The sequence below is a fragment of the Nicotiana sylvestris genome, chromosome 12 (genome assembly GCF_000393655.2).
Source record: "Nicotiana sylvestris chromosome 12, ASM39365v2, whole genome shotgun sequence".
NCBI lineage: Eukaryota > Viridiplantae > Streptophyta > Magnoliopsida > Solanales > Solanaceae > Nicotiana > Nicotiana sylvestris.
In genome coordinates, this window is record NC_091068.1 from 95,527,108 (window position 1) to 95,599,196 (window position 72,089).

General features: G+C 38.1%; 2 protein-coding genes across 2 annotated transcripts; one reads left to right on the forward strand and one right to left on the reverse strand.

Moving 5' to 3' along the window:
* The first annotated feature begins 6,692 nt into the window (after positions 1–6,692).
* Positions 6,693–8,317, forward strand: LOC104219606 (zeatin O-glucosyltransferase-like). The gene has a single exon (XM_009770303.2). It carries the CDS (start codon positions 6,784–6,786, stop codon positions 8,158–8,160), a length of 1,377 nt encoding a protein of 458 aa, XP_009768605.1. The 5' UTR covers positions 6,693–6,783; the 3' UTR covers positions 8,161–8,317.
* Positions 8,318–31,550: 23,233 nt separating this feature from the next.
* Positions 31,551–32,284, reverse strand: LOC138883406 (uncharacterized). The gene is made up of 2 exons (XM_070164089.1): positions 31,972–32,284; positions 31,551–31,837 (listed from the first exon to the last, which is right to left on the reverse strand). Exons 1-2 carry the CDS (start codon positions 32,282–32,284, stop codon positions 31,551–31,553), a joined length of 600 nt encoding a protein of 199 aa, XP_070020190.1.
* Between the last annotated feature and the right edge of the window lie 39,805 nt (positions 32,285–72,089).

The window sequence follows — 72,089 nt, forward strand, 5'->3', positions numbered from 1 at the left end:
CTGAATTTTCCTTTAGTCAGCATTAGGGTTTTAAACCCTAAACTGAACTTTTCCTTTTAGCCAGCATTAGAGTTTTAAACTCTAAACTGAGCTTTTCCATGCAATCAGCATTAGGGTTTTAAACCCTAAACTGAGTTTTCCTTTAGTCAGCATTAGGGTTTTAAACCCTAAACTGAACTTTTTCCTTTTAGCCAGCATTAGAGTTTTAAACTCTAAACTGAGCTTTTCCATGCAATCAGCATTAGGGTTTTAAACCCTAAACTGAATTCTCTTTTAGTCAGCATCAGGGTTTTAAACCCTAAACTGAACTTTTTTCCTTTTAGGCAGCATTAGGGTTTTAAACCCTAAACTGAATTCTTCCTTTGTTTGGCGTAAGGGTTTTAAAACCCTACACTGAACCTTTCCCCAGCTAGTCGATATTAGGGCTCCAACCCTGAACTGAGCACGCATATCCTCTTTCATCAATTTTATGAACTTCCTGGTGAATAAGTAACGAAATTTTCCTAGTGGAACTGGGGCAGAAAATTTCGTTTGTTTGTTTCTTTTCTCCCACAGGTCTGACCTCGAGCCACATGGATCGAAATGACCCACGAGATAAATCCCAGTTCGGAATCAAAGAAGAAAAAGACAAAAAGAGATATCCCGAGATATCAGAGTAAAGGGAAAGCAGATCGACTCCAACATTCGGCTAAGGTCCCGACCTCTGCCGGTCACATTTTATTCGGTATCCTGGGGATTAAAAAACAAGTCGCCGCAACTCGCAAGCATCAAGATTCAGATCAGAGTCTACAAGCAGAATCAGCTAAGACCCAAGATCAAGTCGTAAAAGAATCATAGATAGGAATCTTGTAACTAGCAGTTGACATACATAAAAGTAGTTAGTTCAGTTTCCAATTTTCGCTTGGTTGTAATAAGGCGGTCAGTGACGTAGCAGTGACAACAGCAGCAGCAGTAGCGGCAAGCATTGCAGTCCCACGGTAGCCCCAGCTACCAAAACTTCTCGAACTACATTGACCTGATTCCTGTTTAGCCCAGGATATGTAGGAAATCTTTGAAGCAAGATTCGGTCAGATCTTTCAAAAATGCTTCATACGGAGTGGTCTATAGGCAAAAATCGCTCATACACGCTCACTTGATCTTTGCACGAAAACCCTTCGTGTTTCCGAACAAAGAGGGGCAGCTGTGAGCACGTGATTTTTGCTTCACACGACAATCGCTCCAAAAAGAAATAAAAAAATATATAATTGGCCCCGCTGTACAATTTCGGATTTCTGTGCGGCACCTTGTGGATTTATTTGTGATTTTGGCCCATTCTTATTTATTTACTTTATTAAAATAAAATTCAAAAAATATATATGTGTCCTGCGTAATTCAAACCGTAATTCGGTCATTAAATAGAAAATCGTGAATAGGCATTTTTCGTCCATGATTTTGTTTGGTTTGACTTTACCGGTTTTGAAATACTTTAGTATGTGCGCAAATAATTATATTTGAGTGTGTATTTAATTTTAATTTGATTTTTTTTAGTTTTGTTTTAAAATAAATAAGAAAAGAAATAAAAATAAAAAATAAAAAAAAGAGAGAAAGAAAAGGCCCTTCCGGACTTGGGCCAATTTGTTAAAATTGGCCCAACGAACTCAGCCCAAGCGGACAGCCCAAGCCACCAGTCCAAACAGCCCACCCCCAGGCCATGAAACGACGTAGTTTAACACCAAAGCTACGTCGTTTCGATGCCAACCCATCACAACCGTTTAAACCAAGCCGATCCAACGGTCCAAGATCAATCCCCATAACCCACCAATAAACCCGACCCGTCTCACCCGGACCGACCCTAACCCTTCACCCTTGGAACGACGTCGTTCCCTGTTAGCCGAAGGATCCTGGCCCTTCATCTCGTCTCATCCAACGGCCAGGATCCATTTGCCCACTAACTATATAAGTACATAACACTACCCTACCCCCCCTATCCAATACCCCGGCTGCTTCGTCTCCCCAAACGAACAGCCCTAAAACCCTAGCCGCCTCTGCATACTTCCGCCATGAAAGCCGGCGGCATGGATGCCGGTGACCTTCCCTTGAACACCATAGGACCCCCAGGCCATCCTGAACCCAAATCTACCAACCCCATGTTTCGAATCACCCCCCAGGTCCTCGAATCTTCATTCGAAGATTCGAGTCAAAACTCGATCTGACCCAACCAACCCCAGTTTTGTACCAGATACTCCCCAGACCCCCCTCGTGACCGAACCATACTTGGTTTGGTCCGAATCTAACCAGGGAAACATGAATCCCGGATCTGAGTTTTGGAACTTTGTAGTTCCTCGTCACTAGTTCATACCCGTTCGAGCCAAAGAAATTAAGGTCCAAGGGACCTTAATCGAAGTGTTTCTCATCTGAGAAACACTTCGATTAAAGTCCGTTCAGCCTTAAGAAAGTCTGTCCAAGTCCGGTTCAAGGTTTCCGATTTTTCAAGATTTGAGGTGAGTCTGCCTTCTTCCCTTATTTGTTTGGTCCATGTGAGGGATTAGATGTCTGTTCATGTTTTGTGTCAATTTGTGTTTTGAATTTTTATCAACTTTTGTTCGTCCACTCTGTTTGAACATCTGTGTTTGTCTGAATCCTTCTCCTCCTATTCTGATACGGCATGCGTATTGGTTGTATTCCAATTTGTACTAACTAACTGATTCCTCGGATGCACCATTCTATTTTAATCAGTATAAGTCGAGTCATGTATCCTATACTTCTGAATGTTTGATTTTCGGCTACGATTGTGTACGATAATGCTAATATAGTCGAGTCGACATGTGTCGTCAATTAATTTCAACTGTCTGAGCATAGTAAATCGATTTGCTTCTGTTGAACATTTGTTGAAATCAATTCAGAATCAGTTTCGTTTACCTATAGCTGTTGATTTGGACCAGTCAATGTAAAAAGGGATTGTTTATGTTTAAATCCTGAATTGGAAGGCATGTGCACTCGTGCACAGCATGTGCATTGGTGCACCTCATGTGCCTTGTGCACAGCCTGTTTTTCTGCATTAAGAAGCTTTTAAGTTTTAAACAATCTGACAGTATATGCTGTCAGATATATTTTACTGCCCATACTTGCTTTTAGATAATAAAGTAAAAAAGTTAAAGCCTGCTAAGGGAATGTCATGGGATTAATACTTAAATAGTTGAGTGGAAACTGAAAAGTAATGGGCACATGGGAGGGGTATCTGATTAATCTAACAGGCTGTAAAAGTTTTGATGTGGAGGCTTATAAAAGGGGAGGATCTGAGATTAGGACACAGGGATTAGAGAAGAAACACACACACACTGTGAAGATAGAAAGAAAAGAGAGAGTTGACAGAAATAGAAAGGGAGCAAGAAAGAGGAAAAACAGATTAGGAAATCAGAAATTTGGTCTTGTTTGTCTGAACTTCATCTATTGTCAATACATTAAGCAGTGTTGCTTCTTCTAAAATCCCATCGAGATTATTGTTAGTGTTTTGTGGCATTTGGTATATTCCGGAATTGGATTGTCTGAAGCATTGTTGCTATCACACTGTGTGCTATTTCGTTTGGCTGTCATTTTCCTTCAACTCTAGTTCCACCTCGCATCAGAATCCTTTTCTTTTATGCTGTTCTGTTTGTTGTTGCTATTCTGCTCACTGTTGTTGCTGCCCTGTCCTGCTGCTACTACTAGTCCTGCTTCTTTCTGCTGCTGACTTCCACATCTTCTTCTTCTTCTCCTTTGCATTTTCAGCATTTCCAGGTACACATTTCAAGTCCCATATTGATGTAATTAAAATAGTTGGAAAGCATGAAATGAAAAGAGGTTGAAGAAGTTCAAGTATTTGTCGTAGTATTCATAATACATTAACAGGCCTGTGAAAGTTGATTTAGCTTATGATTCAACAGTTCGAAAGTATGTATTGATATTTGACTGAGTTTACCCTGTTGTATTTTAATTCTGTAGTTGTTTGTCAGTAGGGGCATGTATATTTCGACTCTGTACAATACTGTTCTTGTTTCATTTAGTTTTTGTTTAGTTAAGACTAGTCCACATAAGTTTAGTTAAGTTAAACTCGAGAAGTGCTCGGATTAAGTGTTGTATTTCGTTTAGCTCGTACATGATTCCTTGCCAAACTAAAGTACTTTACTTTGCTAGTTATCCTTTAATCTAGTCCAAATAAGTTCAGTTTAGTTCCACTCAAGAAATGTTCGGATTAGGTATTGCATTTCATCAATCTCGTATGTAGTCTTTTGTTCGACTGAAACGTCCTCGCAAGGCATGGCGTTTTTACTTTATAAGTAGTTAATCAGAAACTGACAAAATCCGGATTAGGCAAAAGCCTATAATTGAATTAGCATGTACTTTTTCTTCTAGTTTTAAAGACTAATGCATTAGAAATGTAGCTATTTTAGGATATCCTTTTCTAAAATAGAGATGAGCCTCGCCAAATAAAGATGCAAAATTGCGAGGCCCTCAATAAATAACCATGATAATTATTCAGAATTCAAGATAGGCCATTTAATAAATTTCGTGGCCTTATACAAAGATAATAACGCGTTAGACTCTGTTGGCGCGGTTTAATTAAATCGCATTCTTAAATTCGGGTGCACATTGATGTGACCCAAATCCGAATCTCAACAAAGTCAAAATGTGTTAACAACTACGGGCGCATTGATTGTGACGTGGTTCGAGACGCATTTTTACGATGTTGCAATTCTATAAAATAAATGATAATAATAAAAGCGGTTTAAACTTAATAAAAGCACGTAAGTCATAACATGTATTTAAATCAGATATTTAGCCATTATAACAATTTAAGCGACCGTGCTAGAACCACGGGATTCGAGGGTGCCTAACACCTTCCCTCGGGTCAACAGAATTCCTTACTTAGAATTTCTGGTTCGCAGACTTCATTTGGAAAAGTCGAAAATTTCCTCGATTTGGGATTCAAGATAAACCGGTGACTTGGGACACCAAAAGCCAAACCTTTCCCAAGTGGCGACTCTGAATTAAATAAATAATCCCATTTCGAATATTGTCACTTAAATTGGAAAAACTCCACCCGCGCATCTTACCCCTCGGGGGCGGGGCGTAAAAAAGGAGGTGTGACACTAGTGACGACTCGTGGAAGGCTATACACAAGGAATAGTTGGCAAGGTGGGCGCTAATTGCGGAAGATTTTCGAGGACATAGCCCTTGATAGGAAGCTGTGGAAGTCGAGTATTAGGGTTGTAGGTTAGGAGATAGTTGAGTCTTTCCTTACTTCGTCCCTTTGTGAAGCTAGTCTGGTAGTTTTTCTAGTCATCTAGTGGTAATGTTGTATCTTACTACTATTTCACTACTATTTCGTTTTTCATAGCGTCTGGTCTATACACTGTCTATCGTTTTTCCTTTGCATCTACTTTCTAATTTTCATGATGTTATTTTTCCTATGTTTTCTATTGGATGTACTGATATTGTGTCTTTGTATTTTCGTCTTCTTGAGCCGAGGGTCTTTTGGAAACAGTCTCCCTACTTTTTCGGGGTAGGAGTATGGTCTGCGTATACACTACCCTCCTCAGACCTCACTAATAAGATTTTACTGAATCGTTGTTGTTATTATATATGTCCTTTGTATAAGCAGGTCAAGTGTATCACATTTATTCTTTCACTGCGAGGTTGCTGCTGAAGTTTAGCAAAAAATGCTACTACGGCAAGGTATCAATAGACATGCAACGTGCTGGGACGAAGAAATAGCATGGGTTGTAGTACACTTCAATGGCAAATTTAAATACCGAATATCATACCTAATATTAATTTTTAATAAAAATTTAAATTAAATATCATACTAAATACCGAAATATTAAATATCAAATATTATAGGACCCGTTTAGTTATAGATTTTGTCAAAATAAATTTGAATTTTATTTGGAAAACACATGTTTGGTCATAGATTTTGCCTACATTTTGACAAAATCCCAAATCCCAAAACCAGCTTAATAGCTGGGTTTGGGCCAAAATATCACTATTATATTTTTTAACAATTGCCCCAAACTTTTGTATTTTATAAAAGAGCCCACCATTTATTATTTTGTAACAATGTTGTTTCGTCTTCTCGGTCATCTGATAATGTATCATGTTGTTCACTATAAAAATGATAATTGTGTACCAAATATATTTATATTCATGTCTATGATTTGCGATAATATAATGAATGTTATTGATAATGGTATTGTTGATTATTTGTGATAGTTTTTAGAACTTATGGGTATAAGTCATGTTTTTCCAAAATAAATTTGGGAAATATGTTTTGAAAACTGATGTCCAAACACATTTTCATCTTCAAATCAAACAATACCCAAATCAGATTTTTTAAAACAAATTTGGGAATCTATAGCCAAAAGCTAGCTTAAATATTTGGTTTTGTTTTGATAATTTGGTATTTACCAAATTATACACGCCCCTATACGACTGTACCTAAATAAATTAATTTTTCTTATCAACCTTTCTATGAAAAGATTAGGTCAGTATTTTATCTTGTCGGGTTGAAAATAATTTTAAAACGGTAACCTTCCTAACATTTTCATAATTGGTGTCACTACTGACGTTTGCTCTAGTCGAATATTCGATTTCATGACCACAAAAACTCGTTCTTATTTTTTCCGTTTGAACAAGACATATTCTGTCCCTAGGAAATTCAAAGGCATGGTTTAATTAACATATTCACAACTTGTCAATGCAACCTACCATCTTGTACCATTAAATATCCACATAACAACTTTCATAGACATCACAAAAATCTCTCCAATGGCTAAAACTAGCAATCTTGAAAATCATGACCAAGAGAAGGTAGCTGTAGTAATGGTGCCACTTCCAGCACAAGGTCATCTGAACCAACTCCTCCACCTCTCGCGGCTCATCTCCGCCTATCACCTCCCACTCCATTACGTCGGAACCACCACTCACACCCGTCAAGCAAAAATTCGAGTTCAAGGGTGGGACCCACATTCCATATCTAACATTCATTTTCACGAATTTTCCACCCCATCTTGTGAAATTCCACCTCCTAATCCACAATCCTCAACCAAATTTCCATCCCAACTTATGCCATCTTTTCATGCCACGTGTCATCTCCGCGACCCAATCACTTCTCTTTTACGTGAACTCGCGAGGTGCAACAAACGAGTGATAGTTATTTATGATTCTTTAATAGCTTGGGTCCTTCAAGATGCACCTTTTATAGCAAATGTTGAGTGCTATAGCTTTCGTAGCATCTCAGCTCTTAATATTCACTCACTCGCCCTGGAATTTGCTGGAAAATCTACTGAGCCAAACCTTCCTTCAATAGAAGGCTGCTTTACCCAAGAATTCTCAGAATTTTCCAGAGTACAAACAGAGTTCAGGGAACTTGTTAACTCTGGCGATTTATACAATTCTTGCTATGAAATTGAAGGATTGTATCTTGATTTGCTTGCAAAAGAAAAATCTGCAAGTCATAAACAATGGGCTGTTGGTCCATTAAATCCAGTGATACCATATGACAAAAAAGATTCAAATAAACGCCATAAATGCCTCGAGTGGCTCGACAAACAAGAACCAAATTCTGTCATTTTTGTGTCTTTTGGTACAACAACTTCACTTTCAGATAATGAAATTGAAGAGCTAGCAATTGGGTTGGAACAAAGGCAGCAAAAGTTCATATGGGTATTGAGAGATGCAGATAAAGGCGATATTTTTACAGGGGATGTTAGAAAAGTTGAGTTACCAAAAGGGTATGAAGAAAGAGTGATAGGAAGAGGACTTATAGTGAGAGACTGGGCTCCACAATTGGAAATTTTGGGACATTTATCGACAGGCGGATTCATGAGTCATTGTGGATGGAATTCTTGCATGGAAAGTATTTCAATGGGAGTGCCAATAATAGCTTGGCCAATGCATTCGGATCAGCCAAGAAATGCGTTTTTGGTGACGAATGTGTTGAAAATTGGCGTAGTGCTGAAGGATTGGGCACTCAGAGAAGAGTTGGTGACTTCAGTTATGGTAGAAGAATGTGTTAAAAGATTGATGGATTCAGTAGAAGGAGATAAGATGAGAGAAAGGGCTGTAGAGTTGAGGCAATCTGTTGTAGATGGCGGTGGCAGTCACAAGGAGATGGACTCTTTCATCACACACATCACAAGATAAAAAATTACTGTAGTTATTTATGCAGTAAATATAACTTGATGTTATTTGAACCTGTTTCATGTTGTGCCACAAAGAGTGTAGAATTTTGTTTTACTTTTACTTTGTCAAGGTTAAATGAACAAAGCACAAGCGTCAATGTTTTCGCTTTCTTTATTAATTGGGCGGCCGTCGAGTAATTGAAAGAAGTCTAACATAGTTACATACATGCATTTGAACGATTATATTAGATTTTCCAAATAAAAAAATTAAGATATCAAATTTTCTACATATATAATCGTATGTTTTTTGTTTTCTTACAGTCTTATTTGGTAAAAACGACAAGATTTTTAACTTGCTGTACCTTAAACCTATAATCTACAGATTTTGCACCGTTATTTATGCAATTGATGTAGGACATCAAAGATTCTTTATTTTCCCAATGGTTTTAGTTTTGAAATAAGTCAAAGTCAACAATCTGAGAGAGAGTGTTAAGCAAAAGTTCTAAGATATTGAGCTCAACAGACTGCAAAATACACCTGAAGCGTAGTACAAGGGTTTTGGTTCCAATCATATCATATTATATTACAAATGTTAATATTCTAATTCAAATTTAATTTATAAAAATATTCTTTAAAAGCTAAATGACCAAATTACCCTCAAAATTTCTCACATAAATGAAAAGTATAATTACCTCCCATTAAACAAATGAAAAATAAAATAAAAAAGACGTGTAGTTAAATGATTTGTTGAACTTGAACTACTTAATGGAAGCCTAGGCCTATTGCGATGTCGGTTTCGCCGGATCAATGCAAACAAACTCCTCTTGTTCTTTAATACTCTATGTGATATGAATGGAGCAATATGAAAAAGACTCATTAAATTGTAGTAGTTGTGCAATTAGTGTTATTTTGGCGGATAACTAAAGCCCTGGCGTTTTCTCAGTTAACTTTTCGTTTTAATAGGGGGTTGTCTAGGCTAAAACGGCTCACACATACTCTTAATATGTTGTACGGAGTAATATTATTTGTTTTGGGCCAAGCCTGCATCGTTTTTTTCAAAAGGTCTTACACCATTAAGAGATCACTATACCTTATATGTAGGATCCCAATCTTTTCATCTATCAATGAGGGACTTCGTTCGCATACCCAACAATTTCTCCCTCGAACTAAGTTTCGCATGGCTCATTACCACGATTCAACGGTCTCCCCCTCAAACTAAGTTACATGTAGCCCATTGCCACAATCCACGGGTTAATTTTTTAGATTCATTGTGTGCCTCCCACATTTTTAGAGTATTTATTGTTTACCGAAAAAATGGTACAGTTGAATTTGTAATGTGGTTTAGAGACATGTTGATTAAATTGATCCGATAAAATAAAATAATGAAGAACAAAGCGATTAAAATAAAGAGAATTGAAGAAAAGACAAACTTGAGCTTCGGAATATTACCACTAGAATCAAGAATAATTAGAAAATCTCGACAATACTTGTGTAAAGCTTGAGAGAAAGAATACTAGTCTTTTGCTGTCAGTATTTCTTGATGTCCGACAATAGAATGAAAACTTATATTTATACTACAACTATGAAGTGTATGATCTACCAATTATGCTCCATTGATTACCAATATTAATGCTACAATAAAAGGTAATAAAGGGCAATAAAGCCCAATAAAGGCTGATAAATGCGGGAGGAATCTTGGGGTCTTCTACAACGGTCATATCTTGAATTATTTCTTATCCGCCCATATCTTGAATTACTTCTTATCCGACTACAGATTTGTATCCGATATCAATATCTTATCATGCCACGGGTTTGTATCCGATGTGAACATTGTTAAATCAATGTTAATTAGTCATCCTTGACACGTGTTGCTTTTTAATTCACTCATCTTCTGAGACGGATTTTTACCGTACACAGATAGTCCCCTACTTTTCGGCTATTCAAAATGATGTGACTGGGAAGTGGAAGTTTTTCACTCTCGTTACTGTCTCATTAAAAACTTTACCGAAAAAATCAAATCGGGACAAAAATCGGGTGAAGGAGAAAAGAGTGCAAAACTTAGGGATTCAAATGACAACTCCACCACTTATTATTCTTTCATTGATGATCGATTGGCGCTAAAAAAGTACTACCATCACAAAAAACATGATTTCAGATTTTTAGTATTCACCAGAAAACTTTAATTTTTGAGTTTTGATTCTTGGGTTTTTAGTTATGCCCGAAAACTTTTCTTTAAGTTTCTCACTTATGGGTTTTTAGTTACCCGAAAACTTTACTTTCAGTTTTGACTCTTGGGCTGTTAGTTGTTCCAAAAACTTTTATAACCTTACAGCCTTAGAGACCGAGAATGTTAATGATCAGGAATTTTGTACTTCGAATTTTGATAAAATTCGAAAATTTAATGCTTATGATTAACATTACGATCCGGAAACAAGACATTCGACCTTTAGCTATTTTATTAGATGGCTTCATAAGATAGATCCCTTATGTTTATGGTACTTATGAAGAGGACGTCTCCTGTTCATCCGTACATAATTATTTGGATTTGTAATCCTTTTTTGCTTCAAAGAATGGGCAAATATTAAGAATGATTTTGTTCATTAAAACATATACGAGAATGTTTTGAGACAGTGCAAATTTTGCTTTATTCCACTAATTCACAAGTGTTTGCAACTTTGTATATACGACAATTTACAGAAAATGAACAAAAATACCTTGTAATAATATTACGGCTAGGCAAATATTTATTAGGTCTAGCCGATTCTTTATTCTGCTTTTTTATATTTCTTTTTTTCCTGGGGCTGATTTGGCAGTCCCTAGTCCTTTAATTGGTTGTCCCCAGTCCTTTTTTGAACTCTAGAGCTAGTTCGGGGTAGCTCTAGTATCCTGTACGGATTGTTTAAGGGCCATTTTCAGATGCGTTCAATACTTCTTGTCACAGTTTTTGCTGCTCTGATGCAAGAGTCCCTAACATTCGTAGATATTATTGTCTTTCATCGAAGTTATTTTCTGGCGACTTACTTCGGGTATGCCCCTTTCTCATGTCAAACCGTGATCATGATGGGTATGATTCAAATCGGTGTCTGGAATGCCTCTTATCAAAGTTCAATTGACTTTGATTCCGGGTCGTAGAAGATTTTGATTTTAATTATCCGATCATCTTCTACATGAATCTTTGAGTCATATCTGTTATGAACATCTTCCCGCGTTGTTGCTTGCACCAGACTCTCCTTCAATTTCCTTCAGTATCGGAGCTTGTGGGATTAAGACTCTTGTTAAATGCCTCCGCTGTTAATTCATCCGGTACTGTTGGCAACAACATTCTCTCTTTTTTAAATCGGATGACGAACTTTCGTAGCAAATCAGAGTTTCCTTTAGCGATTCTGAATATATCGATTTTTCTAGCTTGCACTTTTCTTGCTGCAAAATGAACCTTGTTAAAAGAATCTGCAAGCATTTTAAAATAACCAATTGAATGTTTAGGTTAAAGAGAATACCATGTTAAAGCCTCTTTTGTTGATACCATGTTTAAAAAACCAACTGAATGCGGGTTTTGATACCAGTTATTGCAGAAGATCGAGGGTTAACTAGCATACAATCACACACAAAGCAAATAGAGAAGAAAAATCAACGTAAGGATTTAACGAAGTTTGGCTAAGTCTAATCCTCGGGGCAGAAGCAGACAGGGTTTTTCACTATGCTGAGAATAAAAGCACAATACAATCTATTAAATCCCTAACTACAAACGCTATATATAGATCCCAAATAGTCTCAAACATGTAAGAGAAAGGTTCCCCAATTTGACAAAGACAATATCTTTTCTTTTCCCAAATCTTTTAGGACAGTGGGTTTTTCAGAACCTATAGAGATTATGGGTTTCCTAAAAAATACAAGGCATAAAAAATATTTAGATATGGTTCTAAGCTTATTAATACATCATTTTGATGAGAAACACATATCTTCACAATTTTTTTTCTTAGCATGTCTCCACAATTTGAAAACATTTTAAAAATGAAGCTGCCTTTTTCTAACATTGTCAATGGACTGGAAGTATAATCAATTTGTTGTTGATGTGAAGAATACGAGTTATAGTGTTGTCTAATATATCTAGGGGTGGCAAAATTAACCCAAATCCATTTGACTCGCCCAACCTGCCCAAGTTTTAATGGGTTTGAGCTAGAATGATTTCGAAAATGAGTTGTTTTGAGCTAGCTCAAGTTAACCCATCAAAAATCATCAGCCCAAATAGACCCATTATGATGCCCAACTTTGATTCGTAAAATGCTCAATCTTAGAGTTCTACCTTGACCCATGTTCTGAAAAATTAATGTATGACTATAATTATATATTTTTAGTGCATTAATTACTGTACAGTTAGGTGCTTTAATGCTAAACTACACTACATTTGTGTTTATTTGAGTTATTTCATGTGTAGGTACGATGGGGATGAAATTACGAGCAAAAAGAATATTTTGGATGATAAAGTGCAAAAGAAGCAGTGAGCAGGCGTAGCAAGCCAAATAGCTCACGATAGAACAGGCGTGGTGAGTTGTCTTGCTCGCGTTTGAGTGCGCGCCGCCTAGGTTAAGGTGAGATCAAGCTCGAGGAAGAGATAGCGATGCACAGGCTAAGGCGAGGTGGAGCACACCGTACAGCTTGCGGCGCTCTGTCTATAGCAAGGGTTTTCCAAATTTTAAAAGCCTATTTTCGTCTCCTTATTGGGTTTAGACTTGGGCTATTTCATTTAGGTATTTTTCCCTGCACATATAAATAGTCATTAAACACCATTTTGAAGGAGTTTTGGCGACCAGAGGCAAGAATAGCACGTGAAACAACTTTGGGGGAAAAGAATCATCGAGTTCTACATTCCTTCATCGTTTCTTTGTAATTTGTTTATGCAAAATACTTGGAAAATTGTTACTATGAACATGAGTAGCTAAACTTCTAATCTAGTTTTTGATTAAACCTATTGAAGGATGATTTTTCCTTTGAGTTTAATATAAATTCGCCATTTACTTTTCTCTACTTGTTCAACTATATTATTATTGTAGTTGGTTGAAGGGCCCTCAATTGACTGTGTCTATTTAGTGTGTACTGCTCAAGAGAAAGTACGCATTTAGGTAGTTGTTGAACAAAACCACTCCTAATGTATTTGAGAGATCAATAAAGAGGGTTTAAAGGCAGGATTATAGATAACGAAACCTTAGTGCATCATAGTGAGCGGTAAATTAGTGCCAGCTAGTGTAGTTCAAGAGTATACGTCTAGTAAATTGTGGTAGTTTCTCGAGATAGAGCTACACACTCAAAGTACTCACGATTGGTAGATAATACTTGAGTGAATTTATAGGAACCGTTGCGGGGAGATTCCAACAATAGTGAAAATCAAAACCCTAGACCTTTCCAATCTTGTCTACAACATTTGCTTTGTTAGTAGTAAAATTACAACTTTTTTAATTACCTTGCTTTTAGTTAAGTAAACAATCAACTCATTATTCAATATTTCTGATGTTTTATTATTTGGATTCTTACAAAACTAGTGATTGTGATTAATAGGTTAATTCCCTGTGGAATTCAACTCCGGACTTGTAAACCAGATTATATTTGCAATGACCGCTAAACTTCTTAGGAGGCATAGTTGGGCGTGATCAAATTTTAGCGCCGTTAACGGGTAATTAACGGTGTTATTAATTACAACTGAAATAATTGTTAGAATGTGTAGTTTATTTAGCATTCTCGACTTGAAATTCATTATATTGAAAGTCTAACATTTGTAGTCATGTGTGTTACAAGTGCATGCCTAGAAACTCCTCAAGAATTGGTGAATTATACAAAGCGTTACTGGACCCTGAGAAAGCTTTCAAGGCAATAAACCGAGCAAACAAGATAGACAAACAATAACAAAACTCAACAGAGCGAATCGAACTAGACATGGGTAACGTAATAGACAACCCAAACAACAGAAACAATGGGAATGACTCGAACAACCAGGGTTTGGTACCTCTTGTGCCGGAAGCAGCCTTGTATGATTGGGCACAACCTACCGCTAAAAATATGGCAACCGCAATTGCAGTCCCTAATATACAAGCGGAATCATTTCAAATCACAAACAACATGCTACATTTGTTGCATAACAAGGGACTGTTCTTGGGGTCTTACATTGAAGATCCTCAACAACATCTAAAAAATTTCCTGTCGATATGTGTCACACAAAGGCAACCAAATGTGACACTGAAAGTAATAAGGCTGTTGTTTTTCCATTATCGGTGACAGGAGAGGCTCCGACTTGGCTCACTTCACTCCCCATAAACTCTATTATCACTTGGGAGGAATTAGTGAAGCAGTTTTTGAACAAGTTCTTGTCGCGCCCCTTTTTTCTACGAGATCGGGTTTCAACATTTTCTGGGACAACTCCTTTCCGTGAGGGTAGGGAATTGAATTTGAAAGAGTCTCCACCTAACAGATTAAGGTGTGTTAGGGCACCTAGAGCAATTAACTCATATAACCAATTTACATTACGAGAGATCGGGTAAGGTTTCGAAATTACCTTGAGGGGAAGGTATTAGGCACCCCTCGAGGTCCATAATGGTAGGTCCCGGCCAAACTTAAATAAAGCGAATTAGTCTTTAAAGGGAAGAAAACAATTTGGACAGATACAATATTCAACTTATTTTTTTACACAGGAGTATAGGGGGTGGTCCTAAGCTTTTTAGATTATAGGATCATTCCATGCAATGCTTTGCAACTTCCTCAAGTCGGGGTTTTACTCATAGCATTAGCACATGGGCTATCATTTCCTTTATTACCCATTTATTATCTTCAAGTTGTTACTTAAGTGCACTAATTGATTCTAAATCATACCCTGTACGTGCATTACCCGTCCCTTATTTATGGTCCTGGAGGTATTTAGAACTTCTATTTACGGTGGTTCTAGACTAACCTATGTTGCTTAAAATGAGAAAAAGCTAGGCGACAAACAAAAATTCATATAGGACTTCATGTAAAGAACAAATAGGGGCTCACATTGACCTCCACAAGTAGACAACAAATGCACGCAATTAAATCAACAAACTTTGTTAATTTAGGATCCTATAAGCAGAATATCTAGATGAGCAGAACAAAATATAAAAAAGCAGTTTATTAAGGCGAGCATCGGGACATATTGGTTTGCCTACTGATTTTTATGAAGCTTTGAATCTAGGCATTTTCAGGAAATAAGATATCATAGTTTTTAGGCCCAGAATCATTAGCAATCCCTACAGATTTTACCTAAGTGATAACCCAAAATTGGTCAAACTCAGAATTGGTTGACAGAGTCCTATATGGTTTGCCTACGGATTTTTATGAAGCTTTGAATCTGGGCATTTTCAGGAAATAATATATCACAGGTTTTAGGCCCAGAATCATTAGCAATCCATACAGATTTTACCTAAGTGATAACCCAAAATTGGTCAAACTCAGAATTGGTTGACAGAGTCCTATAGGCATGGTTTCTACGGATTATTTAATTATAGACCTATAACATGGTTTCTAAGTGAGTTACTGATTTTAACCCATAAAGGCATGTTTTATCCATTTTAGATCCTATAAGCATGCTTTCTAATTTGCAGAATTGATTTAACTCCTATAGACATGATCTCTAAGTGTTGATTTGATTTAAACCTCTACAAGCATGGTTTCTAAGTTCACAAATTGATTTCACCCTTTGGGCATGACATCTATTAGTTTAAATCCTATAGACATGATTTCTAGGTTTTGAAACTGATTCCTTTTATTCCTATGGTATCTAAGTTGAAACTAATTTTTTTTATTTCCTATAGGCATGGTATCTATTAATCATACGTGGGCAGAATTTTAAGCAACTTGCCAGGAAGGTTATTATTCAAACAGATAGAATCCTATAGACATGGTCATTAATGCATGTAAGTTATTAAATGTGCACGGATCCTATGGACATGATTTTTAATGCAAGGGGTCTATAGATAGAATTTCTAGTATGCGAGTAAAACACAGAACAAAACAATTAGAAAATCCTATAGGCAGGATCCCTAAACAAGTAGTAGCATTTACATGATTCAATCAACATAATGAACCTAGAGGCAGGATTTCTACCCAAGTTTAAAGATATAAGAAAAAAACCCTTGGTTTTACTAATAAGCCCCAAATTTGTTTATTACAGAGATTACTATAGCACAGAATGAATAAATTACATAACAGTATCTATTACACTATAGGGAGCCTTAGCAGGCCCAATATATACTTGGGAACCAGGCCTTCAAACATAGCAACTTTGAAGCATAAAGGAGGATCCATCCATGGCACATAGGATTAGGTTCCTAGTGTGTCAAAGTTCCCAAGGGCCTCAGGGACCCCGGGCAATGCTCACACCAGGACCACACTTAAAGAAACAATTCATAAAAGATTGCAAAACCAGCCCTAATGTGTCAGAGTTCAGAGGAGTCTCAAGGACCCTAGGTAGTGCTCACACTGGGGTGGTAGGAACCTAAATAACAAAGAGTAGAAGTTTGAAATCCAATACATAGAGGGTAGGGGGGACAGGTTTAGACACCAGTACATACAGAATAGCAACAGAACTACACCAATGAACAAACATAATTCATGTTCAGTACATAGTTCGAACAAGTTTGCATTTTGATTAGGCTAGATGCTAATATTAAACAACCATGGATTAAGCACAAAAACAATTAGTAAACAAATAGGACACATGGATTACTCACAAATTGATCACATATTTCTAGCAAAGTTCAGAATAGGAACTGAATTAGGAAGAGTTTCATATTATTGACCATAGCTTAGCTTAACAACATCACTAAGTGGAATCACGCAGTCACATAGCAAACAGAATCATGTTGCAATTTGAAATAGACTAATTGAATAAAGCATATAGAACACAATGGAATACTAGGAGTTATGGCATACCAGTCGAGAAGAAAGTAAAGAGGGATGCAACAGTAGCCAAATTTCAGAGAGTTAGGCCTTGGCTTTCAGCCGGCCAAATAGTGCAGAAACTAGAATAGTAGAACAAAGAGAGAACTTAAGTTTTTAAGAAACAGAAAGTTTTAAAGTTGTGAAGTTGTTCAGTGAATAAGTTATTTCTAAATGGGTTCTAAAGCGTGTCCGTGTTAAAATCAGGGCAAGAAAAAAGTTTTTATAGCATACAATACAGAGAAACAAATAAGGTATGAAAATTAATTATACACAAATAAGGTCAACATCAATCAATTAAGAGATAAAAATCAAATATGTACCACTTAATTTAAGGATAATACCACACGGAATCAATCAGTAGCTAAGAATGAGGTTAAATAAAGTAATAACTGATTAAGGAGTCAGTAACACAAAATCAGCCCGTAGTACGGGTACACAAATAAGGTAAGAACAAGTAAGAACTTTATAAGGAAATATGGGTACTAAATTCAAACCTAAATTTAGGCAAGTAAATCAATTAACACTTTAATTGACATAGCTAAGGTAAACAGGCAAGAACAGTAGAATAAATGGCCAAATAATCGAAACCCTAGGAACTATAAAGACAGATATATAGAGCTTAATTAAATTAAGTAAAAAAATCATTCGAAGAAGTAAATAAAAATTAGAGATGAAAACACTTAAATGTTTAAAACATTTTTTTGTAGAAATGCATTAGAACAAAAAACCTAGCCTTTTAGGGTAAATGAAATCGGTCTACAATAATAGTAAAAGCAGAATATTTTAAGGGAAAATACCAAACAAATACAAAATCGCTCTAGATATAAAGAGATCTAAATATATTCAACTAGAAATAGCTAGGTTCATGAAAATAGACAGAAGCGAATCAAATCTGGTTTGAACCAGAGATTTGGAACCATAAAAATACCAAAACATTCGTGCTTACAGATTTCGGAGTGAACATAGACAGAATAGTCAAGTAAAGAGAAACTTTGAACCAGATTTGGTTCGAGTCCTTGAGATTCATATAAAGCAACATGAAAATCATACAACCAGTAGAGAGATGAGGCCGGATAAGGCATGAAACCGAAGGAAAACCTCATGAATCAAGGGCGATTTGTGACGGCGGACTAGGGTTACAGGGGGGGTGAGAGAGAAGATCTGAGAGAAGGGATCTAGAGGCGACGGGTTGGGGGGAAATGAGGGTAGGGTTTTGGATTAGTATAATTAAAAAAGAAAGGTCGATCCTGGACCGTTGATCTTCTAAGATCAACGCCCAGGATTAATTTTAGGCTGGGGCGGGTTATTAGACGGGTAGGTTAGTTGGATTTGGGTATTAGGTTATGGGTTAGGATAATTGGGCTGGGGTCCGAAAATTTAATTGAAGAGGGGTTATGTTTTAAATACCCATTTAATTTAATAAAATAATTTATAAATGATAAAAATATCATTTGTGCATGAAAATGATTTAAAATAATTACTTATGATTATAAAAATATATAAAGTTATTTTCTGTATTAGATAATATAATTATGCATATATATAAGCTATTATTGCAAAAATGTGCAATTCTTCTAGCCTTAAAATGCAAATGTAATTATAAAAAATATAATTAAAATATTTAAGCACTATATGGGCTAAAATGATAAATTTAGATGATTAAATCATCATAAAAATAATATGAGGGATAATTATTAGATATTTGTATAATAAAAAATGTAGAAATAACTTGATATAAAACTTTAAAAATAATAGAAATACTTGTGCATGTTTTAAATACCTGTGCACTATTTTTAAAAATATATATGCATATTTAAAATATATGAGCAATAAATTTGGTATTAATAGCTGCCCCTTTTTACCCGGGAAGGATGAAAGAGTTATCGGGTAAAGAAATGATGACCGATTTTGTCCGAATGGGATGTTTTGAAAAATAGAGGACGCACCCTAGTCTCTGAGCTGCCTACATATCCATGGTTTTACAAGAATCAGGCCATGTGTAGTTCTGGACCCAACAACAAATAAAACCGATGGAATTGTTATAGGAATGACCGTATGTTTTGATTCTTTTGGGTAAGACAGTACCGTATGGGTTTATGCAGAGTCATGAATGTGAACCTGAAACATAATGGATGTATGACAGGGTAGGTATCTGAATGGTCATGGGGTAAAGATGAGTAATTGATGAGAATCGGTTACGTTTGAGATAACAGCAAGGTAAAAATTGTATGAGTGGAAATCAGAGCGAAGGTTGCTCTTGTTCGAAGAACGGTTACCTCCTGGATTTCCTGAAAAACTTAAAACACAATGCATGCAAATATATAGATTACTGCGAGAATTTAAACATGATGCAAATTCCCTTTGGACCATGAAGGTTGTCTTTGGACAGTGAAGATAACGTCCTTAGACCATGACGTCCCGAGCCATGAATCATGAGATAAGGGATTCGCATGCCATGAAATGATATTCTCAGGCCATGAGAATGGTGCCTCTGAACCATGACGCCTTTGAATAATGATGTAAAGTATTGAGATATCCTCAGGCCATGACATGATGTCTTTAGGCTATAAGGATGATGCTATCAGAGTATGACGCCTTCGGATAAAGACATGATGATGGATCATATAAGTAAACAAGACAGAGCTTAATCTTGCATGTAATCGGGATAGAGCTTAGCTCTAGAAAAGGCAAAATAGTGCTAGGTTTCAGATAGTGTAACATTCAGTATTAGACAAGGAAAGGTAGAGCTTAGCCTTATGCAGTTGGGGAGGCAGGGCTTAGCCTCATGGAAGGAGAGGAGACAATGCTTAGTCTCATGCAGTGGAAGGCGTTGCTTAACCTTATGCAAATAGGGAGGCAGGGCTTAGCCTCATTCAAGAAAGGGAGACAATGCTTAGTCTCATGCAACGGAAGGAAATGCTTAGCCTTATGCAAATAGGGAGGCATGGCTTAGCCTCATGCAATAAAGGGAGACACTGCTTAGTCTCATGAAAGAAAAGGGACACAATGCTTAGCCTCATGCAAGGGAAGGCAGTACTTAGCCTTATGCAAATAGGGAGGCAGGGCTTAGCCTCATGCAAGAAAAGGGAGACAGGGCTTAGCCTCATGCAAGATTTAAGACATGGCTTAGTCTCATGTAGAGAGAAGGAAATGCTTAGCCTTATGAAAATATGGAGGCAGGGCTTAGCCTTATGCAAGTTTTGAGACAGGGCTTAGTCTCATGCAGAGAGAAGGCAATGCTTAGCCTTATGCAAATATAGAGGCAGGACTTAACCTCATGCAAGATTTTAGATAGGGCTTAGTCTCATGCAGTGAGAAGGCAATGGTTAGCCTTATGAAAATATGGAGGCAGGGCTTAGCCTCATGCAAGATTTGAGATAGGGCTTAGTCTCATGCAGAAGAAGGCAATGCTTAGCCTTATGCAAATAGAGAGGGAGGGCTTAGCCTCATGTAGAGAGAAGGCAATGCTTAGCCTTATGTAGTGAACAAATAGCAAATAGGAGTAGAATATTTCTTAGCTGGAGATATATTTGCACTCGGCGGTCCGATTGTTATGAAGGTAATGGTTTTAAGGCATACGTACTTGTGGTTATTCCTTGTCACTGCATTCAAAAAAAGATCGTAAGTTTTGTGGGGAGGTTGGTTTGTGCCTTTGTCTGCTTGTTTTGCTTTGCTTTGCTCTGAAGGCCATGTTCGAGTTGCCCTGGGTAACACCTGGCTGTCACAGAAATGAAGTTTTAGAAAATGTGCATTTATTGATAGAATAAAATCATTTTATAAAACATAGTGGTATATAATATTAGGTAAATTAGGTGAACTAATGACATTGACACTTTTAGAGATATTGCAGCTTCCTTGCATTAGAATTTTGAGGGTCCTCCTCAAAATTCTTCTCCAGTTTCTGGTTTTGGGGGAAATGAAGATTTTATTAAGATGTGACCAAACCCACAGGGTTGCCTACATATCCCCTCTTAAACAGAAATCAGGTCAAGCGTAGTTCAATTACATCAGATGAAGGAATGCAAACGATCTAGACATAGTATCTCTTAATTGCATCTGAATTTATAGGTTTTGGCCAAACTTCTCTGTCCATTTCTGCAAGTATGAGTGCTCCTCTTGTTAGTACCCTGTGAACCATATAGGGACCTTGCCAGTTGGGTGAAAATTTCCCTTTGGCTTCATCCTGATGTGGGAAGATCCTCTTCAGCACCAGTTGCCCCGGTGCAAATTATCTTGGTTTGACCCTTTTGTTGAAAGCACTGGACATTCTATTATGATAAAGCTGACCATGACATACTACATTCATTCCTTTTCCATCTATGAGGGCTAGTTGCTCATAGCGGCTCCTTATCCATTCTGCATCACTGAGTTCGGCTTCTTGTATGATCCTTAAAGAAGGAATTTCTACCTCGGTGGGAATGAAAATTTTGTTACCATAAACCAGTAAATAGGGAGTTGCCTCAGTTGATGTGGGGACTGTGGTATGGTACCCCAATAGGGAGAAGGGTAACTTCTCGTGACATTGTTTGTGATTTTCTACCATCTTCCTTAGTATCTTCTTGATGTTCTTGTTGGCAGCTTCCACAGCTCCGTTCATTTGAGGCTTGTATGTTGTAGAGTTTATGTGCTTGATTTTGAAGGTTTAACACATGGCTTTCATTAGATTACTGTTGAGATTGGCAGCATTATCAGTGATGATGGACTTGGGAACCCCGAATCGACAAACAATACGATCCCTGACAAAATCTACGACGACTTTCTTAGTTACAGCTTTGTAAGATGCAGCCTCTACCCATTACGTGAAGTAATCGATGGCCGCTAAAATGAACTGGTACCCGTTTGAAGCAGTGGGCTTGATCAGACCGATGACATCCATTCCCTAGGCAGCAAAAGGCCAAGGTGCACTTGTTGCATTGAGTTTATTTGGTGGCATTGGTTGCATTTCTGGACGTACTGGATGCAATCTGTTTCCATGGTCATCCAAAAATATCCCCTTCTGAATATCTTTTTGGATAGAACAAAATGTCACGACCCAAACCGAAGGGCCGCGACGGGCACCCGGTGCCTTACTCAACCGAGTACCAATGTAACATATCTTTCTTAACATGTTATCATGAGTAAATGAGCCAGAAAACCCGTCATGAGATAACAAGAATAAAACATAAGGGAATACTCAACATATGAAGACCCAACATGATATACAAACTAATATATGTGACATACGGGCCTATAAGGCCGACATGACCATTAGTAAACTCGAAACATAGGCCGACAAGGCCATACAATTATCCATACACCTGACATCTGTCTACAAGCCTCTAAGAGTACATAAAATCATAAAGGTCGGGACAGGGCCCCGCCATACCAATCAATACATATCCAAAGCATACTGACCAAATAGGCAACTCCGGAGCAAGTGGAGTGCACCAACACCTTCGCTGAGCTGATAGCCTACTAGGAGGACTGTCAACCTATCAATCGAGACCTGCGGGCATGAAATGCAGCGTCCCCAGGCAAAAGGGGCGTCAATACGAATAAAGTACCAAGTATGTTAGGCAGGAAAGCTTAAACAAGAACAGTAATGTAAAGAGAGAGATAGAGGAGATACAACCTGTAACATCTGAGTGCCTCTGGGGGTTACTGATATGAAATGCATAATACATATATATACATAAACTTTTTAAAACATTCGCCTCTGTGGGCATCATCATCATCATATCGTACCTAGCCTCAAAGAGGACTCGGTAAAAGCGTACCCGACCATCATAAGATTCGGTAGAATCGTACCCGGCCACGTGGAGCTCGGTAAACCCAACTGATTAGTGATTGCACAATAGGTGCCGTACCCGGCCGACTATAGAGCGGCTCGGTAGAGTAAAATAGATACTATATATAATGCATGCTAGACTCATGGAATCACCTTCTAAACCTTTTGGAGTGACTTAAGAACACTATGGACATCCATACCCTCAATATGAACCTTAGTAGGATTCAAGGATCATACACACTTGCTTAGAATAATTTTATAAGGAAAGAACAACATGGACAACCTTAGTTGCTAGGAGTAGATCCGTTATGAAGTAGCGTATTCATTTCACTTTAGATCATGCCAAAAGAAAGAAGAAAGTGCCTTAACATACCTTAAACCCGTTGAGTCCTTAATCACTTCCAAGCAACTCTTCAAACAAGTCAACTCAATCTATCATAGTATAAGGAGATTCAAAATCAGTGCTGAGCAAAGGCTAAGTCTATAACTTAAGCTAGTAGCTCATTTACGTAAATTTTGGGAGCATCTCCCTTGTAAAAAGGGCCTCCTCCAATACCATATACAAACAACAATGACCAGAGCAATCCATCAATACATAATTATCAATATCAAGACACCATATAACAATAACAAGTCACAACTACATTACGACGAGCGGCAAGCTCCGATTGGAATCCGTATACCCCTTATCAATCCTTATAGACTTCTTACTTCAACATAAAAGTATCATTAACTTGATAATGAAGTCATTAATCAATGATTCTAGCCTTATACCATATATTTATAACAACGAAAATAATCCACAACTTCAACTATCCCCAACTAGCAACTTTATTCACTAGTTCATGTCTAGCCCATCCATTTAACTTAATCAATATCAAGATAACCTTAGGCACAAGCAATAACACAATATAAATACCTCCTATAGTAACTTCAAGTCAAAATCCAAGTTATATTCATTTTACAACAACCCTTAATTGCAATACAACACCATAGAAGTGACTTAAGCTAGTCCAAGTATTATCTTATAGTTTATCATCCTAACAACTTAACCAACATACAAGCAAGCTTAAGCACAATTAGTAGGTTGTTATACTCACCTTAGACAGCAGCAACAACTTGGAATTTCATCCAAATACAGCCCACAACAATCCTCAATGACAACACAACCTCAAAGAGGTGTTGTTCTTCACTAGAACTAAGTTTTGATGTTGAAATATGGTGTAATCACTTTGGAATCACTTCAAACCCTTGTGGTATATGTTTAGGAGGGTTAGGAGAAGTTTGGAGACGAATATTAGTTGAAAAATGAGCAAAAATAGGCGTCCAAATCGTTTATAAATTGAAGTAGGTCAACCACCGCCTAAGTGGGTCCCATTGGGAGCTGCTTGCGCGGTCTCGCGAAAACACGAATATCTCTCTACTCCGATGTCGTATTGACGAACGGTTTAATGAGTTAGAAACTAGACTCGTAGATCTTCAATTTGGTAGGTATAACATCCCGTTATTTCAAGTATATTTGGAGAAATTCTCAGATACATTTGACCTAAATTTCAACAAATTTATGAATGTAACTTGTGATGACCTTTGCCAACTCTTGTTCCACAACTTGCTTGCCTTCAAAATGTAGAAAATGAATATCATACGACTAAAATAACTCATAGAATAACCTCCTTATCATGTTAATAACCCTAGTCTCACCCCAAAGTACATGTTATAACATTCGAAACTTGTCGACTTTCGACGAAACTTATTTTCTTCAATTGGTTTAGCTTCTAAGATTTCCAACCCTCTTGGTACTCGTTATTCATGATCTTAAATATTTGTAACCTCCAAGGTAACATGATTAACTTACTTTATTTGCTTCCAAATATAATCTCATTTCCGAGCTTACATCAATGACTTACGACGTACTCTCACGTATGAAAACTTGGGGTGTAACATCATCCCCCCTTTGGAACATTCGTCCTCGAATGTTGACTGATGCGCTTATTAGTTTCACAAACTATGGCTCTTATGAATACTTTAATGCTCATATTTCCATCTAAGCAATTGTTTTGTGAATAAATCCAAATGTTTGGGCATTCCCCCCTTTAGGCCTCTTTGTCACGCCATGACATGTGGTCGGAATTCTTCCAACATCGTAACATTTGCTACCTTATGTCATGCAATATGTATGACTGTGTCCTTGTATGAGCGCCTAGCGACTCGTCTTCTCTTTTTCCTCCATCTTTTAGCCAATCTCTAAGCCTCACTTTATGAACATATACAGAATTATGACAAGCTGTCCCTCTAGGCATCTATAGGTGTACTGATGTCTTTCGCTTGGTACTTTATCGAACTTAAGACTATTTCTATCTCTTGTTTCATAGCCTTGTATATCTATCCTTATGGATTTACTACATCTAGGTAGGTTATACTATACCATAAAACTTACTTCGGTTTATTATTACCGAGGTTTGCTACCCAACTCCAGGTTACTCTCTCGCTGCTTATCCTATATGTATAAATCTAAGTCCTTTAGTGCTTCCTCATTATTATTCATCTAAGAATAACAAACAAATCTCATCTCGAACTTTGGAACTTGTACCCATCTATTGTTTATTCACCTTAATGTTGATCTATAATCTATCACTGATAACTTGCAACCTCTTACGTAATACACTGTCACTAGGGCTCACATCTTATCGGGGAACATATGAAGTGATTTTCCTGATCCACCTAGGGATAATACTATACTCCAATAACCGTATTTCATTGCATCCCAACGCGATTCATCTTATGGGGGTATTCTAATCCCGTGCAATTAATGAAATCCCTTTCTCGTTAAATCATTACTCAATCAAAGGCCTAAGCATCATCCTCTTATCTATCACAATTACACCCTTATTCTACTGCCAGGGCAGCATTCCATCTCTTCTAAATGCACCTAGTCTCAGACTCCTCTGTGTTCATTCAGGCTGTACCGAGCTTTTTATTACATATGGAAATCATCAGCTCCCTTGTTTTGATGGGTTTAATCCCGAGGACATACATATTCTCGTCACCTTCTCACTCACCTTTTCATATCCTTACTCCTATCTACCTAAAACCTTGTTGCTCTACAATACTTTACCTTAGGACCTACACCGATCTATTTATACTACTCGCAACCTTCCTTTAACTTGCTAGCACCATAAATTTCCTTTCGTGCCTTCTCAGTTGTCCTTAAATGTAAGCAATTACTTTTGCTGGTCGTTCTATCACTTGTTGCATGAATACTTGGCTTGTCTTTTTGCCCACGAATACTATAATTTCCTGTACCTCATATGATCTCAAACATCACCTTTGATGGCTTTTTTTTACCATTCATTAGCCATGATAGGTGCCACTTTCTTATGGAGTGTATACAATATTGTAGTGAGACTGTTGTTACAGGATCATTTACTCTTTAGCTCACTATGCTTAGGTGGAAACCTTCTTCCTTATTTCCTCAGCTAGTCTTTCATTGTAGTACTTAGGGAGACCTTCTGGCTCTTGTAAAGTTGCGAGCTTGATATATCGTACACCCGAAGGTAATTTTCGTTATTCTTACTCGCCTATAATAATCCTTAGTTACATAAATTTATGCCTTTGTGCTCGTAGGGTTACTTCTAAGCTCAAATTTTTATTGTCTCCTTAGTGGCACTCTCTCTTATTTTCATAAACCTTAAAAATGGTACCTTTAACTGCCTCAACTCCTATTTGAATTTTTTTTCAAATGATTGTGATCTCGTATCTGCGAGACTGAATTCACTATGTTGCGATTCACTACATTTATCTTGCATGATCTATTGATTTATCTGTGACCTCTTGTCTAGCCATAACTGGGCTCTTCCTGAATCAACTACTAATTACTCGTTGGTCCATATATATATATTCTGCATAATCCCTCTTGGGATATATCCTTTGTCTTAACTTATCTCTCGCCACTAGCTCCTGATGTATCAAGTGTCCATTCACACTTATTTATCAATAACATCCTGGCCGAAAACTTTTATTGCCTCTCTCCGGTGTCGTGCTTGTATAATGTTCTGGAGTCGCAACATATCTGCAGGAAATGAATAAATGCAACATCATCCCTTTCTCCTTTTTACCACATTCTTTCTTTACCATTCCATAGTTAACTGAACCGCTTAACTCTGACTTAATATCATATCACACCATATTCCCCCATTTAGAGGAGTACTAAGATTTAGTACTACGACGATCTACCTATAGTTGTTTTACCTTTTCATATTTGGCATCTTTTCACATTATCAATGAACCTTAATCACCTTATGGTAACCTTCTGTACCAGGGATAACTAAATTTCTTACGCACGAAGGTGACACCTACGGTAACTGGCACACTTAGTCCCTTAAGATTAACTCTGCTCAGAGTGCTTGCTTTAGGTAAGCGACTTCCAAAATAACCTTTAAAGGTTATTCGTCTGTTGTCTATTCTATTATTGTTGGAGCACGATCTTTGAAATTCTCACGATGTCGACCATTATCAAATCCTCCGGTCCCTAATTCATGTTCGGTTTTATCTTGTTCACCAGCCCATACTGATTTTTATTACTCTGGGGTCTAACCTTTCCTCCTGGTAATCACGTTGAAGTCACCATCTCATTTCTCGAAATAAGAATATGACTTTATGGCTTATACTCTTTTATTGCCTTAAGGCTTGTCACCTCTTGTATTTTCCTTCACTTGACTATAGACTCTGTCATCGTGTCATATTTTGATTTACTGTTATCACCCATATATCACATCTTACTCATGATGCTTCATTTATTTTCTTCTTATTCTCCGGATAATATTCTTTTTGTCTATCACTTTATTCTGAAAACTTCAACAAAAAGTTCTTTCCCTATAAGCTCCCCTAGCTTCATCTCACTGGCTCTTGGGAATGCCTAACATTCTTTTTTTTACTCGGGGCTAGAGTCATACTAAGGTAAATATTTGTCCCTTCTAGGATCCCACTGCCCTATCTTCTGAAATTTCTGAATATTCCAGTATTCGTATCTGATTGTACTACTCTAGAGTTCACCATCTGGGTGTTTTAGAAGGAGATCTATTACCACATTTGCACCATCTTTCGGAAACGTTAGTTAATGATAACAACCTATCCATAATTTTTGGGTTACTCTAACTCCAACTGGATCCTGATATCCCATCTTTCTCTTAAATAATATCTGTTAGCTCCCATAGAACATAACTGAGATGGGTGTGGCCAATTATACTTACCTCTGTCAATGATGAAGGTACCAAAATGCTTATATTTCTCTGCTTGATTTGAAAATATTGATAATCTTCATTATCTGGGTGCCTCGTACCCCTTCACTTTACTTCTTTTACTTGTTAAAACTTGTATCTAGCTTCTGAATTCCTCATAGATTTTCACCATATTCGTGAATAGATATCCGTGCCTTAAGGCTCCTTATTAAGAAGCATACACATCTTAGTACACACATGATCTGTTGAAGACCTCATATTTACTCATCATAAGCATGATGTGAAATCGAGTTCCTCTGACTCAACTCTTCCACATCCACATGCAATCTCTTACCAACTGTCTTTGTGGATGTAGGTATCGTTGTATTACGACTAAAGTCGAATTTAGGAGTTTGAATTCTTACAACTGAGCTCTACTGCACGATCTAGAGTAAGAAGAAAGAGTGACAGACCTAAATGCCTTCTGCTTATAAGTGTGGTGCACAACACACCCATAAACAAGACTCTACTAGACATGGCTTGTAGACTCCCTAGGACAGAACTGCTCTGATACCACTTCTGTCACGACCCAAACCGAAGGGCCATGACGGGGACACGGTGCCTTACTCAACCGAGTACCAACGTAACATATCTTTCTTAACATGTTATCATGAGTAAATGAGCCAGAAAACCCGTCATGAGATAACAAGAATAAAACATAAGGGAATACTCAACATATGAAGACCCAACATGATATACAAACTAATATATGTGACATACGGGCCTATAAGGCCGACATGACCATTAGTAAACTCAAAACATAGGCTGACAAGGCCATACGATTATCCATACACCTGACATCTGTCTACAAGCCTCTAAGAGTACATAAAATCATAAAGGTCGGGACAGGGCCCCGCCATACCAATCAATACATATCCAAAACATACTGACCAAATATGCAACTCCGGAGCAAGTGGAGTGCACCAACACCTTCGCTAAGCTGATAGCCTACTAGGAGGACTGTCAACCTATCAATCGAGACCTGCGGGCATGAAATGCAGCTTCCCCAAGCAAAAGGGAATTGAGTACGAATAAAGTACCGAGTATGTTAGGTAGGAAAGCTTAAACAAGAACAGTAATGTAAAGAGAGAGATAGAGGAGATACAACCTGTAACATCTGAGTGCCTCTGGGGGTTACTGATATGAAATTCATAATACATATATATACATAAACTTTTTAACACATTCTCCTCTGTGGGCATCATCATCATCATATCGTACCCGGCCTCAAAGAGGACTCGGTAAAAGCATACCCGACCATCATAAGGTTCTGTAGAATCGTACCCGGCCATGTGGAGCTCGGTAAACCCAACTAATCAGTGGTTGCACAATAGGTGCCGTACTCGGCCGACTATAGAGCGGCTCGGTAGAGTAAAATAGATACTATATATAATGCATGCTAGACTCATGGAATCACCTTCTAAACCTTTTGGAGTGACTTAAGAACACTATGGACATCCATACCCTCAATATGAACCTTAGTAGGATTCAAGGATCATACACACTTGCTTAGAATAATTTTATAAGGAAAGAACAACATGGACAACCTTAGTTGCTAGGAGTAGATCCGTTATGAAGTAGCGTATTCATTTCACTTTAGATCATGCCAAAAGAAAGAAGAAAGTGCCTTAACATACCTTAAACCCATTGAGTCCTTAATCAGTTCCAAGCAACTCTTCAAACAAGTCAACTCAATCTATCATAGTATAAGGAGATTCAAAATCACTGTTGAGCAAAGGCTAAGTCTATAACTTAAGCTAGTAGCTCGTTTACGTAAATTTTGGCAGCATCTCCCTTGTAACAAGGGCCTCCTCCAATACCATATACAAACAACAATGACCAGAGCAATCCATCAATACATAATTATCAATATCAAGACACCATATAACAACAACAAGTCACAACTACATTACGACGAGCGGCAAGCTCCGATTGGAATCCGTATACCCCTTATCAATCCTTATAGACTTCTTACTTCAACATAAAAGTATCATTAACTTGATAATGAAGTCATTAATCAATGATTCCAGCCTTATACCATATATTTATAACAACGAAAATAATCCACAACTTCAACTATCCCCAACTAGCAACTTTATTCACTAGTTCATGTCTAGCCCATCCATTTAACTTAATCAATATCAAGATAACCTTAGGCACAAGCAAGAACATAATATACATACCTCCTACAGTAACTTCAAGTCAAAATCCAAGTTATATTCATTTTACAACAACCCTTAATAGCAATACAACATCATAGAAGTGACTTAAGCTAATCCAAGTATTATCTTGTAGTTTATCATCCTAACAACTTAACCAACATACAAGAAAGATTAAGCACAATTAGTAGGCTGTTATACTCACCATAGATAGCAGCAACAACTTGGAATTTCATCCAAATACAACCCACAACAATCCTCAATGACAACACAACCTCAAAGAGGTGTTGTTCTTCACTAGAACTAAGTTTTGATGTTGAAATATGGTGTAATCACTTTGGAATCACTTCAAACCCTTGTGGTATATGTTTAGGAGGGTTAGGAGAAGTTTGGAGACGAATATTAGTTGAAAAATGAGCAAAAATAGGTGTCCAAATCGTTTATAAATTGAAGTAGGTCAACCACCGCCTAAGTGGGTCCCATTGGGAGCTGCTTGCGCGGTATCGCGAAAACACGAATATCTCTCTAATACGATGTCTTATTGACGAACAGTTTAATGTTTTAGAAACTAGACTCGTAGATATTCAATTTGGTAGGTAGAACACCCCGTGATTCCAAGTATATTTGGAGAAATTCTCAGATACATTTGACCTAAATTTCAACAAATTTATGAATGTAACTTGTGATGACCTTTGCCAACTCTTGTTCCACAACTTGCTTGCCTTCAAAATGTAGAAAATGAATATCATACGACTAAAATAACTCATAGAATAACCTCCTTATCATGTTAAGAACCCTAGTCTCACCCCAAAGTACATGTTATAACATTCCAAACTTGTCGACTTTTGACGAAACTTATTTTCTTCAATTGGTTTAGCTTCTAAGATTTCCAACCCTCTTGGTACTCATTATTCATGATCTTAAATATTTGTAACCTCCAAGGTAACATGATTAACTTAATTTATTTTCTTCCAAATATAATCTCATTTACGAGCTTACATCAATGACTTACGATGTACTCTCACGTATGAAAACTTGGGGTGTAACACAAAACCGTTCATATGTGGTCCACAATTTCCGGAATGTATCTCCTCGAGCAATTTGGAAACCTCTTTTGCGTCAACATACCTCAACAATCCCAGATATGGCGTTCTTCTATATAGGGTTTCTCTGCTTTGGACGAAGCGATTGGACAACCTCCGCTGTGTGTGTTTCTGAGTAAGGTTCGCCTGTTCTGGGTATTCTCCCTTTGCCAAATATTCTTTTATGTCGGGAACCAAGGTTTTCCATCCGTTTCTTCTTCAACATGAGCACAGTAAGCTGTTTGATTATGGATTCTCACCGGGATAGGATCGATAAAATTCTTGTCTGGATGTTGTATCATTGATGACAAGGTGGCCAATGCGTCTGCAAATTCATTTTGAATTCTGGGCACATGTTTGAATTCTATCTTTGTGAACCTCTTCATCAATTCTTGCACATAATACAAGTATGGTAGTATCTTGGTGTTTTTCATAGCCCATTCTCCTTGAACCTGATGTACGAGAAGATCTGAATTACCAATTACCAGCAACTCTTGTATATTCATATCGATTGCCAAATTGAGCCCCATGATGCAAGCCTCATATTTGCCATATTGTTGGTGCACGGAAACCTATGCTTTGCGAATATCAGATAATGTTGACCTGTCTCTGATACCAAAACCTCTCTAATACCCATTCCTTTGGAATTGGCAGCTCTGTCGAAGAACATTCTCCAACCGTCATAGGCTTCAACAATGTCCTCTCCTACGAATGACACTTCTTCGTCAGGAAAATACATTTTTAGTGGTTCGTATTCTCCTCCGATAGGATTTTCAGTAAGATGGTATGCCAATGCTTGTCCTTTGACTGCCTTCTGAGTTATATAGATGATATCAAACTCACTTAACGATATTTGCCATTTAGCTAACTTCCCGGTAGGCATGGGCTTCTGAAAGATGTACTTTAGAGTGCCCATTCTGGATATGAGGTATGTGGTATAGTCACAGAAGTAATGCCTCAATTTCTGAGTTGTCCATGTCAAAGCACAGCAAGTGCATTCTAGCAGAGAATACCGTGCTTCGTAAGGTTTGAATTTATTACTCAAGTAATATATGGCTTGCTCCTTTCTTCCTGTTTCGTCATGTTGTCCCAAAACATAACCGAAAGCCCTATCTAATACGGACAAATAGAGTAGCAAAGGTCTCCCAGGTTCCAGCAGGACTAGGACTGGTGGCGTGGATAGGTATTCCTTAATTTTGTCAAAAGACCTTTGACAATCTTTAGTCCAGCTGGTTTCAGCATCCTTCCTCAACATTTTGAAGATGGGTTCGCATATTACTATGGACTGCTCTACGAAGTAGCTGATGTAGTTGAGGCATCCCAGGAAGCTCATCACATCCTTTTAGCTCTTTGGTGGTGATAACTCTTGGATATCCTTAACTTTGGATGGGTCCAACTTGATTCCTCGGTGGCTGACAATGAATCCCAACAGTTTTCCTGTGGGAACCCCGAATGTACATTTTGTGGGGTTTAATTTTAAATTGTACCTCCTTAGCCTGTCAAAAAACTTCCTCAATTCTGCTATGTGATCTATGGCCCTCTTGGATTTGATGATGACGTCGTAAACATACACCTCTATTTCCTTATGTATCATATCATGGAAGATGGTCGTCATGGCTCTCATATAGGTGGAGCCAGTATTCTTTAGACGAAATGGCATCATTTTGTAGCAGTACACTCCCCACGGTGTAATGAAGGCCGGTTTCTCTACGTCTTCTTCGTCCATCCAAATCTGATGATAACCCGCGAAGTAATCTACAAAGGATTGGAGTTCATGCTTGGCGCAATTGTCGATCAGAATGTGTATATTTGGAAGTGGGAAATCGTCTTAGGACTTGCTCTGTTTAAATCCCGATAGTCAATACACACCCTTACTTTCCTATCTTTCTTCGGAACTGGTACGATGTTGGCTAACCAGGTTGGGTACTCAACTACCCTGAGGACTTTGGCTTTGATATGCTTAGTGACTTCTTCCTTGATTTTTAGGCTCATGTATGGTTTAAACTTTCTGAGTTTCTGTTTTACTGACGGACACATTGGATTGGTAGGCAACTTATGAGCCATTATGGATGTGCTCAGGCCGGTCATGTCATCATATGACCATACAAAAATATCCTCATATTCTTTCAGGAAACAAGTGTATTCTTCCTTTTCTTACGTTGATAGGTGAATGCTTATGCGAGTCTCTTTGATGGTTTCAGAATCTCCAAAATTGATTGCCTCGGTTTCGTCCAGATTGGACTTATATTTGTTCTCAAAATTCTCAACTTCTCTAACAACTTCCTCAAGTATTTCATCATCTTCTTCTGAGTAACTATCCTTATATTTCATTGTCTCAAATCATGTCACAGTCATCGGTTCATCAGGAAAATAAATAATAATGCTATAGAAAAAAAATGTAAAAGATAATAATAAATACTAAATAACAATGCATTAATTAAATTTTGAATATATCCCAAATAGGTATGGCTCGATGACTCGAGCAATTATTTCGAAACAAAATGCATCTTTAAAACAAAATACTAAAAATATCTTAAATGCCTAGAATGGCTATTAAAACAAGTTAGGTTAATTGCCAAGCTACCCACGAACTCGATGGGCCCGAGATGGTGTGGTAGTCCAATTCTTGAGAATAGCTCCCTTCTCCATGGTCTGAATAGTGAGGCCTTCTTCCTCCTCCTCTTCAACTATCACATTGCAATCCATATTCTCGTCTTCTAGAAACAAGTTCCTTAACCCAGCCAAAACTTCCTCCTTTACAGATTCCCATATTGTGTTGGCCTGGTGAAAAGTCTGGCTCAGATGTGGCATTGGCTGCTTGAGAGGGTAATAAGGACCACGCCATGGTGGAGACCAATCATTATATTCTTGCTAGGTGTATGGATATCCCAGCCCAAGAGTTGTGCCGTGACGTTTCAACTGTATTGGTTTGATAATGCCCTGAAGTTTCATTCCAAGCCCTTTACCGGGTTCATACCCAGACCATGCCAGTATGCTTTTTATTTTGTTACTCCACCACTTATCTTTCTCAATTGCATTGACATGCTCAATGCGGTGATAAGTTTCTTCACCCAACCTTCTTCTATTCTTGACAATCGGGATAGTTTGACTGGTGTAAATGGGGTTACTTCCTTCTCCGTTAATGATTACCTCCTGATGGTTCTATTCGAACTTCACATCCTGGTGTAGCTTGGAAGCCACAACCCCAGCGACATGTATCCAAGGTCGATCCAATAGAATATTGTATGTAGCAGATATGTCTAATGCTTGGAACTTAACATCGAACCAAGTCAGGCCTATCTGCAAACAAAGGTTAATCTCCCTAATTGTGGCCCTTTGAGACCCATCAAATTTCTTCACGTACATACTCCCTGCTCGTATCTCATGGAAATCTTTGCCCAACCTTTTTAGAGTAGTCAATGGAAAAATGTTGAGGCTTGAACCCCATATATTAAGACTCTGGCGATGAATTAGTCCTCAAACTGTACTGTGATATGCAGTGACCTATTATGACTTAATCCTTCAGGTGGTAGTTCATCTTCGTGGAAGGTGATCTTGTGACTCTCCAATACTTACTCTACCATGTTGTCCATCTCTCCACTGGTGATGTTGTTGGGTACATAAGCTTAATTCAACACCTTCATTAGAGCATTCCTATGTGCCTTAGAATTTTGCAATAGCGACAGGATGGATATCTGGGCGGGAGTCTTGTTCAAATAATCAAGATCGTCTGGACCAGTTTCAATGACAGGTTATTTGGTAGCAGCTTCCTTTCTTGTTCCTCCCAAATTTTCGGGTGTATAGATCCTTATAGTTCTGGTCATCCCCTGTGTGGCACCAGATTCTTCCATATTTGCTTTTCCTTTTCTCCTAGCTTTGGCAACGTAATCCCAGGGTATGGCATTGGAATTGAAAGGAGGTGTGAGTGCTACTATCACAGTGAAGGGTGTGGATACTTCTATTTCAAATGGAGCTGGTGTAGCCACAGGTGCTGTTACTTCAATTTCGAACGGGACTGGTACGGCTACTTCAACTTCGCCTGGGGGTTGTATCTATACTACAATAGGAGTGAGTGTGACTATAGATTTAGGGTCATCACCTTCCCGAATAAGACCAATCGAACCCTCAGGATCTCATTCTTCATTAGTTTCTATCACATTTACTCCTTCACCCCTATTATTTGAGAGGGGATTGTTGCGGACATTTGGCACAGCTTCTTTTGCTTGTATGACTTTGGTATCAATCGGGGTTTCAATCTTATCTTTTAGAGTGCGGCATTCATCGATAGTATGCCCTTTCATGCCAGAATGGTATGCACAAGTTTTGTTTGGGTTGACCCACTGAGAGGAGTTTTCCATTGCAACAGCAGGAATGAGGGTGACATATCCGGCGGACTTCAATCTTTCATATAGTTGGTCAATGGGTTCAGCAATAGGGGTATATTGTCTGGGCGGCCTGCAATCAAAATTGGGTCTGGGTTTTGGATAGTTTTAACGGGTTGGAGGTGAATGGTAATAGGGTGGCTGGGTATGATAAGTGTGATAGGCGGTAGCGGGTTGAGAATATCTGGGAGGTGAAGGTTGGTATGTGGGTGGAGGTGGTTGGTGTGTAAGTGGAGATTTTGGGCCTTGAGCCACCATCACTGTCCCTACTTCTTTCTTCTTCTATATGCCCCCTGACTGTAACGCTTTGTTCATAGCCTGCAATGCCTTAAAACTGGTCACCATCCCATTCTTGATCCCTTCTTCAATCTTTTCTCCGAGTTTGATCATATTGGAGAACTTGTGATTTTCGATGACCATTAATCTTTCATAGTATTGGGGATCCTAAGCCTTGACGAAGAATTTGTTCATCTACCCTTCCTCTAGTACCGGCCTGACCTTTGCAGCTTTTGACCTCCATCGAGTAGCATACTTACGGAAAGTCTCTGTTGGTTTATTCTTTAGATTCTGTATGTAGAAGACATCCAGCGCATTCTCTGTGTTAAACCTGAATCAATCCATAAAGTCTGATGTCATGTTTACCCAATTAACCCACTTCTTGGGACTCTGACTAATATACCAAGATAGGGCATCTCTAGTGAGACTCCTCATGAATCCTTTCATCTTTCCCAACTTCCACGAGCTTATCACAGTATGTTCTCAAATGTACCTTCGGGTCACCCATTCCGTCAAACATTTCGAACATAGGAGGTTTGTAACCCTTTGGCAGTTCCACGTCTGGCAGAATGCATAGATCCTCATAATTCAGACCTTCGATTCCATTTCCTCCTTCAATATCCTATACTCGGCTCATGATCTTCTTGAGCTCTTCGGCCATATTATTAATAAGTAGGTCCTTCTCGGTAAATTCTAGAGCATATGAGGTTGGTTGAGTAGAGTAAGGTAAGGTTTCCACGTATATGGGATGATTTTAGTAGGTGCCAGAAGTTGGAGTGTAGTGGTGATCGTTAGTTGAGTTTTGTGGATCAGGGATAGGCTGTGGGATACTCTGAAGAGTATGGTAAGTGGTTTGTAGGTATTGAGTAGGAAGATGTTGATGCTGAGGGGGAGTGGGTATTGGTGGAGGATTAGGATTTTGGGGAGGTGCTGCGTATGGATGAGGTGCGGGAGAATTTTGCGGACGTTGGTTTGGTGTGTTTTGAGGAGGTGCTGGGTATTGAGCATTTTGTTGGTTAACGTCTGGGACATTTAGGGTGAGGGAGAGGTTTGCCAAGTTGCGTACCTGCTCAAGTTCTCCTTGCAACTCCAGTATTTTCTGTTCCAATCGTAGGACCAAATCATTTTGTGCCGGAGTACTCCGACCGTCTGAAGTTTCAACATTCTAAGCATGTACAACGTTTTCTTTTTGGATACCACTCATATCATCCATCTTAACCTTTCCCTTTCTTTTCAGATTAATTGGAGTAGGATGAGGACCTCTTGATCTGGTGTGATATGCTGATGATGCCAGTAAGTGAGAACCAACCTTAGGGGATATGAATAATCAAAATAAAGAAAAACAAAAGGTAGACAAGTCAGTAGGGATTCTGAAAAGCATTTGCAGGATTTAAAAACATATTGCAAAAATGTAAATTCTCATCCTAATTTGGGGAACCTCGTTGTGCCCGAGGTAGGCTTAGCGACAAATAGATTTGGAGAGATTTAATGCTGATAAATGCCTCATCTCATTAATGTAATAAACAGGACAAACCTAAAAATGATGATAAATGAGTTACTAATGGAATCTGCCTTATTACATTCGAATGCCAAAATGACGCAAAACAGATAAACCTAATCTACTTGGTCCCGAAGGGACCTTCTCCATATTTGGCCCTCTTGGCTCCATCAATCAGATTCCCTAGGTCGTGCATGTCTAGTACAAGGTATGCCCTTACTAGATGTCCTTCTTCGTTATCCTCTACATTCTGACAATCTACGACCCTTTTCCTTATCTTCCCTTCTAGTTCCATTAGACCCTGCTCCAAGTACTCCAACCTTTCTATCGACCTTGTAGCCATTTCTTTCCACTCGTTGATTGATTCCATGTCGAACTTATGTTTCTCCAGATGCTTGGCTTCGGATTCAAGGACCCTCTTGCATAGCCTCTCATTCTTCACTTGTGTTTCAGCGACTTCATCTATGACCCTGTTTCCTTGACCAACCCTTGGCTCGAATATTCCTTCTATTTTATCTTCTAACCATGAGGGGTAGAAGTACACATGACCGGTGTGATATCAATCTGGCTCGATGGTATCCTTTTCCATAATAATCTTCAAGTTGCACATATGCTGCGCCTCACATTTGTGTGGAATGGTGTCACCCTAAAAATCGGCTCTGTAATGACTCATTTTGGAGACTCGTAGTATGACTTGGTTTCTACCAGCTTGCCTCATGAACCTAATAGGAACATAGGGATGTATTCCCCTTAACCCAATTAACACCAAGTGCGGAACATCCCTAGATTTGATGATGAATTCATTGGTAGGGAACCACTCGAACATCTAGTGAACCTGGTCGTCGATCAAATTATTGAAAAACTATGCCCATTCCGTAGCATTCACTGGCTGTGCAAATCTATCTGGGATAAAGGCCATTCTTTTAGGATGGTGGAATGTGATGTGGTTGTTCCATGGTCTCCGTGGAAACTCTTGGCGGTATTGACCCCTCTGAAGATGCTCTAACAACCAAATCTGTAGTAGCAAGTTACAACCCTCAAAGTGTCCCTTTCTTGCAACGATCCAAAGCCCGGTATATGTCTACAACAATCATCGGGACAATACTGTAGGTTTGTCCCTCAATTCCCTCCATTAAAACTTTGGTTACCATGGCCAACCTGGTGTGGGTTCTGTCCCCTTGGCTTGGGAACACTATTATACCCAGAAAGCAGACGATGAATACAACAACCCTGCGATGAGTCCAACCCAGGGAAGTGATGAAGAATTCATCATGAAAGATACGGTAAGATTTGTTGTGTCTGTATCGTTCATAGAGGAAGTCAAAGGGTATGTAGGACTTCTTCAAGCACTCCAAGTCCTCATTCTTTATCAAACCCATCATTTTCAAAAACCCCCTAGTATTGCAGTTTTCTAGTGCTAATAAACTGGGACTATCCCACGGTAATCCAGCGAATCCTCCGATTTCTTCCAAGAGGGGAGTCATTTCTATGTCACCAAAATGGAATACAACTCTTTCTCCGTCCCAGAATATAGTAGCAGCTTCGATCAACATGTTGTTTGGTTAGATGTCCAATAAAAAAGGCAAACTTCCAAGAACCTTTTTCACGTGATTTTTATCTCTTGACGAAAGATTTTCCCACCAGTCTAACAATAGCGATGGTATACGTCAGACCATGCCAAACCTAGGGACTTCATGCCTCATTTTCTATAAAATAAATAGTGTTAGACCCTTGCCCCCTCCGTATTTGACTATTTACACATTAACGATTAGCATGTCGGCATTTATCTCTCCAAATAATGCCCATATCATGATTGCGTCCATTGGAGTTATGGATATCCTGGTGGACTTTGGACAAGGTTTTCTTAGGGGGTTATTATGTGGACAATATATTATCCCCGACTAGGTTTGACCATGATGCATGTACAGTTATTTATCAGAGCAAGGTTTCTATAGAAGTCTAGACTGGTACCCTCAAGCGGACAACTTGAGGGGGAAAGGCACGGAACCGTCGACTGCACCGCTGATCGACTAGTTTTATAGCAAATAAGCCTTTCTGAATTTAAAGGGTAATATTAGGAAGAGCGCGGACACTCATCAAATGACACTATGGTATTAGTACACACGAGTGGATTATGATGTTGACCATAGAGTTATGTAAAAAGAAAATAACACGTTGTCATTTATTTTCATGATGAATAATGATAAAATGCAGTATTTAATAATTGTAAAGACATTTAAGAAAAGAAAAACGAAGAGACAAGTCAGTTTTCATAGTAAAAGTGACAAAGCAGGGGAAGGAAATCATAAATAAATTCATGTAGAATGGGCAGGGGTGTGCAAGTATTAACAGAATAATAAAGACATGCTTAAAGACTAATTCACAGACAAGTTCGTTATGGCAGGAGCCTAAAGAAATCCCTAGTAGAGTCGCCATGCTGTCGCGCCCCCTTTTTCTCGTGAAATCAGGTTTCAACATTTTCTGGGACAACACCTTTCCGTGAGGGTAGGGAATTAGATTTGAAAGGGTTATCACCTAACGGATTAAGATGCGTTAGGGCACCTAGAGCAATTAACTCATATAACCAGTTTACATCACCAAAGATTGGGTAAGGGCTCAAAATTACCTAGAGAAGAAGGTGTTAGGTACCCCTCGAGGTCCACAATGGTGGGTCCCAACCGAACTTAAATTAAGCGAATTAGTCTTAAAAGGGAAGAAAACAATTTGGACATGTTACATCTCGCGTTTTCGTACGTTAAAATTTCATTTTCAATTAATGACGTAGACTCGGGGATGAGATCATGTTGAAATTAACGTATTTACACTATTTATAACAAGCGATAAAAAAAATGTTATGAAGGATAAATGGGTACACAAATTAAAGAAAATGAGTTTCGTTGCAAGTGGCCAATTTGGAATAAAATATGAGTCGAGCGATAACACCCGATAATTATGAACTAGTACTATGCAAGGTACCATATGACCACGGTAGTATAATATATAAAGTATATATAGAGTATTTTAAAAATAAATAAATTTTTAAGTAATTTGTGATAATTTTTAAATTATGCGGGTAATTGATTAATTACTGGGTAATTACCCAGTTAACTAATAAGTGGATAAATAACAAAATCACCCCCTTCCCCCAAAGAGAAACGTGGCAGCCCCCCCTCTCTAGTCTAAGGTGACTCATAATTCACTTTTACATGTGTCATAAAAGTTTTAAAAGGCTAGTTTACAAGTCTTATGAAAGGAAGACTCTTGTGATTATTATCCAAACATTCTGCCTTTGGTTTTAAACCAACAACGTGAGAAAGCAGAATGATTTTCAAAAATTTCAAGCATTCAAGCATTCAACTCCTTAGCCAACCTTTATTCAAAAACGTTAGAAGCCAAATTCGTCCAATTTCAATTTCAATACTAGCCAAAAATGCTAGAAGCAGATCCAAGTATAAATTTTGTTCAAGAATTTCGCAGAAGCATGTTCGTTCAAATAATTCAAGAAACAGGTATATTAAGGCCCTCCCTTCTTTCTTTTGGCATGGTCCAAATTATACGGAAGAAACGAGCAAACGCACGGTTTTCATAAATTACTCTATTCATAAAAATATTAGGGGTATCTATATTCTTGATTCCCCATGTGAATTATTATTATTACCTTCTGTTCATGGGTTCCAGAAAAATACATATTTGATAATGTTTATCCGAAAGGCATATTAATTTTTATGGCGTTCCAAGAAAAATTTATTAACGCCTTTATTATGCATTTCATGCATTTATACATGTATATTGACTCAAAACCATATGGCGTTATATACGAGTATATATGCATATTATTTTTATAGGGGATACGGGAAAAAGGTTACAACGTTATATACGCACCACCACCTGATCAGCTTGTATATGATGATGATGTTGCCCACAGTGACTGAAATATGACTTAGACGGCATTATATATGCGTATATATGTATGTATATGTATATGAGATATGGGAATAGGTTATGGCGTTATACACGCACCACCACCTGATCAGCTGGTATATGTTGATGATGTGTCCATAGTGGCCGAGACGATATGATGGGATGCCCTCAGTGGCTTGATGATATTATATACACCCATACCTATGCATGACATGACATTTATATGCACGTGCATAACGTTTTAGAATTTACAAACTTATTCAGATTTAAAGACATGTTTCTATATTCCATGTTTCAACTATGTCTGTTATGTACTAATTTTCATGCCTTACATACTCAGTACATTTTTTGTACTGACGCCCTATTACACGGGGCCTGCATTTCATACCCGCACATGCAAGTAGGCAAGCCGACGATCCCCCTCCTTAGGATCCCTGATTAGCGAGAGTTGGCGTGCTTCACTTAATCTGGAGCTGCTTTGGTTTTGGTACGATACGTTTGTATATATGTATATGTATATAGGTATGGCATGGCTCAGTTCCGTCTTTGTACAGCTATGTTTCTATTAGAGGTCTATAGACAGTATGTCTAGTTGGGTTGTATGTGGGCTTGACGGCTTTCAGTTTTGGATGTATAGTTGTATATAGTATCCTTGCCAGCTCGCCCACTGTATTCTGCCTGTATACGTGCATATGCCTTGAAGGCAGGTTTCCTTCTCGTATGTTATTTTCGTAACTCAACAGATGTTATTCAGACTCATATCTTAGATGCATGCTTAGGGGTGTTTTACAGGTAGGACTCAGGCACCCATCGCGGCCAATCAGTTTGGGTCGTGACAAAAGTGGTATCAGAACAGTTCTGTCCTAGGGTTGTCTATAAACTATGTCTAGTAGAGTCTTGTTTATGGGTGTGTTATGCACCACACTTATAGACAGGAGGCTATCAGACATATAGGATGTTATCCTCTCTTCTTATCTTAGATCGTGCTATTTAAGCATTCATGTTCCTAACGATGTGTTACGTTTTTAGCAATGCCTCCGAAGACTAAAGCCGCTAGCATGGGTTAGAAGGCTACGAAGGTGTTGGAAAGAGATACAAGTTATACTATGGATTTAAACCCATCGGAGATCATGGGTTCTATTGAGGAGGATCCATCCGAGGATCCATATGAGTCATACATTCGAGCTGTTTCGACCACTCCGGTAGTAGATGGGGTGAGAGGAGTTCCGACCTCACCAAGACCCTTAGTTTCACAGCTCGTTGATCAGGATATGAGGGGAGTAGTGCATGGATTGGCACAACCGGGATTCCCTCAGGCTCAAAACTATATCAAGGTATTTGAGGACACCGACTCTTCTGAGGTTCCGGATAGTCCATAGTCTTGGGAGACCATCAATCAAGGTGTATTAGTGTATTTTATGGGATACGTAGAGGAAGAAGACAGTAGTCGGGCCAAAAGGAGGAAGGTAACTTATAAGGACATAAAGATTCCGCTTTGAAGTGTGTCCAATCGAGGTTCTTTTATAGGACGAGGCAAGGAACCGCTACTATAGACTTCCTCCAATTGTCAATTTTTGGTTGGTGAGTTCCACCTCTTCTTGGAATATTACCAAGTTAGGGTTTTAAATGTCTTTGGTTGTTTTATGAGGATGTAGGGAGCCCCGTACCGACTTGTATACATTATGGTTATGCCTACTTAGAGGTTTTGCAGATAGTATCATGTATATAGTTTTGGGTATGATCTGTCTACGGCTTAGTCGACCCCTATGTATATAAACCTTTTTCTAAATTAGTTATGCGAGTTAAGTCTTAATACTATTACATATATATATATATATGGATGTCGTTGTAATGGCCCATGATAGGTTTGATAATAAACAAGGATAAGATACATGGTGTTCAGTTGGGTAGGAATTAATATTATAATAGGTATAGATCGATTGGCCTTTTGTTATGCTAACATCAAGTGTGGATCAAAGATGGTTTGATTTCAGTTTCTAGGAGAGCCTGTTTTGGAATGGAAAAGTAATACAGCATCGCCAAAAGGTAAATTTATCTCCTATCTCAAGGCAAGAAAGATAATCAGAAAGGACTATAATTATCACTAAGTTCGAGTTTGGGATGTGAAAGTAGAGTTATTAACCATTCAGATATTTCCTGTAGTCAATGAGTTTCCCGATGTTTTTTCCGATGAGCTTCCGAGTCTTCCGCCAGAGCGAGAAATTGAGTTTGCCATCGACCTACTACCAGATACTCATCCAATATCTATTCCCCCTATAGAATGGCCCCCACAGAGTTGAATGAGTTAAAGGAACAACTAAGGTTCTTGTTTGAAAAATGTTTTATCAGACCTAGTACGTCACCATGGGGAACACCTGTGTTGTTTGTAAGAAAGAAAGATGGTTCCTTACGAATGTGTATTGATTATAGGAAACTGAATAAGGTGACGATCAAGAATAAGTACCCGCTTCTGAGGATTGATGATCTATTTGATCAGTTACAAGGTGCCACGTGTTTTTGAAAGATAGACTTGAGGTTTGGGTACCATTAGGTAAGGGTTAAGGATAAAGATATTCCAAAGACTTCATTCAGGACTAGATATGGGCACTTTGATTTTTGGGTTATATCGTTCGGTCTGACCAATGCCCCAGCAGTATTCATGGATTTAATAAACCGTGTGTTCAGGCCTTTTTTAGATCTGTTCGTAATTACATTTATTGACGATATATTGGTATATTCTCGTTCAGAGGCTGAGCATGCAGATCATCTACGTACTATGCTCAGAGTTCTACAAAAAGGGAAGTTGTATGCAAAATTTTCTAAATATGAACTCTAGTTGAACTCTGTAGCTTTCCTTGGGCATATTATTTTAGGTAAAGACATTCGAGTGGATACACAAGAGACTGAGGCAGTGAAGACTTTTCCTAGACCCACAACATAAATGAAGGTTCATAGCTTCTTTTGGCAAGTAATTACAAGAAACTTGTAACGACATTTTCTTCTCTTCTAAGAACCTTTGACCAGAGTGGTATGTGGTGTCGTGCTTGATGTTCCGGAATAACATAAGAAAATCTATGGTGCAAGCAGGTTGAAGAAAGGTTGCGAATAAGTATAAATAGATATGTGTAGGTCGCAAGCTAAAGTATGGTAGAGCGACAAGGTTCTCGGAAGACAGGAGAAAGGATAAGAAAATATGAGTAAAAAGGTAAAAAGAATGGATGAGTCCTTGGAAATAAGTTAATAAGAGAGCTGATGGTTTCCCTAAGTTATAGGAGGCTCAGTATAGCCCGAATGAACTCAAAGGAGTCTAAGACTAGTAAGGTTTAGGATAGATGGAATGTTGCCCTAATAGTGGGATAAGGGCACAATTGTGAGGGATAAAAGATGAAGCTTGGGCCTCTGAAGAGAGGAATTTCCTGAATTATACAAGATCAGGATAACCATGTAAGTTAACTCAGAAGGGAACTAGGTTTCAATGGACCGACACTTGTGAACGGAGATATCCAGGCCTTAGAGGATAGATTAACTTAAGCACCGATTTTAACACTTCCAGAAAGGACCGAGGGTTACATTATCTATTGTGACGCTTCAGGCCTTGGGTTGGGTTGGGTTGGGTTATGTGCTGATGCAGCATGGTAAGGTTGTGGCTTGTGCTTCTAGACAACTAAGAAAGCACGGGAAGAACTACCCGACCCAGATTTAGAGTTAGCCGTGATGATTCATGCACTAAAGATGTGGAGGCACCACTTGTATGGAATTCATGTTGATATCTATACGGATCACAAGAGCCTCCAGTATATCTTCAAGAAAAAGGAATTGAATCTTCGTCAAAAGAGATGGTTGGAACTACTTAAAGACTATGACGTTGATGTTTTATACCATCCAGGGAAGGTGAACGTAGTAGCCGATGCCCTCAGCCGTAGATCTATGAGTAGCCTGTCGTATTTACAGCCAGAAAAGAGGGGAATAGTGCATGAGGTTCATCAGCTAGCTTGTCTTGGAGTTCGGATACTGGACTTAGGTGACATTGGAATTACTCCTCAGGATACAACAACATCCTCATTAGTAATTGAAGTAAAGGAACGCCCGTATGAGGATCCTGTGTTAGTTCATTATAGGGATACCACTCTTCAGAAGGAGAAGACACCGTTTGGAATTATACAAGATGGGGTCCTCAGATATCAAGGACGATAATGTGTCCCTAATGTTGCAGGGCTACATCAGCAGGTTATGGCAGCAACTCACTATTCTCGTTATTCTATCCATCCAGGAACAAGAAAGATGTATCATGATATCAGGGAAGTGTATTGGTGGGACAGAATGAAAAAGGATATAGCAGAGTTTGTTGCTCAGTGCCCTAACTGTTAGCAAGTTAAGATTGAGCTTTAAAAGTTCGATGGAATATTGCAGGTTATGGAGATTCCGACTTGGGAATGGGTAGTAATTAATATGGATTTTATCGTGGGCTTACCGCGTGCCCAGCAAAAGTTCGATTCTATATGGGTGATTGTTGATAGACTTACAAAGTCAGCCCATTTTTGGCTCATTAGGACTACCTATTTTGCAGAGGATTATGCCAGGCTTTATATCAAGAAGATAGCACGACTGCATGGTGTCCTTGTACCTATTATCTCGGATAGAGGAGCTCAATTTACAGCTAACTTCTGGAGGTCCTTCCAAAAAGGATTGGGGACTTAAGTAAGTCTTACTACAACATTTCATCCCCAGACAGACGGACAGGATGAGTGTACTATTCAAACACTAGAGGATATGTTACGAGCTTGTGTAATAGACTTCAAAGGTAGCTGGGATGATTCTCTGCCGCTTATTGAGTTCGCATATAGTAATAGTTACCATTCTAGTATTCAGATGGCTACATACGAAGCTCTTTATGGACGGAAGTGTAGGTTGCTTATAGGGTGGTTCGATGTTGAGGAAACTACGTTAGTAGGACTAGAATTGGTACAGTAGGCAATCTAGGGAATTAAGCTTATACAGAAATGGCTGTTGGCAGCTCAAAGCCGTCAGAAGGCTTATGTGGATAATCGACGACGAGACTCAGAATTTCAGGTGGACGACTGGGTATTCCAAAAAGGTATCACCGATGAAAGCTGTCATGAGGTTCAGAAAGAAAGGAAAACTTATCCCTCGGTACATGGGACCATAAGGGATCATACGCAAAGTAAGCCAGGTAGCATATAAGTTTGAATTGTCTTTGGACTTGGAGTCTGTACGTCCAGTCTTTCATGTGTCAATGCTCCATAAATGTATCAGAGATCCTTCCAGAATTGTGTTAGTTGACGACATTCAGGTCACATAGTAGCCATCATATGAAGAAACTCCCATTGCTATATTAGACGGACAAATTCGGAGATAGAAAAACTAAAGACATAGCTTCGGTGAAAGTACTTTGGAGAAACAATAATGTGGAAGATGTGACTTAGGAGGCCGAGGAAGACATGGAGAAGGATCCAACTGAGACGTTATAATCATAAGGTACGTGTATAAATTCTTGTGTTGGTTATTGTCGTTGGTCATGTGAGGCCATTGTCATTATTGATAATTGTGATCCGGTATGGAGTTGGATTTTTAAGCTTATACAGGGAGATTTGGTACTAGTGTTGTTACAAAAGTCGACCCTGCCAAAGTTATATAAATCCCAGAGAGTTAAACATTCGAGGACGAATGTTTCTAAGGGGGAAAGATGTTATATCTCGCGTTTTCGTACGTTAAAATTTCGTTTTCAGTTAACCGACGTAGACTCGGGGATGAGATCATCTTGATGTTAACGCATTTATGCTATTTATAACAAGCGATAAATAAGTGTTATGCAGGATAAAGGGGTACACAGATTAAAGAAAATGAGTTTCGTTGAAAGTGGCAAATTTGGAATAAAATACGGGTCGAGCGATAATACCCAATAATTATGAACTAGTACCATGCAAGGTAACATATGACCACGGTAGTATAATATATAAAGTATATATGAATTATTTTAAAAATAAATAGATTTTTAAGTAATTTGTGGTAATTTTTAAATTATGTGGGTAATTGATTAATTAACGGGTTAGGAAATATTACCCAGTTAACTAATAAGTGGATAAATTAACAAAATCACCCCCCACCCCAAAGAGAAACGTGGCAACCCCCGCCCCCTTTAGTCTAAGGTGACTCATTGTTCACCTTTACATGTGTCATAAAAGTTTTAAAAGGCTAGTTTACAAGTCGTATGAAAGGAAGACTCTTGTGATTATTATCCAAACATTCTGCCTTTGGCTTTTTAACCAACAACGTGAGAAAGCAGAATGATTTTCAAAAATTTCAAGCATTCAAGCATTAAAATCCTTAGCCAACCTTTGTTCAAAAACATTAGAAGCCAGATTCATCCAATTTCAATTTCAATCCAAGCCAAAAACGCTAGAAGCAGATCCAAGTACAAATTTCGTTCAAGAATTTCGTAGAAGCAGATTCGTTCAAATAATTCAAAAAACAGGTATGTTAAGGTCCTCCCTTCTTTCTTTTGGCATGGTCCAAATTATATGGAAGAAACGAGCAAACGCACAGTTTCCATAAATTACTCAATTCATAGAAATATTAGGGGTATCTATATTCTTGATTCCCCATGTGAATTATTATTATTACCTTCTGTTCATGGGTTCCAGAAAAATACGTATTTGATAATGTTTATCTGAAAGGCATATTAATTTTTATGGCGTTCCAAGAAAATTTTATTAACGCATTTCTTATGCATTTCATGCATTTATACATGTATATTGACCCATGACCAGATGGCGTTATATACGCGCATATATGCATATTATATTTATATGGGATACGGGAAAAAGGTTACAGCATTATATATGCACCATCACCGGATCAACTGGTATATGATGATGATGTTGTCCACAATGGTTGAAATATGACTCAGACGACGTTATATACGCGTATATGTGTATGTATATGTATATGGGATATAGGAAGAGGTTATGGCATACGCACCACCACATGATCAGCTAGTATATATTGATGATGTGCCACAGTGGCCGAGATGATATGATGGGATGCCCTCAGTGGCTTGATGATATTATATACACCCATACCTATACATGACACAATATTTATACGCATGTGCATAACGTTATAAACGTTTTAGAATTTACAAAGTTATTCAGATTTAAAGAGATGTTTCTATATTCCATGATTCATCTATGTCTGTTACGTACTAATTTTCATGCCTTACATACTCAGTATATTTCTCATAATGACGCCCTATTTCACGGGGCCTACTTTTCATGCCCGCAGTAGCAGGTAAGCAAGCTGACGATCCCCCTCCTTAGGATCCCCGATCAGCGAGAGTTGGTGTGCTCCACTTAATCCGGAGCTGCTTTGGTTTTGATACGATACATTTGTATATATGTATATGTATATGAGTATGACGTGGCTCAGTCCCGTCTTTGTACAACTATGTATCTATTAGATCTGTAGACAGTATGTCTAGTTGGGTTGCATGTGGCCTTGACAGCTTTTAGTTTTGGATGTGTAGTTGTCTATAGAAGCTTTGCTGGCTCGCCTACTGTATCCTGCCGGTATACGTACATATGCCTTGAAGGAAGGTTTCCTTCTTGTATGTTATTTTTGTAACTCAGCAGATGTTATTCAGGCTTGTATCTTAGATGCATGCTTAGGGTTTATTGATAGGTGGGACTCAGGCACCCGTCGCGGCCCATCAGTTTGGGTCGTGATACGATAGATACAATATTCAACTTATTTTTTTACACAGGAGTATAGAGGGTGGTCCTAAGTTTTTTAGCTTATAGGATCATTCCATGCAATGCTTTGCAACTCCCTCAAGTCGGGGTTTTACTCATACCATTAGCGCATGGGATATCATTTTCTTTACCACCCATTTACTATCTTCAAGTTGTTACTTAATCGCACTAATTGATTCTAAACCGTACCTTATGCGTGCACTACTCGTCCCTTACTTATGGTCCTGGAGGTATTTAGGACTTCTATTTAGGGTGGTTCTAGATTGACCTATGTTGCTTAAAATGAGAAAACGCTAGGCTACAAACAAAAATTCAGATAGGACTTCATGCAAAGAACAAATAGGGGCTCACATTGACCTCCACAAGTAGACAGCAAATGAACGCAACTAAATTAGCAAATTTTGTTAATTGAGGATCCTATAGGCAGGATATCTAGATGAGCAGAACAGAATATAAAGAAGCAGTTTACTAAGGCGAGCATCGGGACCTACTGGTTTGCCTAATAATTTTCATGAAGCTTTGAATCTGGGCATTTTCAGGCAATAAGATATCGCAGTTTTTAGGCCCAGAATCATTAGCAATCCCTACAGATCTTATCTAAGTGATAACCCAAAATTGGTCAAACTCAGAACTTGTTGATAGAGTCCTATAGGCATGGTTTCTGCGAGTTATTTAATTATAGACCTATAATATTGTTTCTAAGTGACTTACTGATTTTAACCCATAATGGTAAGTTTTATCCCTTTTAGATCCTACAGGCATACTTTCTAATTTGCAGAATTGATTTAACTCCTATAGACATGATCTTTAAGTGTTGACTTAATTTAAACCTCCATAAGCATGGTTTCTAAGTTCACAAACTGATTTTACCATATAGGCATGACATCTATTAGTTTAAATCCTATAGACATGATTTCTAGGTTTTGAAACTAATTCCTTTTATTTCTATAGGCATGGTATCTAAGTTGAAACTATTTTTTTTTAATTTTCTATAGCCATGGCATCTATTAATCATACGTGGGCAGAATTTTAATTAACTTGCCAGGAAGGTTATTATTCAAAAAGATAGAATCATATAGACATGGCCACTAATGCATGTAAATTATAAAATGTGCACGGATCCTATGAACATGATTTCTAATGCAAGGGGTCTATAAACAGGATTTCAAGTATGCGAGTAAAACACATAACAAAATAATTAGAAATTCCTATAGGCAGGATCCCTAAACAAGTAGTAGCATTCACATGATTCAATCAACATAATAAATATATAGGCAGGATTTCTACCCAAGTTTAAAGACATAAGAAAAAACCCCCTGATTTTACTAACAAGCCCCAAATCTATTTATTACAGAGAATATTACAACCCAAAATGAATAAATTACATAACAATATCTATTACACCATAGGGAGCCTTAGCAGGCCCAATATAAACTTGGGAACCAGGCCTTCAAATAAAGCAATTTTGAAGCATAAAGGAGGATCCATCCATGGCACATAGGATTAGGTTCCTAGTGTGTCAAATTCCCAAGGGCCTCAGGGACCCCAGGCAATGCTCACACTAGGACCACACTTAAAGAAACAATTCATAAAAGATTGGAAGACCAGCCGCAATGTGTCAGAGTTCAAAGGAGTCTCAAGGACCCTAGGCAGTGCTCACGCTAGGGATGGTAGGAACCTAAATATCTAAGAGTATAAGTTTGAAAGCCAGTACATAGAGGGTAAGAGGGGAAATGTTTAGACACCGGTACATACAGAATAGCACCAGAACTGCACCAAGGAACAAACAGAATTCATGTTCAGCATATAGTTCGAACAAGTTTGCATTTTGATTAGGCTAGATACTAATATTAAAAAACCATGGCTTAAGTACAAAAACAATTAGTAAACAAACATGACACATGAATTAGCCACACATTGATCACATGTTTCTAGCAAAGTTCAGAACAGGAACTAAATTAGGAAGAGTTTCATATTATTGAAGATAGCTTAGCTTAATAGCATCACTAAGTGGAATCGGGCAGTCACATAGCAAACAGAATCATGTTGCAATTTGAAATAAAATAATTGAATAAAGCATATAGAATAGAATGGAATACTAGGAGTTAAGGCATACCAGTCGAGAAGAAAGCAAATAGGAATGCAACAGTAGCCAAATTTTAGAGAGTTAGGCCTTGGCTTTTAGCCGGCCAAATAGTGCAGAAACCAGAACAATAGAACAAAGAGAGAACTTAAGTTTTTTAGAAACGGAAAGTTTTAAAGTTGTGAAGTTGTTTAGTGAAGAATTTATTTCTCAATGGGTTCTAAAGCGTATCCGTGTTTAAAATCAGGGCAAGGGAAGGGTTTTTATAGCATACAATAGAGTAAAATAAATATGGTATGAAAATTAATTACACACAAATAAGGTCAACATCAATCAATTAAGACGCTAGAATCAAATAAGTACCACTTAATTTAAGGAAAATCCCACATGAAATCAATCAGTAGCTAAGAATGAGGTTAAACAAAGTAATAACTAATTTCGAAATCAACTAGGAGTCGGTAACACAAAATCAGCCAGTAGTACAGGTATAAAAATAAGGTAAGAACAAGTAAGAACTTAATAAGGAAATACAGGTACTAAATTCAAACCTAAATTTAGGCAAGTAAATCAATTAATACTTTAATTGACAGAGCCAAGGTAAATGGGCAAGAACAGTAGAATAAATGGCCAAATAATCGAAACCCTAGGAACCAAAGACAAATATATGTAGCCTAATTAAATTAATTAAAAACAATCATTTGAAGAAGTAAATAAAAATTAGAGATGAAAATAATTAAATGTTTAAAACATTTTATGTAGAAATGCAATAGAACCAAAACCCTAGCTTTTTAGGGTAAATGAAATCGGTCAACAATAATAGTAAAAGCAAAATATTTTAAGGGAAAAATTCCAAACAAACACAAAATCGCTCTAGATCTAAAGAGATCTAAACGGATTCAAACAGAAATAGCTAGATTCATGAAAATAGACAAAAGCAAATTAAATTTGGTTTGAACCAGAGATTTGGAACCATAAAAATACCAAAACATTCGTGCTTACAGATTTTGGAGTGAACATAGAGGGAATAGTCAAGAAAAGAGAAACTTTGAACTAGATTTGGTTTGAGTCCTTGAGATGCATATCAAGCAACATGAAAATCATACAACAAGTAGAGAGATGAGGTTGGATAAGGCATGAAACCGAAGGAAAACCTCATGAATCAAGGGGGATTTGTAACGGAGGTCTAGGGTTAGAGGGGGTGTGAGATAGAGAAGAGCTGAGAGAAGGGATCTAGAGACGACAGGTTGGGGGGAAATGAGGGTAGAGTTTAGTATTAGTATTATTAAAAAAGAAAGGTCGATCTTGGACCTTTGATCTTCTGAGATGAACGACCAGTATTAATTTTAGGCTAGGGTGGGTTATTTGACGGGTAGGGTAGTTGGGTTTGGGTATTAGGTTATGGGTTAGGATAATTGGGTTGACTAGTTATTGGGATGGAGTCTAAAAATTTAATTGAAGAGAGGTTATGTTTTAAATACCCTTTTAATTTAATAAAATAATTTATAAATGATAAAAATGTCATTTATGCATGAAAATGATTAAAAATAATTACTTAATATTATAAAAATATAAAAAGTCATTTTTTATATTAGATGATATAATTATGCATATATATGGGCTATTATAGCAAAAATATGCAATTCTAGCCTTAAAATACAAATGTAATTATAAATATTTGTGCATGTTTGTATATGCCTGTGCACTATTTTTAAAAATATATATGCATACTTAAAATATATGAGGGAAAAATTGGATATCAACAGCTGCCCCTCTTTACTTGGTAAGGATGAAAGAGTTATCGGGTAAAGAAATGATGACCGATTTTGACAGAATGGGATGTTTTGTAAAATATAGGCCACACCCTGGTCTCTGAGCTACCTATATAATTAGGCCATGTATAGTTCTGGACTCAACGGTGAATGAAACCGATGGAATTGTTATAGGAATGACCGTATGTTTTGATTCTTTTGGGTAAGACAGTACCGCATGGGTTTATGCTGAGTCATGAATATGAATCTGAAATGTAATGGATGTATCACAGGGTAGGTATCTGAATGGTCATGGAGTAAATGCAAGTAATTGATGAGAATCAGTTACGTTTGAAATAACAAAAAGGTAAAAATGGTATGAGTGGAAACCAAAGCGAAGGTTGCTCCTATTCGAAGACCGGTTACCTCCTGGATTTCCTGCAAAACTTAAAACAAGATGCATGAAAATATATAGATTACTGCGAGAATTTAAACATGATGCAAATTCTCTTTGGACCATGAAGGTTGTCTTTGGTTAGTGAAGATGACGACCTTAGACCATGACGTCCCGGGCCATGAATCATGAGATAAGGGATTCACAGGCCATGAAATGATGTTCTCGGGCCTTGAGAATGGTGCTTTTGAACCATGACGCCTTTGAATAATGATGTGTAGTATTGAGATATCCTCAGGCCATGACATGGTGTCTTCAGGATATGAGGATGATACCTTCGGACTATGACACCTTCGGATAGAGGCATGATGATGGATCATATAAGCAAACAAGACAGAGCTTAGTCTTGCATGGAATCAGGACAATGCTTAGCTCCGGAAAAGGCAAAATAGTGCTAGTTTTTAGATAGTGTAACATTTAGCATTACAAGGAAAGGCAGAGCTTAGCCTTATGCAATTGGGGAGGCATGGCTTAGCCTCATGCAAGGAGAGGAGACAATGCTTACTCTCATGCAGTGGAAAGTAGTGCTTAGCCTTATGCAAATAGGGAGGCAGGGCTTAGCCTCATGCAAGAAAGGGAGACAATGCTTAGTCTTATGCAATAGAAGGCAGTGCTTAGCTTTATGCAAATAAGGAGGCAGGGCTTAGCCTCATGCAAGAAAGGGAGACAATACTTAGTCTCATGCAAGAAAAGGGAGACAATGCTTAGTCTTATGCAAGGAAAGGTAGTGCTTAGCTTTATGCAAATAGGGATGCAGGGCTTAGCCTCATGCAAGAAAAGGGAGGCAGGGCTTAGCCTCATGCAAGATTTGAGTCAGAGCTTAGTCTCATGCAAAGAGAAGGTTCAAAGGTGAAACATTGCAAGAAATGTGGAAGAGGTTCAAAGGTATGCTGGTTAAATGTCCACATCATGACATTCCAAATCAGATGTTGAGGCAAAGGATCTATATGGGATTGGTAGACAACATGAAGACCAATGTGGATGCTTCAGCGGGTGGAGTATTTTTTAGCAAATCATTCAGGGAATGCAAGGTCTTACTTGATCAAATGGCTCAAAACTGAGAATGGATGACAATGGACTCTACAATCACTTATGTAGTCCACTCAACAGCTTTAGACCCAAACAACTCCATGGCTGAGAATATAGCTACGACAATGATGCAATTGAGTATCCTAACAAAAAATCTTGATGAGTCAGTCTAGAAGAAGGTCCACATAGTTGACATGACAAATGGAGGATTATGCACACCATGCATTAATCGGCCATATATGTGCTCATGGAGTAGTGAAAGTGACAATCAGAACTATCAAGAGAATATGAACTATGTGGTCGCCAGAGACAAGGTGGTCAGACTTGGGGACATCAGAATCAACAATACAGGCCACCACAACAGCAGTACAACAATAATAATAATCCTGGAGCTGCACGACCACAAGGTCTAGTTGTGCCTTATCGAAGGCAACAAGGGTACAATTAGCACAATCAGTAACTAGCTTATCAACAATCTCAACAGCAACAAATAGTGTTATAAGAGGATGGGTTGTTTGAAATAAAAGGAATGTTGCAACAACTCATTGAGTCTAGCAGTAAAATGGAAGAAAAGGTCTACCAGATGCAAGAAAAGGTAGTATCACACGACTCAACTATCAAGAACATTGAGATTCAACTAGGGCAAATATCCATGGCCCTTAACAATCGCCCTCAAGGGACATTACATGCGGACACACATGTTAACCCGAAAGAATAGGGCCCGAAGAAGTTGATGGCTGTTAGTCTGAGAAATGGTAGAGACCTTGATATAGAGCAAGAAATTGCTCGTGGAAGCCGACCAACCGAGATACTCGTACCTGTATCAATTGAGGTAGATGAGTCAACAAAGCTGACAAAAGTAAGAATCCAACCAGCCCAGGAGGAAAAAACAAGGAAAAAGAGTTTGAAAAAAGGGCTGAGGAAGTGCAAGAGAAGGCATTAGAAAAAGTACTCACGTAGGATCAAACTCAAGTCACAGGAAAGAAGTGACCTCCAGCATCCTTCCCATATAGATTGGACAAATATCAGAAGGATGAGCAGTATAAGAAATTCATGGAGATGTTGAAGCAAATCCAAGTGAACATTCTATTGATTGACGACTTGAGGGAGATGCCTGGGTATGTAAAAATGATGAAGGACTTGATGTATTGCAAGTTTGGCTTTTAAGACTTGGCCACTATTACACTAACTCAGACATGTAGTGCTGTCGTGATGAGACCCATAGCTGAGAAGTTGTCCAACCCAGGGAGTTTCACAATCCCATGCACAATAGGGAGCTATGCTTTTGCTAAAGAATTGTGTTATTTGGGGACGAACATAAACTTGATGCCCTTGGCTATATATAAAAGGTTAGGCATTGGAAGAGTAAGACCCACATCTATGTTACTATAGTTAGCTGACCGAATGGTAAAGAGGCCATCAGGTATACTTGATGATGTATTGGTGCAGGTTGGAAAGTTTGTGTTTCTGGCAAATTTTGTCATTATGGACTGCCGGGTTGACGAGGAGATCCCCATAATTATGGGAAGGCCATTCTTGTCCACTGGTAGAGCTCTAATTGATTGTGAAACTGGGGGGCTAAATATGATACTAAATGATGAAAAGATAACGTTCAATGTGCAGAAGTCTATGCGGCGACCTAGTAATTTTCTAACTGCTCTCTGATAGAAGCTATGGATGTGATTTTGGAGGAGGAATATGAGGCTTTGAACGCAAAAGGCCCTCTAGCAGCCTGCCTCACGAACTTAGAAGAGGTAGAGGGTGAGGACTTGGTAGAGTGGGTTTTGGCCATTGAAGGCCAGGGGTACTGGAAAAGAGAGCTCGAATCCGAGCCCTTACACTTTGAAGAACGAAAGACCGCTTCAGCTAAGCCATCAATTGAAGAGCCACCATAGTTGGAGCCGTCTCACATCATGTATGCTTTTTTGAGACCTAACTCAACTTTACCTATTATTATCTCATCTAGTTTGTTAGATGTGCAGGTAGAACAGCTTTTGCTGGTGTTAGTGGAGTGCAAAACTGCAATTGGTTGGACCATCATAGATATTAAGGGTATCAGCCCGGCCTTTTGTATACATAAGATTCTACTGGAATATGGGCACAAACCTTCTAGAGAACATCAAAGAAGGATGAACCCTAACATGAAATAAGTGGTAAAGAAAGAAGTGATCAAGTGGTTAGATGCGGGAATCATCTTCCCCATCTCTGACAGTAACTAGGCCAGTCTAGTTCAGTGTGTGCTAAAGAAAGGTGGAATGACAGTGGTGCAAAATAAGAACAACGAGCTGATCTAAACAAGAACAGTCACGGGATGGCGAAGTTGTATGGACTGCAAAAATTGAACAAGGCCACCTGAAAAGACCATTTTCCACTACCATTCATTGATCAGATGCTAGACAGATTAGCGGGAAGGTCCCATTTTTGCTTCCTAGATAGATACTCGGGGTATAATTAGATCTCTATTGCCCCGGAGGATAGAGAGAAAACATTCTTCACCTAACCATATGGAATCTATGCCTTTCAGAGAATTCTGTTTGGCCTATGCAACGCACCCGCCATATTCCAAAAGTGCATGATGGCCATCTTCACAGATATGGTGGAGGAAATAATGGAAGTTTTCATGGATGACTTATTAATGGTGGGGAACGCATTCGATGATTTCCTTATGAACTTGAAAAGATTAGTGAAGAGGTGTATGGAGACTAATATGGTATTAAAATGGGAAAAATGCCATTTCATGGTACAGGAAGGTATAGTCTTGGGGAACCTAGTGTTAAGTAAGGACATTGAGATGGATCGTGCAAAGGTTGATGTAATAGAAAAGTTTTCACCACCTACTTTCATCAAGGCAATAAGAAGTTTCCTTGGCCACGCCGACTTCTATAGGCGGTTTATAAAAGATTTTTCAAAAATTGTTAACCCTTTGTGTAAATTGCTTGAAAAAGATCACTCTTTTGTGTTTTCTAATAACTGCAGGGTAGCTTTTATGGAATTGAAGAAGAGGTTGGTGATTACACCTATCATAGTTGCGCCTAATTGGGAGCAACCATTTGAGCTGATGTGTGATGCAAGCGACTATGCTGTGGGAGCAGTTCTTGGGCAGCAAAAAGATAAAGTCATGCATCTAATCTACTACGTAAGTAGAACCTTGAGTGGTGCCCAACTAAATTACACACTAACCGAGAAGGAGATGCTAGCAGTGGTGTTCACATTTGACATTCAGGTCATACCTAATAGGCTCGAAGGTAATATTTTATACTGACCATGCTGCTTTCAATTACTTAATTGAGAAGAAGGAGTCAAAGCTGCGCTTGATTCGATGGGTGGTACTACTGCAAGAATTTGCCTTACAAATCCGTGACTAAAAGGGAATGGAGAACCAAGTGGCTGATCACTTTTCTAGGTTGGAAGGAGTAGAGAAGACGGTGGAGGTAGAAGAGATTACAGAGACTTTCCTGGAGGAACAATTGTTGGCCACGAGCCTTGAGGTAGCACCATGGCATGAAGATATTTCAAACTACTTGGCAAGTGGTATTATCCCCTATGACCTTTCCTCTGCCCAAAAAAAAAATCTTTCATGACTGTCGCATGTATTACTAGGATGAGCCTTATCTATTCAGGATTTGTGTTGATAACATAATCGGAGACGTATCCCCGAGATAGACCAATTTCCTATTCTGCAGGCGTGTCACGCATCCCCATATGGTGGTCATTTTAGGGGAGTAAGGATAGTTGCAAAAGTATTGGAGTCGGGCTTCTATTGGCCGACAATGTTCACAGATACATACCATTGGGTGAAGGGTTGTGATAAATTCCAACGGACTGAGAATATTTCTTGCCGACATGAGATGCTCATGAACCCAATTCAGGAAGTGGAACTATTTGACGTATGGGAAATCGATTTCATGGGGCCTTTCATCAGCTCATATGGCAACAGGTATATACTTGTAGCTTTGGACTATGTGCCAAAATGGGTAGAAGTTATGGCACTCCCTACAAATGATGCAGAGGTTGAAAAATTACCTAGGAATGAGTGACGGAAAAAGAGAGAAAGATATGATACAATTGAACGAACCTTAATATGTGAGTGAAGTATAATCCGGAAAGTCTGCGTCGTGCTGTGATGTTAAATCAGGCGCTTCGTAGGAGGCAACCCATTGTAATATTGTATTCGTCATGCCATGATGTTAATTAAGGTGCTCGTTGGGAGGCAACCCTATTCATTATTTATTTTAACATAACTAGAATTTTTCCTTTAGGTTTTAGGCACTAACATATTTGTATGCAGTACCAGTAGACCGAGCAGGAGACCTCGCAGTGCTAGGTTCCTAGCGCGCTTGGCCAGGCTGCATGGCTCGCATCGTTAAGTATCCTTTGTGTGTTGAAGCTCGCCTAGCGAGGGGTATAGAGAGTTGGATCTCGCGGAATCCCTTCGCGCCGCATGCCTCTCAGCTAGCATTTGAGCTTGCCTCGCAAGGTAAGTGGATTGGGTCCGCCTTCGCGTCGCCAGGTAAGTTTTATTCTTTTAGTTTCCTTTTGTTTTGTTTCTACTAAATTGTTCCCTTAAAAAATAAAAAATTTAAAAAATTAAAAAAAAAACAACATAAAAAACCACCGAAGACAAACACCTAAAAAGAAAAAAAGACTCCCATGCCTCAAAAACACACTGCCCGCCCCAAAATGTTCTTCTCTATTGCCCGCCCCAATTTCCCTCTCCCCCTCCCACACAAACCCCATTGAAGACAAGTATTCCTCCATTCGTTCACTCAATTGCAACATCAATTCACGAACAATCCCTCCTCCTAAGCATCTAAGGTATGGTTTCTAACTCTTTTCTTTGCCAAATTTCAAATTGTGTAAAGGCATGGAATTGGATAACTTTTATTTTTGTTCTTTATAGTAACAATTTGTTTGTCCTACACCCATAACTCCATGGAAATGATATTGTTGTTGTGTGCAAAAGTGGTAGCACGAAATTCCCAAGCCGATTTGGGAAGGTGAGGCAATCCATCATTCCTACAAGCATTTCCATGGCACTAGTGCATGCTAAGTATTTATCAAAATGCCTCAAAGGCAGTCTTTGTCCCTATTGGAGCCCAAGTCTCCGGGATTGTAATACTAGTGATATGCCGCCGTGCACCACTTGGAATTTTAAGTGTGGGGTGGCTCACCAGTAGCTCTATACTTCAAAATTGTAGATGACATCTTTGTGTTATTGCTTGAATTTCATGCTAAAAGAATGAGATGAAGTCTGAGTAGCCTCGAAAATTGTTGAACATCATGTGATGAACTCTTAAGTGTGGGGTTACAAGACCATGTTTTGAAATGTTGCAATGCGTCTAAAACTGATCAATGTTCACTTGTGTAGGTACGAACTTGCCTTCAAAGAAGGATACTGGTAAAGGTAAGGGCAAAGGAACTGCTCTATCCAAGGCTAAGGCTCCCTCCGCACCTCCACCGAAAAAAAGAAAGGGGGAAGGGAGGGGGGGAAGCCATATCAAGTTAGGTTGAAAGAATGCAAGTAGTTGCAACCATAGTAGCCACTCGTCCACAACCTCAGGGACAACGAGAATTTGGAATCAAGAGCATACCCCCACATGTTAAGGACTGGTACAAGCTTTTTTGGCCGACACATATACATCCTGAGGCAGTTGTTCATGTACGTCGCCTACAAGCTAAGTATCAAGCAATTTGGAAAGGTGTTCATGATCTTAGGTTGAGCTATGTGTTTAGAAATACCAGGGATATAAATGTCAACCTTGCTAAGGAATTTTATGCCGGTTTTAATCCAAAAGACCCTAAGCAGCTGGTGCCTATTCGGGGAAGGGTGATCGATTTTTCAACGTTTGCTATATGCAATTTTTTAGGTATGCCAGATGTTCCCCAGGAACAATTGGACAACTTCATCACCAGTCCCATATATTGAGAACTGAGACAAACTCTTTGTGGTGTCATTTCTTTGGCGGCTTGGGTTCGTGACAAGAAAACCAATTGTTATAGGAAATTCCCTAATAAGAAAATGAAGGTAGAAACTCAAGTATGGTTGAAGCTAATTATTACATGGCTCCAACCATGCAACCATGACACTCTTATTAGCCGTAAAAGGACTTGCATGTTATATTTCCTCATGACGGTCCAGAGGGTGAATGTGGGCAACTTGATCCGCTACTAGATGACCCAAGTGCGAACTAGCAAGAGAATTGATCGAATGCCCTTTGCGAACATGTTGACACAGTACTTGAGACAAGAAGAAGTAGATGAGGAGAAAGCTTTTGATAGAGTCATTCCTCCGCCCCTATTACTAATGGATATCACAAGCATCCGGGTTAAGGAGGGAAATACTACATCTTCATTGACAGGTGCTGAAAAAAATGCTCGCGATGACTATATTATGGCCCCTTTATATGGGATGTTGGACTTGCAGCTTCAGATTGGGGGATGACTAGCAAATAGTGAAGATAGGGACATCTTGGATGAGTGGTTCCCGCTCAATGCTCATGCTCAACAGTTGGTTGGGTTTAGTGATGGCTATCGACTCCCCGAGGATGAGAATGTGAACACACCAGAGCAGTCCGAGGCCAAGCCGGAGTAGTCTGAGGAGGAGGATGAGGAGGAGGAGGAGGAAGTAGAAGATAAGGAGTGGATAGCTGCAGATGGCTTCGAAGATGAAGGCGATGACGAGGATTGATCAGGGAGTTTTCATACCACCTTGTTTTTTTGTCATTTTGTGTATGCACTGAGGACATTGCATGAATTAAGGGTGGTATGATAACTTGTAGATATTAGTTACTTTAATTATTTCTTGTTTTATGTTGGACTCTTCCTGACGATGGATCTCCTAGATAGTTTTCTTGAGGGAATTAAGTCTAAAGAAAAAAAATAATTTTCTTTGTAGGCAGTCTAGTAATTCCCCCATGGTGTTTCTTTGTGTCGCGGTTCTTTTTCAAGGGTTGAACCGGGTGTAGCTAGTTTTTTTTGTAGGAGTAGAAACCATTGTGCTATAAATTGAATTGAAGCAATATCTCTTGACTTTGTTATGCCTTGAGAATAGTGAGTACTCTGGTTGTGACGCGTAGGCTCAGTTTTTGACTCTAGTATAAGTACCCTAAATCGTATAATCTTAACTTTACTTAAATACTTTGACTAGAGTAGCTTGATAAAACAAATCCTGAGTGAGTTATGTGCCATATGTGTGTGAGGTTTTATGTGTATTCAGTGCATTGCAGTTGATGTTTAGAACTTGCCCGTGTATTTGCAAAGTGAAATAGTAGTTATGTTCAGTCTAGGAAGTGATATAGGCGTTTATTTGTTGAGACAAATATATATAGTTTACCCGCCTAATTGTTATCTAACGTAGTTAACCCCTTTAAGCCTATAATCCTATTTTTTCTAAACCACATTACAAGCATTACCCCTTTGTTTGAATTAATCATCTGTTTGAATCTTGTCGCCTCTCATGAGCACTTGATTGTTATGAATTATGTAAAAGTTAAAGTGTGAGGTGGTGGTTCGGCTTTTGAGTGGAACAAATGAAATAAGGAGAAAGGTGCACTGTTTTGAAAAAAAAATATAAAAGCCACTTGAAGTGAAAAAGAAAAAAAAAGAGAAATAGTTGTATTGTTGTGAAAAATATTCTTTGATGGGGTGCTTTTGATGTAATTGTGCTTAAAGAAGTATGGGGTGTTACATTGATGTGAAGGTGGTATTTTGGTTCGACATAAGTATGTGCTTGAATGTTAAAATATATGTATTAAAGTGCTTATAGAGGTGTAGTCACTCTTATATCCAAATGTATCCTACCTGACCTGCAACATGCATTACAACCAATTAAAGTCCTACTTGATCCTAGACTGAATGAGCTCAATTAGTAGAGTAGTATATTACAGGCAAGTTTATGGTGCATCTTTTGTAGCATATAAATGTTATTTATGAGAGTGAGTGAATTCTTTCTGTCTCGAGTTCCTAATTGTTCTTAAATTTATTGTGTGTGGAAGTAATCTCTTTTGTTGTGTGATGGCACTTGATTCATGAAGGAAAGGTAATGTCATAGACCTCTATGTTAGAGTAAGTGAGTGAGTTTTGACTAATGCAGGGTACGTATGAGTCAAATCTTGAGGCGAGGATATTATTCCTTTGTGCTTATCTATTTTAAAGATTCTTGGTGTGATGAGTTATAAAAATCATTTTAAAAGGTCGTGTTTGCATAGAGTGTAGTTTGATTGCTCAAGGACGAGCAACATATAAGTGTGAGGCAGTGATGTGTGGCTATAGTTATATATTTTTAGTGCATTACTTACTGTATAGTTAGGTGCTTTAATTCTAAACTACACTATATTTTTGTTTATTTGAGTTATTTTATGTGTGGGTACAATGGGGATATACTTGCGAGAAAAATGAATATTTTGGACAATAAAGTGCAAACGAAGTAGTGAGCAGGCGTAGCAAGCAAAATAACTCGCAGTAGAGCAAGTGAGGCGAGCTGTCTTGCTCGCGTTTGAGTGTGCGATGCCTGGGTTAAGGCGAGATAAAGCTCGCGGCAGAGCTGGCGATGCACAGGCTAAGGCGAGGTGGACACACTGTAGAGCTTGCGGCGCACGGTCTATAGCGAGGGTGTTCCGAATTTTAAAAGCCTATTTCGTCACCTTGTTGGGTTTGGACTTGGGCTATTTCATTTAGGTCTTTTTCCCTACACATATAAATAGTGATTAAATACCATTTTTAAGGCATTTTGGCGATCAAAGGCAAGAATAGCACGTGGAACAACTTTTGGGGGAAAGAATCATCGAGTTCTACATTCCTTCATCTTTTTTATTTTTGTAATTTGTTTATGCAAAATACTTTGGAAATTGTTACTACGAATATGAGTAGCTAAACTTCTAATCTAGGGTGTGATGGAACCTATTGAAGGATGATTTTTCCTTTGTGTTTGGTATAAATTCGTCATTTAATTTTCTTTACTTGTTCAATTATATTGTTATTGTTGTTGGTTGAAGGACCCTCAATTGACTGTGCCTGTTTAATGTATGCTGCTCTCGAGAGAGTACGCGTTTAAGTAGTTGTTGAACAACACCACTTCTAACGTATTTGAGAAATCAATACGGAGGGTTTAAAGGCGGGATTAGAGATAACGAAACCTTGGTGTGATCATAATGAGCGGTAATTTAGTGCCAGCTAGCGTAGTTCGAGAGAATACGTCTAGTAAATTATGGTAGTTGCTTGAGAGAGAGAGAGAGCTACACACTCTAAGTAGTAGAGAATACTTGGGTGAATTTATAGGAACCATATCGGGGAGATTTCGACAATAAGGGAAATCAAAACCCTATACTTTTCCAATATTGTCTACAATATTTGCTTTGTTAGTAGTAAAATTACAGCCTTTTTGATTACCTTGCTTTTAGTTAAGTAAACAATCAACTCATTATTCAATATTTCCAAAGGTTGATGATTTAGATTCTTACGAAACTAGTGGTTGTGATTAATAGGTTAATTCCATGTGGGATTCGACTCTGGACTTGTAAATTAGATAATATTTGCAACGACCGCTAGACATCTTCTTAGGCATAGTTGGGCGTATATTCTAATTTTTCCACGTTTGAAAAATATTTTTTTTTATGAATTCGTTTTTCTCAAATTGGAGAAAATTATTTTCCCTATCAAGAGAAGGGAAAATATTTTTCAAAACTCTTTTTCAACATTTTCCATCTCCACCCACCTCCACCACCCCCATCCCCACCCCACGCCCCACTCTCACTATAATGACCCGGTAGGTCATTTTGAGTTTTAGCCTCTATTTTTATGTTCTGAGACCTTGATTAACTCCGTTTAGTCTTTCTTAATTTGCGGGTGAAGTCAGTGTCTTGTTCTGAAAAGTCTTTATATGCAAAATTGAAGAAAATGTGAATTTTTGCCTTTAAATGTGTTTGAGTTAACTACGGTCAATATTTTTTATAAACAAACCTGGATCGGTACCTTGACGATTCCGGTGAGTCTGTATCGTTATTCGGGACTTGGGCGTATGTCAAAATTGAATTCGGAATTCCCTAACTGTTTTGACGTGATTTGTTGAAAACTAGCATTTTGAAAGTTTGAGAATTTACTAAGTTTGACCATAAGTTGACTTCTTAGATAACAGATATTAAAACTTGAAATAGTTCTTTATCGCTATTTGAAATTTTTTCTGCGAAATTTGGTTCAATTTGGAATTGATTTGACATGATTCCAACCCTTAAATGTGATTCTAGTGTTCTTGAGTTTTACTTTGAAATTTCATTCATTTTGCGGGTTAATTTGTTGATTTAGATATTATTTTAATGATTTGACTGCATGAGCAAGTTCGTATGATGTTATTACACTTGTGCGCATATTTGGTTTGGGGCTCGAGGGGTTCTGGTCAGTTTCAGACATGTTTCAGATGAGTTTGGTAAGTGTGAAGATAGCTTATGCACTTCTATTGCTGGTGTGCTGCTGCAGATCTCGCATTTGCGAGGTCTGGCTCGCAATTGCGAAACTCGCTTTTGCGAACAAGTATTTGCATTTGCAAACTATCAGAGGCCGCATTTGCGATCTCAGAGTCCCATTTGCGACTCAGTGTATTCTTGAGTTTCCTTCGCAATTGCCAATATTCTGGTCACATTTGCGGGGGTTGGGGTCTTCGCATTTGCGATCATTTTGTTGCATTTATGACTTTTATGGCTTTGAGGTAGGGTTCGCATTTGCGACACTTGTCTCGCATTTGCGGCATTCGCAATTGCGAACATGAATTCGCAATTGCAATACCTGCAGGTGGGTAAAAGAGGAAAACAATGAGACTTAGCTTATTTCACACCATTTGTCGACCCTAAACACTCTAGAGGCGATTTTACAAGAAGCTTTTCTTCCCAAATTTATTGGTATGTGACTTTAATCCATTTTCTTTCAATAACCCATTGTATTTCATGAGATTTCAACATCCAATTTAGAATTTTCATGGTAGAGATTATAGATTTGGGTAAAATCGGAGATTTTTATAAAATTAAGATTTAGTCCTCGAATTGAGGTCGAATTTCGAAATAAATTAAATAACCGGTCTCGGGAGTGAATATGTAATCGAATTTTTATCCGAATCTCAGGTTTTGACCAAGCGGACCCGTGATTGACTTTTTCAAAAATGATAAAAAAATCGAGCCTCTTTCATTTGTGGGTAGTTTCTAAAGCTTATTTTGAATTATTTGGTCAATAATTTGCTAGATTTGATTAGTTTGGAGGCTTGTTCAAAAGGCAAGGTCGTGGTTGGTTGATTGCTTGAGTTGCGGAGTGAGGTAAGTGTTGGGTCTAACATTGACTTGAGGAAATTAGGAATCCTTGAACTACATGTTATGTGAATTAGGTGGAAACGACGTATATGCGAAGTGACGAGTATATATTCGTTATTATGATACTTGCTTCCATATTCCGTTACTTCATGATATATCTTGCTTCATACCTTAATTACTACATGCTTTATTAATTTCTACGCATAATTGTTACTTGTAATTTAGCTATTCTTGTATTATAATGTCCACTCCTTCTATGATTCCATGCTTATTTTCTAATTGCTTTACTTGCATATCTAAATTTTCATATATCTTACTTGTTTTATAGTTTTGTAGTATTTAATGTCTTCTATACGTAGTTTCACTTGTATGAGTTGTCTAATTGATAGGTATCGATGAGTTGGTGAGGTCGAGTCATTAAAGTTGCTAGAAATTCTTTGATTAATATGTGATTCTTCGTTGCATCGTGCATTTGCTCTCTTGATGCAGAAATTCTTATAAATTTTAGTCGTTGAATTACTACTGTTGATTGAAACTGCTTGGGGAGGAGTTGCGGTGCAGCAATGGAAATTGAAAGATAATAAATTGAAATAATGGAATAAGGATGTATTTTGACATTGATAAATAATTATATAGTGGAATCGAGTTGCGCGCCACAACAGATTGTATATGTGGTGCTTGACATTGATAAATGATGATATGGTGGGATCGGGCTGCACGCCGCAACAATTTGTGTCTATTGTACTTGTTGTTATTGTTGAGTTAGCCTCGACATTTTTATAGAAGATTATCAGTCATGTTATTATGTGCTTTCTGATGATGAGGTTTAAGTTCATTTTCATGAGTTAATTGCTTTACTTCCAATTCCTGTTTCTTTTCCTATTACTATCATTATTACTGCGTACAAGTTATTGTAAGTGGACCGCTTTAGCCTCGTCACTACTTTATCAAGGTTAGGTTCGATACTTATAGAATACATGAGTTCGGTTGTACTCATACTACACTCTGCACTTCTTGTGCAGATACCAAAGTTGGTCCTAGCAGCTTTCGATAGCTTTTGCTCGGATCGAGTCGCTGTTGGAGACTTGATGTATAGCTTCACGATGTCCGCGTCCCTGAAGTCCCCTTCCCTACTATCTTTACTGTTTTATTTAGTTTTAAAATAGTGTATTTTGTTCAAACCTTTTTTGTAGCATGCTAGATGTTCATGTACTCGTGACTTCAGGTTTTGGGTTATGTTTAGACTTCGTTGCTCGGTATTATTTTACTCTACTTCAGGCTTATATTGTTATCATGGTTAGTATTTCGTTTTCAATTGTTAAAAGTCAGTAATTTTCTGTTTCACGTCGGCTTGCCTAGCAAGTAGATATTAGGCACCATCATGATCCCGAGGTTGGGATTTCGGGTCGTGACACTCACCTACCCACCGCCTAACCCCACCCCTACCCCCGACCCCCATATTAAATATAGGAAAATAATATTTAGAGTACTTTCTTTTCATGATGTTAAAAAAATTTCATTTCAACAAAATGAATTTTTTTTCCCTGATGTAGAAAAATTATTTTCTTTCATTTAATAAAATGAGTACTTTCTTTTCATGATGTCGAATTTAACTAACTGTTGACAAAAATAATAATCAAACATGAAAATTTTTTGAAAATAAAAAAGAAACACAGTATCAAAACAAGAAAAAAAACAAATAAAATTTATATAAATAAAATAAAGGATGGATACTAAGCTATTTTTTAGGTATCACAATAAAATGAAAGAAAATGCTCGTTTATTGAAATGAAAGAAAATGCCTTTTTTACAACTTGAAAAGAAAAATATTCTTTTTGTTGAATAAAAGAAAATACTTTTTCTACCAAAGGAAAAGAAAGTACTTATTTTGGGATTTTTTTTATTGAAACAAAAGAAATACTTTTTTTACTGCACGAAAAGAAAATACTCCTTTTGAGATGTCCGAACTCTGCACTATGGCCCATAGGGATTGACATTTTGCTTCACTTTTATCATTTTTCTCTTTGTTCTTCTTCTTTGTATTTGTTGACATCCCAATATGGTTTTCTTGGTTACATTTTCTATAAGTATAAATTTGGAAGCAAGTTGACACATAAAGCTAAATGATAAAAATATGAACAAATTATTGAATTAAAAATAAAGCAAAATAAATTTGAGAGCAGCGAAGGGAACAAAATATGATCTATTTAATGAGATAAGTGGAATTTAAGATAAAACAAGTAGAAGACCCTTTTCAATTTAAAATATGATAATTCACGTCCTTACCCAATACAGATATCGATTTTATGAATTTAAAAGTAAATTGCTCAACTTAAATTGCATATGCTTCACAATCACTTTGAGCTTAAAAATTTACAATTTCGTTTTCTTCTTCACGAGTTTTTTGGGTTATTTGATTTTTTTCGCGTTTCTAAATCTACAATCGGTACATGGAAATTATCTTGTAATTATATAGTATTTGCACATGGATGTATTATTAATTTGCAGAGATCTATTTTCATTTTAAAAAAACATATAGGTTTATTGTAGTCATATGAATTTGTATTGCCTTTTTTTTGGTTTTCTAATTAAAAAGCAAATATATATATACACATCTCTATAACAGCCTCGTTTGTTCCGAATATTTTTAGATGTTATAGCGAATTGTTGTTTTAGAAAAGATATATTATAATAGAACACGAGATTTAAAGATATATTATAATAGAACACGAGATTTGGTTCGGCAAAAATTTATCTTTTATAGAGAAGTCTTGTTATATAAGAATATTGTTATAACCCCCTTTACCCCCCCCCCCCAATATATATATATATATATATATATATATATATATATATATAGGAGGTAGGAAGGGGGGAGGGGGGTTGGTGATGGTTTATTATGATGACCCGATAGGACATCTCATATTTTAAAAACCAATTCAGTGTTCTCAAGCCTTAAATATCTCATTTTAGCCGTACTCGAATTATGTGCATGGTCGGGTGTTTTCCTGGACGACTTATATGTTAAAAACTGATAAAAATAAGATTTTTTGCCTTAAAAATTAATTTGAGTTGATTTAGGTCAATATTTTGAGCAAACAAAACTGGATCTGTATTTTGACGGTCCTGATGGGTCTGTATCGTAATTTGAGACCTGGGCGTATGTCCGAAATCAAATTCTGAGGTCTCTAGCTCGAGATATGGATTTTTAATAAAAATTAAAGTTGGAAAGTATAATTATTTTAAGAATTTGATCAATGTTTGGTCTTGTTGATACCGGGTTTGTATTTTGGTTCCGGACCCGGTACAGGTCCATTATTATATTTATCACTTGTCTGTGAAATTTGGTAAGAAATGGAGTTGGTTTGACGTGATTCGGACGTTCGATTGTGAAAATAAATGTTTTAAAGCTTTCTTGAAAATTTCACTTGATTTGGTATTCAGTTAGTAGTTCTAGGTGTTATTTGGGTGATTTGATCACGCGAGCAAGTTCGTATGATGTTTTTGAACTTGTATACATGTTTGGTTTGGAGCCCCGAGGGCTCGAGTGAGTTTCAGATAGGCTACTGAGTGTTTTGGAACTTGGAAAAATTTGATGTTTTGCTGCAACTGATATCTGATGTGTTCTTCTTCGCGTTCGCAAAGGTACGCGAACGCGAAGAGTGAACTGGATGGGGGAAGGTTTTATTCTTCGCGAACGTGAAAGCTAGGTTGCGAATGTTGAGTGATAGAGGCCTTACCTTTCGCGAACGCGACTAGCCATCGCAAATGCGTAGCTTTAGGGACCTGCGGGAGGGACAGTCATCTCTTCATCGCGAGCACGGGCTCGCAAATGCGAAGGCCAGAGGTGAGTAGCCTTCGCGAATGCGAGGAGGGACTCACGAGCGCAAAAGCCACTAGGGCTGCTGCTCTTCGTGAATGCATCAGTGTTCACGAGAACGCGATAAACACTGACGCCCAGTGATAAAACAGTCTCATTAAGGGATTTTTGTCATCCTTTTAAAATTTCAAAACTAGAAGACCTAGAGGCAATTTTCTCAAGAGACTTTCTTCCCAAATTTGTTGGTAAGTAATTCTAACCTACTTTCTTTCAATTACCCATTACATTTAATGAGATTTCAACCTAAAATCTAGGATTTTCATGGTCGAACTTGGGGATTTAGGTAGAATTAGGGATTTTTGTAAAGTTGGAATTTAGACCTCGAATTGAGGTCGGATTTCGAAATAAATTACATAATCAGGCTCGGGGGTGAATGGGTAAATAGATTTTTGTCCGAACCTCATGTTTTGACCCAGCGGGCCTGGGGGCAATTTTTTACTTTTAGGGGGGAAGTTTTAGAATTTTAAGTTTATCCATTGTAATTGATTACTTTATCTATATTTGATATTATTGAGTCAACTGTAGCTAGATACGAGTAGTTTTGAGGCGAATTCTAGGGGAAAGGCCTCGGTAGAGATATGAATTGACTGTGGAGTGAGGTAAGTGTTGTGTCTAACCTTGACTTGAGGGAATTAGGAACCCTCAGACTATGTGCTATGTGATTCTTATGTGAGAGGCATTTATGCGAGGTGACAAGTGTTTATACGCCATCGAATTATCTGTTTTCCCTGATTTACCGCTTTTCCTTAAATATTTCCTTTCATGTCTTAACTGTTATATGCTTTATACACCTTTCATGCTTAACTGCTACTTGTTAATCAATATCTTCTCATCTTAATGATGTTAGCTCTTTTCATAATTTCACGAATCCCTTCTATTTACTTAAATTGACTTGCTTGCACCTTCTAATTGTAAATTGCTGGATTGGTCTCGCTGTATAGTATTACTTGTGTAGATTCTTATATTGTACAAAGTTTCCTTTTCGGTTCAGTTTGATATTTATTGATCGTAATGGTTTTTTGGTTTGAACTCTTGATTTAACTGTGTTCATTGAGTGTTTGGTATTGATATGGTGGGATTGGGTTGCACGCCGCAGCAGGTGTAATAAGGGTGGATTGATATAGTGGAATAAGGGTGAATTCATACTGTACAGTAGGATCGGGTTGCATACCGCAACAAATGGAATAATGGTGGATTGATATGGTTAATTATGATACTAATATTGATATTTGGTGGGATTGGATTGCACGCAGCAACATATACATATTATTTACTGTTGTTGATATTGTTACGGTAAAATAAGGGAGGATTTTGTATTGTCTGGTAGGATCGAGTTGCGCGCCACAACAACCTATATGTTCCATTTCTTGAGCTGCGTTGGTTTCCGATATTTTTATTTGAACTGTTAAGGATTGGTAATTCTGGACAACACTTGTTTTTTCTTGAGGCTGTGGTTATCATTATCAGTTGACAGTTTAATTCTATTCAGTATTCCTATTTTTTGTCACTTTTATATACAGCGTACAGGTTGTAATGTAAGTGACCCGCCTTAGCCTCGTCACTACTTCATCGAGGTTAGGCTCGACACTTACCAGTACATGGGGTCGGTTGTACTGATACTATACTCTACACTTCTATGCAGATTTTGGAGTCGGTCCCATCGACGACAACAAGAGAGATCGGATTGGACAGTTGGCGAAGACTTAGGTACAACTGCTCAGCGCCCGCAGCTCCTGAAGTCCCCTTCTTTGTTTACATTTAGCTGTGTATTTTCGTTCAGACAACTTTGTATTTATTTCAGACCCTTGTATGTATTACTCTAGTAGCTCGTGCACTTGTGACACCAGATTCAGGGATTTTGTAGAGGTGTTTGACAGTTTTAGCTTCCACATTCATATTTCAGTTATTTCAGTATTTCTCGGTATTTAATTCATATGTTAAAAATATATAATATGTTCTAACGTTGGCTCTCCTAGCAAGTGAAATGTTAGGCTCCATCACGGTTCCGATGGTAGGAATTCCAGGTCATGACAAGTTGGTATCATAGCCCTATGTTACATAGGTCTCACGAGTCACAAGCAAACTTAGAAGAGTCTGGAGGATCGGTATGGAGACGTTTGTACTTATCTTCTAAAGGCTTTGAGTTTGGAACAATTTCACTTCTATTCTTCTCTGTCGTGCGATTTTATTCTATCATTGCTTATTGAACCCTTCTATTCTGTTCTCTCTTAGATGGCGAGAACATGCACCGCATCTTCAGCTGGACACCAGCCGGAGCCCCCAGCAACAACTCCTACGAGGGGCAAAGGTTGAGGCTGAGGTCGTGCCAGAGGACGAGGTAGGGGCAGAACTCATCTTAGAGCTCGAGCAGCAGCACTAGCAGCGGAGCC

Coding starts and splice junctions, on each gene's coding strand:
- LOC104219606 (XM_009770303.2), top strand. CDS start 6,784: ATGGCTAAAACTAGCAATCTTGAAAATCATGACCAAGAGAAGGTAGCT.
- LOC138883406 (XM_070164089.1), bottom strand. CDS start 32,284: ATGGGCACTCTAAAGTACATCTTTCAGAAGCCCATGCCTACCGGGAAG. Junction 31,838..31,971: donor GGTTTTGGTATCAGAGACAG/GTCAACATTATC, acceptor TTGGTAATTCAG/ATCTTCTCGTACATCAGGTT.